Raw genomic sequence first — 62123 nt, 5'->3', positions numbered from 1 at the left:
CTTATTCTCCCATAGAAGGGAGGAAGCGATCTTTTACGTGCTGACCCATGATCTGCTGATCCCGAGGTATTGATCCTTGGACAGTGCGGAGGGGTACCATTTCTTTTCTCTGTCCTTTCATACTCGGTAACATAGTTTGTGGTAGGAAAAACCACATCTTTAACGGATGAGTGGTAGGAAAAACCACATCTTTAACGGATGAGCACGGGCATATACACTTTCCCGAAGCGGTAATGAAGCCTTTGTATCTCAGGGGGGGTTGAAGATAGAAAAGGTGGAACAGTGCATACGGAGACTAACCGGGTTGGGAAAGAAAAGCAGAAAGAGATGATTTCCCTAAGCTTGTCCAGACTTTTTTCTAATGAAGAGGAAGAGGGTGCAAGTAGACATGATCATCGGGCGGGCCAGACCGGGTTCGGGCCGGGCTATAATAGTCTAGCCCGTTATCGCCCGTCAACCCGTGAGAGATCGGGCTAGCTGGTCGGGCCGGGCTGGCCCGACCCACCAATCACTCAACCCAACCCATATTTTAGCTATTTTTTGAATTTGTTTACTATTAGCTTATTTATATTCCTCCATTTAAAAAATAATTAAAATAAATTAAAATTTTTTAATGGTGTGCTTAAAATAATGTAAAACGGTACAATACCAAAATATTTTTTACTATAGCAATGGTAAATTACTGTAGTAGAATGGGCAAATTACTGTAGCAGACGGGCAGGCTACTGTAACAGAACGGGCGGACCTAGTTGCGGGCCTAGTTGTGGGCAAAGGGCATGCCCATGCCGCCCATGAGTAGTTTGGGCTCGGGTCGGGCCGGGCCTAAACCGGATCCGGGCCGGGCTTAGCCCGGTCGAAACAGGCACCGGCGGGCTGGGCCGTTTGATGAAGTCTAGGTGCAAGAGAGGCCGCAACTGCAGAGGCTGCCGTTCCCCTTTTTCGATTGGAATCCAATAAATTAGTTTGCTCTCTTTACCAATTATTTCTCTCGGGATACACCAACTTAATAGTCTCATCTTGCTTGGTATTTCGCTTCTATGGCAGGTATATATATATATGTATACCATTTTATTAGGAAGATATGATAAGGACTTTTTTTTTAAAACCGAAGTACCTATTCCCGTCCTAAATATTTTAAAAATGCTACATTTTGTAAGTTATATCAAAATACTACACTTTTACAAAATCATTTCATTTTTTTTTTAGATATATATAAAATGCTTTCTTGGAAAGCATCTTGTATACTTATCTTTTATAAATATTTGTTAAGGAAAGCATTTAACGAATTGCTTGTCCTTTCATTTTGTTCCATTAATCAAGGTTTGAAAAATCAAGATTTGGCCTTTCAAAATAATGATGCATATTGGCCAGATCAGTCATATCGGTTGCCTGGATCGGGTCAGACTTTTTTACTACGTAAAATTCTAAATATTATTTAAAAGTGTAGGAAAACTTCTAAAAATTTAGAAATTTTTTTACCAAAAATAAGAAAATAAAGAAAGAAAAACTATGGTGTAATAAATATTAAAAAGAAGAAGATATTAGAAAGAGAGTGAGCGGAAGAAAATCAAACAAAAGAAAGAAAAATCATAGTGTAGTGAAGAAGAAGAAGAAGAAGAAGAAGAAGAAAAGAGAAAAAAAGGGAGAGTGGAAGAAATAAAAAAATGAGAGAAAAATAAAAAAATAAATTAAAAAATTATATACCGAAGTTCATTGGAGTTTGTCGGAGCTAAATCTCTCCATGAGAGAAACAATAGTTATACGGTAAAGAGAGAAAATAAAAGTGAAAGAAAGAAGGAGAGTATGAGAGAGAGAGAGAGAGTTCGGATTGGGGCCTAGGGATTGGCTAATTCAGCAAACCATGCCATCAATTATAGGCGACAATTTAAATCACTATGTCCAACCATGACTTTTTGTTTTGCTTTTTACATTTTTTTAGTATGATAACTGATAATAATATATATGGATAATCTAAAGGGCTGTGACCCTTTACATTATTTATTTCTACACTACGCATAAATCTACCATCTATGGGTTATCAGATGGTATAAGTTATTTAAGTTATATATAGGTTTTGGGTCATAAACGAGTTTTTTTTAATTATAAATAGGGTTTTTGATGTTTTAAATAGGGGTGTCAAAATAAACGAGAGGCTTGGACTCGGGCTTAACTTGGCTCAACTTAAGTATGTTACAGATCATATTTGGATCGATCCGAACGTAAGAAAATTATGAACATTTAAATGGTAGTAGATTCACGAGATAAGATTCTAATGGCTCTAATTTCATATTAATTAGATATTTGGATAAAAATATATAATTAAAATAGTAGAGCAAGATCAGAACGGGACAAAATAGTAAATATTCGATATTGCAGCGGTCGTCAGAGGGCGGCAGACGGCCAAGGGCGGTGGTAGACATCCGTATAGTAGAGTGACTGCTAGAGGTGATGGTGGCTATGGGTTGGAGGTAGAATTTGAGTTTCTAACTTAAATCTACTCCTAGGAAAATAAAAACAATATAACGGCTATGATAAAAATGATAAATGCAAGAAAAAAAAAAACTAAACTCAATTAATTCTCAATGCTTTGGATGCCTGGATGAATAAAACTCAGCCCCTCTATATATAGAGGTCGGGTATAATAAGTCTTACTCGTACTTAGTCCTAAAGGTTTATATAAATCGAATTAAGACCTATCTTAGAGGTTTATATGACTTAATTAAACTTATCTTAGATGTTTATATGACTTAATTAAACTTACCTTTGTGGCTAACATGACTTAACTAGGCTTGCTTTAAGGATTTATATTAAAGATAAACATGACTTAGCTAAATCAGCATTTCTATCCTTCTCGGAATGTTTCTTCACTATTCCATAGATGGAGTCCTAATATGGAGAAACCTTAAATATGAAAGTTGTAGATCAAGATGTCATCAATCTTCTCTAAATGGTCTCATAATATTCGATTAACTAATGAATATCTGCAAAATATTTTCCTAAAACTACGTAGACATTAATGAACTTAGCTAATTAAATAAACTCTAACTTACTTAAATTCTAATTAAACTATATAAACAGGATAAATAAGATAACTAGACCTTAATCTATTGAATTTAATGTCCTCATAATGTGATTTGATCTGACCTAAATCGCATCAAAATAAACTAAACTTGAGCTTATTTATAAAACTCAATTTGAATTTTGAGCCGAGCCATCACCCTTGTTAAATATTAGTAGCCAGCAATGTGGTTTAATTAGGGATGAGTTGAGAGAGAGAGAGAGTTAGAGCCGGGAGAGATTTGTGGGGCCTTTCATCCAGCCTTAAATTTGTCAAATTTATATCACATCAATCCTCTCAATCTCAAATCTAAGTCTCTCCCCGCTCTTTCTCTCTCTCTCATATCACGACAAATCTTTTTAAGTTTTTAACGAGTTTTGGGAGAGAGAGCTAAGAGGAGCTTTCAACCTCTTTCTCCCTCCCAGCGTTCAGCCTACTATTGCATCGAACTCCTCCTCTGCTAAATTTGGAGCCCGGTGGAGCTCGAACCATGTTCTAAATGAGGCTCCAATAAATAGTGGGGCTCCAAATTTGGAGCCCCACCATGAAAATGGAGCCGGGCTCTATTTGTCATATCAACTTTTTGAAAATGTCAAAATTGTCCGATAAGTGTTATATTCAATAATTTTAATTTTATTTGTATCCTTTGTTAAATAATTTAGTTAGTTAAACTGAGTATATAATTAGTTTTACTAATCATTTTTTAACAAAAATAATACCATTAGAAAGGTCTCATTGAGACCTTTAAAATGAGTCTAATATTAAATTATTTTTGAGTTAATTTTAATTTTAATTTTTTTATTATTTATAAAAATGAGTCTAATATTAAATTAATTTTGAGTTAATTTAAATTAAATTTTTTTATTATTTATAAAAATGAATCTAATAAATTATGTATCCTAAAATATAATTACTTAAAATTATCCCCAATGTAAATATTAAAAATTAAAATACATTAGATATGAAATACATCAAACATGAAATACATTAAAAATGAAATACATCAAATAAAAATTACATTAAAATTTATATTCCTTCATTCCCGTGCCTCTTCCATAAGCAATATTCATTTTTATTTTCAAGTCGGAGGTTCATCGCAAGAAGGTGAACACAGTCAAGAAAGAGAAGGTGGCTACGGAACCAAAACCGGTGGCTACGGAACCGGAACCGGTGGCTACGGAGATGACTTACCAGAATATTAAACATCTATTGCTTTTATTATGTTTGGTTAATTTCTGTTTATTTTAGGCAATGTAATTTTGATATTTTTAGTTAATGACATGTAATGCTTATTTCGATGCGTTTAATTAAAAAATTAGTAATTTAAAATTACTTCTAAAACTATTGAATATTAATATTATTTTAAAGATCTCGATGAGAGTTTTCTAACCATATATTTTTTAATAAAAAATAATAACGCTAAGATAATCTATTAAGCAATTTAAAATAGCTAATATAATAATATATATTATATTATTATTATAATATATATGGAGCTCTTGCTCCATTTTTGGCTCCATATTTGGAGATGCTCTTAACGAGTTGTGGGAGAGAGAGCTAAGAGAGAGCTTTCAACCTCTTTCTCCGTCCCCGCATTCAGCCTACTATTGCATCGACCTCCTCCTCCTTCGGCAGCTGTTGGTGTGTCCTCCTCCATCCTACTCCTCCATTGATTGCCTCGTCCTCTTCCTTTAACAAGTCGCCGTTGTCGCCTCCTCTATCGGGCTCGAAATTGGGTTCGGGCTGCTGTGGCTCGAGCTCGGCTCGATTTGAAGTGAGCTGAGCCTAAATATTAAATTAGGTTCAAAATTAATTTTGAACCAAGCTCGAGCTAGAGTTAGCTCGCTCAGGGCTCATTTACACTCCTAATTATAAACAAGTTAATCGAGTCATAAACATGTTAGTCAGATTATAAACAAATTATCGTATCATAAACCAGTTTCAACAGGGTAATAAATATGATTCGTTTAATAATTAGATTAGATGAGTTAACTCATTTACGATCCGACTAAATTATACCCTTTTAAAAATTGAGTTACTGTGTCAGATTAGATGATCGGATCAATTTTAGCGGCCCTTAAAAGAGAGGGTGTCTCATCATTAGTAGATAAGAAAATAGGTATCTTATCACTAGTGAAAAGAAAAGACTTATGAGAGATATGAGAGTAGTTGAGAGAGCGATTGGAGAGATTATTTTAAATTTTTATACACTATATTAGTATATATTATAATATTATAATTAGTAATTTTATATACTATATTCGTGTGGTGTACAATTAAATTTTTTTTTATATATACTATATTAGTATATATGATACATTATATAAAATACTATTTAATATACTATGTTAGTGTACTATACTATTAAAAAATTTATATATATACATATAATTATTTTCAAATTTTATCTATTAAAAATATTAGACTACTTTGGCACCTGCCTTTCACCTAGGCAATACCACTCCAACTTGCGATCGTCTTTTAAAACATTGGCTCGTAGCATTATATTGTTAGTTTAGTATAATGGTAGGAATGGAGGGAAAGAAAAGCTATCCCTCTTCCTTCATCTTCCATCATTTTCTATCTCTCCCTCCTCTAGAGCTACTCATTATCTCTTCTTCTCCTTCATCTTCCTTTGCCTTCTTTTCTTTATAGTTTTAAGAATGTAATAACTAACTGACCGTAAAAGTAATTTTCTATTGACCTAATAAACTAAAGACAATACTCTTTTGGAGAGCAATTTATTTTGATGATAAGTTGATTTCCTCATAGTCTACTCAGAGAGGTAAATCGGTTTTCGAGGGAGCAATTTTTTTTCTAGAGTAATCACACTAAGAATGGCAGCCCTAAACAATAATCCTCTGTAGGTTGCCGAGCTGACAACGGGATTAATAGTTTTGGAATAACTTTCAAAATTATAGTAATTTTGAAAATAGAAATGAATCGGGCTAAGCCCGCCCGAACCCAAGTTGAGCCTAGACTAGTCCAAAATTAATTTAGTAACGGACAGTATGAGCTAAATCTTTATTGGTCTGGTCCGACTTGAAAGTCCGATCAAACTTTACCCGACTCACAACCTACCTAATCGTAGCCCATCAATTTCCTTCTTTCAATTACGCTCCTTTAATTCCCTCCTAATTTTCACGTTGACTAGCTTTTGTTAAAATTTTTTTTCATATCTTCAATTTCACTGCTTCACTTTACTTTGTTTTTTTTTTGTTGGAAATGCTCCACTATTCCGAGTCTTGTTACATTTCTTTCTAATTTTTTAGGACTTTTTATAAATCACTAATTATATTTTACCTATTTTATGATTCACACTTCGTTTTTGAGAATTTTATAATCCGACCTTTTTTTTCTATAATTTTTATTTAATACTCTTAGTTAATTTAGACGATACCAAAAAATAAATATTTTATTATAATATATAAAATAATTTATAAATACCTAAATTACCATATCTTTTTTATCTTTTTTTTTTTCTTCCCAAAAGAGAAGAAGAAAAAAAAAAAGAAAAGAAGGAGGGAGAGGGGGAAGACGAGGAAAGGTGGCGGCAACAGCGATGACGGCGACGGTAACGGTGGAGGAGATAGATGGGGAAGATGGTGGAGGGATATAAAAAAACTAAAAGGGAATGGTGGAGATATTTTAGTAGTTTGATCGACATTAATTAGTCAAAATAATATGAGAGTGTTAAACGAAAATTATAATGGAAAAAAATATGCCGGATTACAAAATCTTCAAAGACAGAATATGAATCATTAAAATAGATAAAAGGTAGAATATGATTTGTAAAAATCTATATTTTTTAGTTTCATGACAATATTAAAAAAAAACATAATATTAAAATAAAAAGGTACATGATGTCTTGCAAGTACATGACTATTATCAATAAAAGTAATGTACATGACATTGACAAATTAACTTAAGAGCGTATATTGTGATTCATGATGTGTTCAAAGGCTTTCCTTAAAAAACAAAACAATATGAACTCTTTATCTACTTACTCTCTCTTCCCTCTTTGTCAATATAACTATATATATATATATATATATATATAACGTCTCCTTTTGTTGTCAAACGTTTATTTATATCTACACCACTAGGAGGATGTCAATTACGAGCTACATCTAATCACAATTTGACAGGCTAGCCAAGCAGCATCGGGACAAATCCAACACTGGAGGCTATTAAATTCCCTGCTTCACATAACAGTTGGCATTCAAACTAAACCAACCCTACTTGCAAAGTCACCAACCAAGTTGTGCTAAAAAAATTAGGACTTTGCTTTTAAAGTAAAGCACTTCAAGAACATTGTCTCAAGCTCAAACGCATTTGCAACCTAACTAGTTCATAATTGTGATGGATGACATGAAACTCAATTAATCTCCGGTTGTAAATCATGTAACAAAATCCGTAAGCAATGAGAAACTCAGATTGAGATGCGAAATCTTTAGCTTAAATGAGGCACTGATGTTGGAGAGAAGAATTACATGCAAAATGTGAAAGAACAGTATCATGAAACAGTCACAGAGGATGAGCAGAATTACTTCTGGAACAAGCCACAAGTGAACACAACCAAGAGACACTACAGTTCGCAGGAAGATGCCACTACATGAGTTACCAATAGTCTTATAACTTATTTCTGAGTTGAATTGCGTCGAGGTATATTACTCTGCTTTGGTGTAGATTCTAACAGCAACCGCCAATCCCAAGATCGCCAATGGAACCAAAAACTGGAGAAGCTTGATAATGAAGTCTGGGGTCTTGTCCTGGTTATAGTAAGGCTGCTTGGGAGGAACATACTTGACTTTGGTGGGTATAGTTGATGTATCGATCTCGCCAACACAGTATTCATCCATCATTGCTCGAGCAGTGTTGCTATGACCAACATCCTCGAAATCATCTGTTGCATCCTTCCCTGCAAGATGATCATTTAATGGATGAGAATTTGATGCTAGATTTAATGTTTTTAGATTTTGCGCGATGGCAAGACAGATATACCAGTTGAGGACAACAGGACATCGTCTCCCCCAGGGTGGTCTTCCAAGAATTTGGTCACATCAAAGACCTGTCCAAAAAGAAAATAGAAAATATCAAGATGGAGCATTCTTCAGACACAATTAAAAATTAGATGAAGATGAAATGCACTCATCCATATGATATTCAAAACACTGAACTGGTTCATCAGCTACTGTATCAGCAATTAGTTTACAAACTTAATCCATTTTAATTAGCAGCAAAACCTGATAAATTATGTGCTTTTGCGTAATATCTTTTTGTGAGGACTAGAAAGACGCAGGTAAAATATCCTCTGCACCTAAGAGATAATCATACAGTAGACAATTGGAAGAAGACATTATTGTTGACCACTGGAGCTTAGGTAAAACAGACAGGGATACTAGTATATGCAATACAATGCACTAAGGTTTCTAATGTGGGACATAAAAGGGGTCAAAGCATGGATACCATAACACTGATAGGATGCTCCTTAAAAGATCAAATATCAGGACGAGAAGAAAGAAGATCTGCGTAATAGATGCGCAAAAAGCAAAGAGTAACAAAGAATTCTCTATAATTGTGGTAAGGATCTGAGAGGCCTTCAATGAGGTTGGTAAATTTGTAGTGGTCCTCAGATAAAGTACATGTGTGTAGTAATAAGAAAGCATAAACAATATATATGCTTAATAAATTACACCAGATACTCCATATTAAATGATTTCTTCGTCACCTTTTAGGTTCTTCCACATCAACAAGAAAAATAAGAGAATAAGTTTCAGTTTCCAAATCCAGCTGTTGGTTAGATTACATGAGAAACTCACCAGTTTATAAAAACTTGGTGGAATTTATGTGCCAGCAGATGACGATTGCATATGTGCATTAGGCTATTCTACTGCCCAACATACTGACTTGGAGCATTCCATACTAATTAGGTCCAGAAGGCATGCAATTAATTGATTCTACTATCACAAGCATATTAAAATTTAAAAGTATATGTAGGTGAACAATCCACATGAAAATTGCTGCTCTAGCCTAGCTCTATGCTGGACAAGTAGCACTGGTTGGATCACCTACTGATCTGGGTTGCCACCTATTATTGCAATCAAGTCACTGTAAAGTCAAATTCTCAAATAGGTGATCAAGATGCAGTGGAGAATGTTGGAGAGGGCGGTGAGGAACATCTTCTTCTTCTTATTGCATATCAGAGCAGTAGGCAACTGACCCTCCAGATCAATAAGCGGGCCAAACAGTTACCAGAGAAACTAATGATTACTACAAGGCCATGTTCAAGATGCAGGCAGGTTCAAATATCAACCATGATGGATCTCTCAACATCAGTTGGGAAATCCTAGCGATCTATCGGTTTATTGTTGGGCACCTTTTGTTCATGTGAAAAATGCAGTGATCAAGGATCTTTTCATTCTCAATAACCCAGTGATCAAGGATCTTTTTCATTCTCAATAACCGTGTGTCTAATCACTTTGTTTTTATTTGAGGCAGATATGCATATCCTAAGACAAGATTTCCTCCCTTCTATCTCCCTGTTCTTTCCTCGCAGCTGTGCTCATGAGGTGTACAATATCAATACCACTCTCTCCTCCTTTTCTATCCAGAGATGTCCCTTCCTCTCTCCCTATCATCCTAGACCATTTCCAATCATACTAACAAGTGATACTTCGTACACAAGAAAATAGAAATACTGGGGAGATAAGCATTTGAGAATTATCAGCGTGTAAAATCCGTTCCTATCTTATTGGATCAAACGATCCTCAGATTGAGCCACTGGAGAATAAAGATTAACATCATAAAATCATTGGAATTCCCATCACTCTCAAAGTTAAGCAGTTTCTTTGAGATCATCTGAAACATAAATTCTGTAACCAAAAGTAATAAATTGGGCACCTTTCAGAAACCAAAAATCTTCCATCCTTTCATCAACTTTATACCAGAATCTGAAGTAAAACAAAAACAATTCCTACCATCTAGGTAATAAGAATCCACCAAATCGATTTGGCTACAAGACCCAATAACGATTGAATCACATGCAAGCTAATCAACAGATCTACAACTTAACCAATATGCATACAAAGAGATCCACAAAAAGGTTACAGATCCGGTGGATGATACCTTGCCGTTTATGATGAGCCAACAGTCCTTGGGAGTGTTGTGTTTTGAAACCTCTCCTAGAGTGTAAACCTTTCCAACCATCTCTCTCTCTCTCTCTCTCTCTCTCTCTCTCTCTCTCTTTCTCTCTCTCTCTCTCTCCCCTTCTTAAGATCCCAACCAAAGCCAAGAATTGTACAAAAGATGCGTTAGGTGGGGGTAAACCCACCTCTATATAACTCACAATTTTTTAGCCAAAAAATAAAAAGGATTACTAAAAAAGACGGTTCTTTTCCTCGATGTTTTACTGATTCATGTTGAGTAGTAGGTGAGCAGCAAATTTATTAACAACTTCAATTTAGATCCCTGAATACCACGTAGAATAATACGGGCAAAGCTGTGAGCAATTTTGACTACTTATATCTTTGTCGGTCTGTTTTTAACCCAAGTGGAAAACTTATTTTAAAATTATCATCTATCTTCTATTCTTCTTTTGTATAATATGCTGTAACTATTATTTAAAGCTATTTATGAACTTTACATAATTCTCATCGAGTTAGTAATTTCTATCTTTAAAAATAATTTATCCATGGAGATTAAAAGTCACCTACTCCACTGGCTTGTCAAACATTAAACATTTCCCACCAATAACAACTGGGCCCAAGATTCCTTTCTCATACTTGATACTCGAGTGGGTTTTTTCTTCACTGCTTTAAATTTTGGTATTTATTTTAGAATCCAAAGGGATGTAAATTAAAATGGATGGTGGGTAGTTGGCTGACTTCTTGTTGGTCTGCTGCTTCTTTCAATCCAACCTCCCAAGGGTGGGGGGTTGGTGGCCGATCTTTATTGCTTTGTCTTACTAGTTGCAACTTCTATACTTAGATTTTATTTTTAATTGTTTATTTTAGTTTAGGTCTCTGGTGGGCTGCAAAACGGTGTTCTATTTCAACGGACGCCCATGGAATTGTTAGCTTTTTTTTATTTTTTTTATTTCTCATATTTTTGAAGGAAAATTTTCATATAAGACTCGGTCTTCTAAGAAAATTATAGTATATATTTTATATTTTTATAAATCGAGTCCTATAATTTAGCAAATACGTGCTATGAATACATTATTGTTAGATCTATTAAGTTAACCTCAATCAAATATCTAAATTAAGTTAATTATACTAAAAAAATTATGAAATTATCCTCAATTAAGTCATACTAAGGATATTTTAGTTATTATAGAAATAAAAGTATTTTAGTAATTTTATAAATAAAATATCTTTACTTAACGAAATATTTTTATAGTGTTAGTTTAAATCTAATTTGAACTGTTTTATATATGTATTCACTAAATTATAAGACTCGATTTATAAATAGTAAATGACGTAAAAATTATTTTAATCTCCTTATAACTTAGGAGAAAGAAGAAATATATGATTCTGATTCAACTGGGATCGCAGACTGATTGTGTTCCTGCTGCTCTCATTATTCTAGGCCTAAAATTGAACGTTTAATTGGATTTAGTTGGTTTTGATATTTGATTGTAGACTATCAATACTAGTATCATCATTCATATTCATTGAAGTGTTCACAAAAATATAATAAAGTAGCATCAAATTATGGTTTTATTATGAGTCTTTTTACATGAATTAATGCATACTCTTTCAAAAATTTCTTATTTTCATGTATACCTTTCCGAGTTTCATATTTATACATATACCATTCAAAATCAGTAGTTTTTAAATGAATACCTTTTTAAGTTACATTTTGACATCTATAAGATAACATCTTAATACTTTTAAGAGGCAAAAATAATACAAGAAACTTATTCGAATTAAATATCATAAAATTAAAGATAAAAATAATTTCTTTTATGGCTAAGATACAAGATTTAACGAGCTTAGCTCAAATTAAGCTCGGCGCATCTAAGGCTTGAAAATAGTCTTATTTATAACTCAAACTTAGCTCAAATTGAGCCGAGCTAAACCTTTAGAGAAATTTCAGCTTGACATTAATTTCTAAGTGTTACACCCCTAACTACTACTAGGATGTTGATTTGATTTAAAGTTTAACAACAAAGTGTGAGGGAAGAATTAAAAAAGATCATTAGACAAAATTCCATAGTAGTCAAATGACTATGCTGGCCATGATCTTTGATTAAATTTTTATTTCTCTTTTATTTTTAGTTTGGTGTACTTGAGACGCAACATCAACAACATTAGTCATAATTTAAGATTCATTCTTTTGTTTGTGGATCTCGTACTGTACTTTCTAGATGCCAAGAAAAAACTAAAGATTCACACATCTTTTTGAATGGTTCTAAATGTGTTTCAAGTGTGGTTTAGATTCTATGTATGACTTTCCAACTGTTTGGATGTGTATACTCCTTTCAATATTTGAACTCCTTTGACTTTGAGAAGTCTAATTTTTCTAGCAACTCGTCTCTTAACCTAGCCAGTCTAGTTATTTGAGATTGTATAATTATGCGATGAATTAATCCACCAATGGATTCAAATTGTAAGAACCTACTTAAATGAATTGTCCATATTTTTATCAAAAAAAGAGGAAAATTGTCAAAACTTATCCTATGTTTTGTTTTTAATATCGTAAATGATATTTATCATTTTAACTTCTGCATTTTATTATTTTTTTAGTTTTTCTAATGGATAATTACCATATAGATGAGTAAATTAATCATAAATACATTTGAATAAGTTTTGTAATATTAAAGTAAATATATTAGAGGAAGTCAAATAAGGAGTATTTTAGGTGTTTTATTTTAAAGAGTAATGTAATATTTTTCTATCCCCTTAGTTGTTGTTAATTAAGATGTTTTGAGATATTAAAAATAAATGTAAAAGTCCAATGATAAATCCATATGGCAGAATATGAACAATAATAAAATAAAAAAGGAGGATCTTTTTAATAAATTTTTTTAAAATCCTTTTCAAATTTATCTTTTGACATTGTATTAGAGTTTTTTGATAAGAAATTTTATTTTAAGATTAATTTTACTTAATCATATAGAACTATCACTATTTTTCACAGACATTCTCTAGATTATTTTATGTCCCACATATCCTATCCGAACTAAGAAAAATATTCACGACTACCCTTTAGATCAAGAAAAAAGTAACTATATGGACTCCTCAAACAAAATAAAAATGATTTAGGAGGATATATGTGATGAAAAATAAAGTTTAGAAAATATACTTGAAAAACAATAATAATTTAGAGAGTTTAAGTAAAATCATCTCTGATAGCTACTGCCAAATTAGTTTTTTCGGTAGCTAATACATTTACCATTCTTACCAACTCAAGTAGTAGTCAAAAGGGCTTATCATGTTATATTCTAGAGTTTGAATCACAACAATATCAGTTTAACTGGGACACCATTAAATTCTCACTTCTTTTAACAACAACAAATCACCAATCTTGCAAGTACTCATTTTTTTTGTGTCAAACTTGATGATTTCAAATATCTTAATTGGCATAGTTGAGGCTTAGAAGCTTGTCCATTGCATCTAGTTGTTAATAAAAATGAAGGAAAACCAACCACTATTATTATAAACTAATATGTCGTTCGACCAAATAAAAACCAATAAATGGTGGCATGGTTGAAAGCTACCTTGGTGGATGTTGTTTTATTTATCGTCTATACTCTATAGACTAAATACATGGCAATGCATATATTATTATATGATTTGTATTTTCATTTTATAATGACAGAATTGAAGTAACAACTAATTGTCATTTTTAGGCCAATCTTTAGATCCTGCAATGAAGTAGATGTTTTTATTAAAAGCCTTACGTTTAGATGTATACTTTACTAAAATTAAAAACATAAATTATTAGATATAGGGGTGTAAATGAGCCGAGTTTAAGCGAGTTGGACTAAGCTCATTGCTCGGCTCAAGAGATGGAAAAACTCAACTAGGCTCGAGCTTAAGCTCAATTCGAGCTAAAAAAATTTAGCTTGGCTCGGCTCATCTCTAACTCGATGAGGCTCGAGCTTGGCTCAACGGTTTGTGGTATTGCAAAAAAAGGAAATGGCAAAGGACATGATAAAACTCACTTGTCTTAAGAAGTTATCTAGGTAATTAAGAAACTATACAAATATTTGCTAATATGTTCAAAAGATGCTATATTATAGTTTTATGGACAAAATGACAGCACATCGAAATATTTCAGGCTTGAAAATTCACATCAAAGTGCTAGATCAATAGGAAGAATCAACTTAACACTTGCTATAAATTCAAATCCGAACTTTTCTCCTTACTCTAAAGTCTAAACTAATACAAGAAATCTTTATAGATACCTGGATGTGCCTAGGTGAACAGAAATCTATGAGCAAAAATTAGAATAAATAGTAGAGCTTGGAGCTTGGAGATGAAGATGGGTTTCGGTGGAGATGAACTCCATAGTGAAGGTGGAGATGGGTTTTGGTAGTGAAGAAGATGAGTTTCAGCTGAGAGAGTTTGGGGAGGAATATTAGTGAGGTTTATAGTCTTTAGTTATATACATTTCATACAATCCGTTGGATTTAAGATTCAATAGTTCTAAACCTATTATATATCTATATATAATATAATATAATAAATATATGAGCCTAATCGAGCCGAACACGAGCGAGCCAATGTTGGCTCGGCTCGGCTTGGTTCGATAATATATTTGAGCTCAAAATATTAGCTCGGCTCGCCTAACGATCCCATGGGCTTTCTTGACAGCCCTGATTAGATAGGTCATACATGCCATTTTTTTACTAGATTTTAAAATGTACATTGGTTTAATTGAAAGCGCATAGTCTTCACGTATAGTTTTAGGACACTATTTAATCTTTTTTTAACATTGTTGGGGCTAAATGAGTAAAAGAGGTCGAAAGTGTAATTTAAAATTTGAGTAAAAAACTGTTAATGTCTTGCCCAAAACATTGATCCAATAAAAACTCTGATTTGATGTATGATTAATTGAGATAAGGCCACTTGGCATTTGCTCCTATTTAAAAAAAAGAAGAAGAAGCAGCCTTAGCAATTGATGCACCTTAATTAGAGTGTAAATGAGCTGAGTTTGAGCGAGTTAGAGTTTCACTTGACTCGGCTCGAAATGAAAAATATTTTAGCTAAAGCTTAGTTCGAACTCGAGACAATCTGACTAATGGAGGCTCGAGCCTCGATTCACCCAAGTGTCCAACTTGCTCAGCTCGGTCCGAGTATGGCTCACTTCTAACTAGTTGATTTCGAGTAGCTTGCAAGCCATCAAGCTTTTTCACACCCTTGCACCTTATTAGTAGGTATTATTCTTTGTTCCATTATTCTTGTCTCACACTTAAGCATCAAATATAGTGATAATCATCTCCTAGATGATGATTTGGCCTCATTTATCATTTTGGACTTCACCACATTTACCTCCAATAATTTTGCTACAAAAAACTCCTCTTTTAAGCTTTTTAGAGTAATTAAAATATTTACATGGCATTAGAATAAGAGGCTTTGTGTTCGAGTTCCATGAGATCTACCTTATCAATTAAATAGGAAAACTTTCACCTATTTAAGTCATGCCCACATTTTTAGGCTTACATTTTTTAAATATTAGAGATACGAAATAATTGTTCACTAATGGCTTACATTTTTAGAGTAATCGGTGAATTAACATTAATAGTCATACTAATATTATGTTTATTTTAGTATAAAAGATTTATGTGACCTCAAAGATGGTGCAAAAATATCTTAATTGTCTAAGAGGGTCATCATCAATTTTGATGAACCGTAGTTTTCCATCTTGAAAAACTCTACTATAAAGTAATTATATACTCCAATACTCTCTACTAATTTTTAATAGCTTTTAATATTTTTTCAACTAATCCATCATAAGAAGAATTTCTATCAATTTTAATAAATTAAACATCTGAGCTTATTCTCAAAAAAAAAAAAAATTGCCTTCAAATAATATTCATAGCTATTAGAGCAATCAAAATAGTTTACTAATATTTTTAGATTATTTTTCCAAGATGGCTATGATACGGCACGAGACATAATACAAGCACAGTAAATTGAGATTTTAAATTGACCAACTAATGCACAGCGTAATTGGCCTCCATAAAGTAGTAGGATATATAGTGAACAAAGAACAAATAAAACAAATGCAAAATATTAGAAAATGTATGTCTAGACTGCGGATCATGAGGTGGTTTTTATATGCTGCAACAAACTGTTTAAACACCGGCTAAAAGTTTTAGCAGCGTATATGCAAATGTTATGAACCAGTTTGATTCGATTCGTAGTGGTTGAAGTGTCACAATAAATATGTTAGTCAGCATAAATAGTCACTGGCACATATATTTTAGCTAACAATTATTAACGCCGGTTAATATTTTTACTGTTAATTAATTAAATCGCCAAGCAAAATAGATGTACCAACTTTATGAAACGTTGGAAATATAATTTTACGCGACAGATTTATATGTTGCAAAATATTTATATTTTGACATTTAGATATGCCGACAAATATTGTCGTCGAACGTTTAGTAAATGCTGATAAAAGTTCTTTTCAGAAGGTTTATATATCAACATATATAAATGCTGGCATATGTTGCTTGGCTAGCATATAAACACACGAATAGAAAACTATTTTTTAGATTAACAAAATATTCAAAAGAATGACAAAATGACTTGTTATCTCTTCATTATAATTTCAATAATTTAATAAAGCATAACAAAGTTCGTCTTCGAACGAAGACATATATATGTTCAATATATAGATAAAAATGTATCATCTTAAACGGTCAATATTTCATAATTATAATTTTTACTGTAAATAAAAATATAACAAAACTGTCTTCCCAAATAAAATATATGTATCCAATTATAATAGAAATCTAGAAGTTTGAGATCCACGGTATTATTCTACTTCATTTACCCGTTTGTTTGAGCTAACTCACGTTCAAGAAAATGAACTCTTTCTCGTAGTAGTGCATGATTTTTCTCTATAACTTTTTTTGCAATATATGAAGATAAAGGTATATCTCGTGTTACATCCTTATAGTTGGGCCCAAAACCTAGTCCACGAGCACCATCGCCTCTTTTTGCATCAAATATTTGAGAATAGATGTCATTATGATCTTTCTCTTTTTCCACACCTTTTGGTTGGCTAATAGTTATTTTTTCATTTAGTACTTGCTGTTAAAATAAAGAAATAAAGAAAATTAATAGCATATAAAAAAGGTTAATATTAATATCTAAGTAGGAAATAAAATTATTAACTCACAATTTTTTCAGCATGTATATCTTCTGTACTCAAAGGTTACTCAAAGGTTCTAATTTTATGAACATGGGTAATCATAGCTCTCATTATATCTTCACTCTCTTTCTTTCATTGTTTTTAACATTAGCAATATAATTTATAAGAGAAATGCTTAAGTAATATATTAAATCTAAATGATTAAAATAACAATTCACCTTATCACAAACATAACCAAAGCTTTTTGAGTTAGCAATGTGTGTAATAGTTTGTTTTGCACGAATCATCTTGTTCTTCTCACAACATAAAATATAAATTTAATACAACATTTAAAACTAGCTAAATAAGATTGCAAATAAATTAAAAGAGTATTACCTTTTCTTCTTCACTATTCCAATAATTGACTAGGCTTACCCATTGTTGTGGTAGAACTCTAGGATCACGATCAGCAAGTCGGTCTTCATTATTGTCATGAAAATTAAAGTGACGTCCTTTTAGTTCACCTTTTAAATCCTTCCACCTATTTCCAAGAGCTTTCATAACCTATATTTTTTTTGTTTCATCAATATCATACTTTGACTATAAGAAATCATTAATCATGTATAAGTATACGAAAATAGATAACTTGAAAGTTAATAAAATATATTGTATATAACTGTTACATTAATTATGTCCCACATTCTCTCTTTTTATCCAATGACATTAACATTCATTTTTTAAATGTTAATAGAGCATCATAACTATTTCTTACAATTGTACTAAGAAAGCGAGTAAACTTAGAACCAATTATTTTAACTAGTTGATTATATTCATTAAATTGCACTTTTATCAACTAATCTTGCCCTTCTCTCAAAGACTAAATTTTCTAAAAATGAATGAATAACTTAATTCTTATGAAAATTAAATTATTTATTCAAAGATAATATTTCGATCCACCGGTGATTGATTTCTTGGTGAATTATAGAAAAGAAGAGATTTAGGTTAGCCAAATAGAATGTGTTGTCTACAAAGTGAATTTCAAGACCTTTGTTTATCTCATGCTTGTGTTACGAACCAGATCTGAAATAATTCGTTGCTCGGATGATTATGAAAATTTCTGACATTCGGGTTGGACCTCTGCCACATCTGATACTCTTCATTCTCTAGAAAGTAATAAATATATTAAATCAATGAACTATTTTTTGTGGTTGCTAGTCATTTGAATTATTTGGTGCATAGCTTTCTACATTAATAAGATCATTCAGAGGTATATTGCTGCTTCCGCTTGCCATAACATGCAACCTAATACTTTTTATCATTTTACTTCTAGTTGGCCTATTTTGACTACCACATAGCTGAGACTGAGATGTTTGTAATATAGGGTGAACTCATAAAGAAAGTTAAAACTTAATTAAGATTGGCTAGATGTCTTACATATTAGATATATTATAACAGGTGCAGAGCATGCGGTTTGCAGAATTCTACGAAGAGTATATAAAAAATATTGTTGCATTTCTTCTACAACTAAAATCCTTGCATTTTAATCTCATTTGCCTTATGAAATTACCTACGAGCATGATCAACATCTAACTAAGCCATTGAGGAGGGAGCTTTTCCCACTCCGCTTTTGAAGCTTTTGGGAGTGAAGTTACAGTCCGAATAATCTATGATATCCTAGGAATTATTGTTAAAAAACTCAGACAGATTGGAATCATTGATTTTGGCACCAACATTATAAACCAAAATGAAGCATTTAAGGGCATCTGCCCTTGTTGGATATGGCCTAGGGATAGAAGAAATGTGTTCTGATGGAGCCAGAATGCTTAATCTGGATGGAGAGCATGAGTACAAATCTTAATAGCAATCAGGTTGATGCTAGACATTGTTAAAATGTGCAGAGCTTATTGAAAGAGAAACAAAGAGGAAGAAAGGGAGAATGGTACGGGAGAATCCAGTTGGAAGAGGTTTCACCGGTGGCTGACTGTTAGAATATTAAGCTAGCCCATTTGACTAGTCAATTAGATTAATTGGCTAGTATAGAATTCAAGAAAAATGCTTTGGTTTTGAGGTGACTCTTAGTGCTTGTATACCTTTAAATGATAGTAATCTTTGGATTCTCTAGATGATGGAAATCAAAGAGTTATATATGATTACTAAGAGTCATATAGTATATCTAAGAGTCATGTAAACCACTATATATATGTGGTCTTATCTTGTGCAAGGATATGAAAAAAGTTTTTTATCTACTTCATCTTGTGTTAAGAGAACAATCTTCTTCTCTTAAGTTTACCATCACCTTCTCCTAACACTGACGAGTATTGCAACCAGTGAGGGCTTGAATCGCGATGGCTGCAACTAGCGAGGGCTGCGATATACTAAGAAGGCTGCAATTGGCGAGGGGTGTGACCGGCGAGGGGTGCGATTGGCGAGGGATGAGGCCGGCTAAGACTGCCCCTGGTGGCTAGATTGAAGAATTGTTGAAGAGGAAGACGTTTAGTAATTGGGAATTGAAGATATATCGCATGATTTGGGATATACGGGTTGCCTTTTCTACGTGCGATCTGTGATTGACTGTCAGAGGCACTCGAGACAACTAGGTAGTCCTTGGTAATGAAGCCGAACCCTATCGGATTAGATGAGTCCTAGAAGGTTCCATTAGAATTTAGTTTGAATTGCCCAATTGTAGGCTTCATTCAAGAAGATCAAGCTCGAGTATCTTTAGGCAGGCTCATTAAGGCCTATGTAGAGTCAGTCTCATAGGATTCGAGCTTAAGGGCAAGAGAATGATGAACCTTATATTATACCTGACGGACAACATACCTTATATGATGTATATATACATCTTTTAGTGAGAAATAATACAGATCATTATTCCTAACATCGCCCTTGTTGCCCATTGGCGTAGAGCGACAATGTTGTGCTTGATACTCTTCATCTCCTTGAGGGATTTGATGATGATGGCATCTGCAAAGGGAATGACTTAGCTTTCACTTCCTTGCTCTTTTCAGCCTTGAGTGTTTCATCATTCTTTTGCTTATTGTCAGCAGCGTCGGCGTCTACCTTGCCCTTGGCAGCATAAAATAGAGAAGTTGGACCTGTTCGTCTTTCTTCTACTTTCCCTCTGAACGAGATCGATCACTATCTCGAGATGTTATGCTTGTAACTATGATTGATTGGTCATATTAATCCGCCACTATGGAAAGTGTTCTTGATGATCATGATCTTTCCAATCTTCGTAATAAATCTAATCTTGTGTCCATTGATGTCTCTAAAGAATAAGCTACTTTGGAAGCTCGTGATCGTCGAGTTCAAGCATACTTACTTGCCTCCATTGATAAGGCTCTTCGTCTGGATCTCATTTATTTTACCATTGCAGCTTATCTTTGGTGCTACCTTCATTTCTTATTTTATCGAGTCTAGTGATGCTCGGGAGTATCACATTATATGTAGTGCTCAAATTTAACAGTAAAATGAATTATCCATCCATTAGTTCTATAATCTCATGCATGATAAATCTAAAATTTCTCAAATTTATTAGATTTTTACTTTTATAATTTACACTCAATATCAAAAATGTATTAAAATTTTTAGGTCTGATTATGCTCGAGAGTACACCTCTCTACTATGCGTTCTATTTTTCATTCTCATGGCACTCTCTTTTAGTAGTCATGTCCATGTACTCATGAGCAAAATGATGAAGTAGAACGAAAGCATCGACATGTATTATAGACTACTCGTTCTCTTTTTCTCAGTTCTTATGTTCAATATTCTTTTTAATCAGAGGCTATTTTGACTTTAGCTAATCTTATCAACCTCATGCATTCTCCTCTTTTACGTGACCATTCTCCACATGATGTTCTTTTTCTGTTAAGCCAAATTATAGTCATCTTCGTATTTTTAGATGTACCTACTTTGTCCTTCTTCCTGCCAATGAATATAACAAGTTATCTGCCAAGTCTATACGATGTATTCTTCTTGAATATAGTCTCGACGGATCCATATTGTTTGTCATGTTATTATTTATAGAAAATACTACTTATTATTCTCATGAGCCTCAAGATCTTTCCTTTCTTGAACCGACATCTTCTCCTTAAATTCCTCTTGAACCCTTGCCTACTCCCAAGGAGTCTAGTGGTCATGATGCCCCTTCTTCACATCTTCCTCATATTACTCAAGTGTACTTTTGACAAGTCAGTCCCATCTCTTCTACATCGAGATCTCCAATTGTTACTCCTGCTCCACCTCTACCTACGTCTTCTCCCATTGTTTGTACTATAGGTCTTCATTGTTCATAGCGTGAGCATCGCTCTCCTTAGAGATATGGTTAAGTAGATGTTGCGTGCTCTTCTATAGAGTTTCATGTTTTTTTAATAGATCTTCGTGCAGAACATGAGCCTAGTTCTTATCAGCAAGCTAATGTTCATCTGTTTAGCAGCGTGTTATGGTTAAGGAGTTCCAAGCCTTTGAGCATACTTAGACATGGGATATCATTCCATTGTCGAGTGGAGTTAAACCCTGTTAGGTTTTTAATTGTTGGCAATTGTGTACAAAATATTATAAGTGTATTTTTACATGTATATGGGCTTTATACAAGTCTAGAATATCTCTAGTTTGAAGAATTGCAAGATTATTGGAGAAAAGCTGTTGAGTTCACACCGCGTTCACAAACGTGTTCGAACGCGGGTACTTGCGTTCACACAGACCGAGAGCTGCGTTCACAAATGCGTTCAAATACGGGTATTGCGTTCACATAGACCGAGAGCTGCGTTCACAAATGCGTTCGAACGTGGGTACTGTATTCACATAGACCGAGAGCTGCGTTCACAAACGCGTTCGAACGCAACCTGAAGAATTCAAGCTGTCACATTCGAATGCACTTGGGCCCATTCGAACGCACCTGAGATCAAGTCAGGTCGTTCGAACGCACCCGGGCCGCATTTGAACGCACCAATGAAGTTTGAAAATCTTGGACTTTCGTGAGTACGGATAAGATTTGGATTTGGCTCTATCTTAGAGATGATATATAAGGATTGTGATGCCCTAACTCTAATGTGGTTGAAGAAGCATTATTGAAAGGAACTTCTTGAGGCTATATAGGTTCTTCAACTAACAAGGTTCTACTCATCTACAAAACTTAATCTTTTGTCTTAAGGGCTATCTAGACGAAAGATCAATCTCGAGGGCTACTGAGGTTGGACTTCAATCACGAGAAACAGTGAATCGTGGGTTCTAGCGAGCAAGACCGAGAGGAACAAAGTCGTTTGGATCGACGGATTGTTTTGTGAGTCAGTCTTGTAACTGCAACTATCATAGTGATTGGTTTTGATCCGAGTTTGGATCCGTGATTTTTTTCCCGTTTGAGTTTTTCCATGTTAAAATCTTGGCGTTCATCTCTGCTTTTGTTCTTAATATTTCTTTGAACTTTTACTTAAGCGAACGAGTGATATCATTGCCTAGTATTTAGATACATATGTCTAAGGGTTTTTCAATTGGTATCAGAGCGGGTTCTCTCATCCGTAGAGAGAGATCAAATAGGCATGGATTTTCATAGAAATGGACCATCGTCTATTAGACCTCCTATTCTAGATGAATCAAATTATAGATATTGGAAAGCTAGAATGAGAGCTTACTTGAAGTCTATAGACGAGCGAGTATGGTTTGCCATTGTGAACGGTTAGAGTCCACCAATGTACATGGTAAATGAAAAACTTATTAAGAAACTGATTGAGTCATGGGATAGGACAGACTATAAAAAAGTCAGATAGAATAGCAAAGCAATTAATGCAATTTTTAATTATATTTTCTCGAAAGAATTTAGAAGAATTTCTACTTGTGAGATAGCAAAATAAGCCTGGACGATCTTAGAAACTACTCACGAAGGAACTATGGCTGTAAAACTTTCGAAACTTCAGAGGTTGACTGCTAGTTTTGAAACTCTACGTATGGAGGAGAATGAGAAATTTGATGACATGATGTGACATGATGTGTATGGCAGGGTATGATTCATTTATAGAGATACTCTTAGCGTATGATAATGTATGCTCTGAGCTTGTGACATGATGTGTATCGAGTTTAGAGCCGGGTACCATAGTCTAGTATGGTGGATGATATTCAAAGTTGAGACGAATGATTGTGATAGTGAAAGATATGTTGATTATATCTGGCTCTGACATATACGATTATTTAGTGGTTAGCATGCATCATGCATCATTATTGATGTGACTAGTATTATTTGATCATAATTGTTATAAATGATATGGTGTTATATTCGGTGATGTTATATGGTAATTTTATCATGTTATATATTTTCGGTTGGGGATATAATATTGTCATTCATGAGAATTGATTTCATTCATATATAAGTCGTTGATGATACATATATACATGCTCATACATGGCATCATGCTACTTTCGATTCATATTATTCCAGTACATGATTTACTCTCTGTTTGGCATCACTAATTCGGGGTAAAGTCTATTTACTGAGCCTTTTGCTCATAACTCTCTTTTTATTTCTTTTCTAATCCCCTAGATATTATGATATGTGATAGCAACTTGAGATATCTTGATGAGATATTTTAAAGCAAGGATGAGGTGAGCTATAGACATGAAGCAGTATAGAAGATAGTTTAACCAGACATTAAGTTGTATCATTGTTTGTTATATTTGTACCTTATTATATCAGATGATGATTTGTATAGTATATGTCAGATTATAGAGCACTCGTGTATCAGTTGTTTAGTTGTATATTGATGGTTTATTGTGGCCTGTGTGGGCCCTGCTAGATTATGTAGTAGTCTAGTGTATATTATTATAGACTTAGATATTTATATGTTAACAAGTTTACTTGGTTGATAGTATGATATATTTGGTGATGAATTATGTGATTATGGATATGTTAGCAGGTTTTATTTGATGATGTCATGATTATATGTGCACAGGAGAGTATCTGTGCGTGACGGGCCCTGCCTGATCGGTCGCATGCGCCGCGCGTGCCGTGTGGGCGCGTGGGCATGCACGTGCCCGTGCCGGGCGGGGGCGTTACAGTTCAGGTTGGTATCAGAGCTTAGGTTTAAGGATGATCTGGCAAACCATCAAGTATAGTAGTCGTCGACTTGGTTTAGGGTTACGTTAGTAGTCGATCTCGATGAGTTTGATATTAATTGGTTGTGATAGAAATCTAGGTTGTGATGTTGAGATTATTAAGTTTTGATACTTTGACGATATTGATAGAAATAATTTGTGATGTTAGTATATTAAGAGTTTATTTGAGCGACTAATGAATAAGAAGAGATATTACTAAATCATGCATTGATGTTATTGATATTGAGGTGTTATAGTCTATGGAGCATAATATTGGATATATAGACTTATTCATATGTTGTGATAAAGTGTAGAAATTTGTAAATATGTGGAGATATGTATTTTGTATAGAAGGATTATTATTGGTATCATTTACTTGTTATACATCTTCTTTTGAACCTAAAAATGTGAAGGAAGCATTGTTAGACAATTCTTGGGTTAATGCTATGCATGAGGAATTAGAGCAATTTTCTAGGAATGATGTTTGGTATTTAGTTCATAGACCTAAGAATGTGAACATCATTGAAACAAAATAGATTTACAAAAATAAAAGTGATGAACATGTCAATATAGTTCGAAATAAAGCTAGACTAGTAGCACAGGGATATACTCAGGTTGAGGGTATAGATTTTGATGAGACATGTACTCCTGTTGCTAGATTAGAGTCTATCCGTATACTGCTTGCTATTGCTTATCATTTAAAATTTAAATTGTTTCAAATGGATGTTTATGTGGAACAACCGAGAGGGTTCGAAGATCAAAAATTTCCTTCTCATGTGTTTAAATTGAAAAAGGCCCTCTACGGGCTAAAACAAGCTCCAGGAGCTTGGTATGAGAAGTTGACTACTTTTTTAGTGGATGCGAGGTTCACTCGAGGGGGAGTGGACAAGACATTGTTCATTAGACGAATGAACAATAGTTTAGTTGTGGCACAAATATATGTGGATGACATTGTCTTCGAGGCAATGAGTCAATCTTTAGCTAAGGAGTTTGCAGATCTCATGCATAGTCATTTTGAGATGAGCATGATGGATGAGTTGAAGTTCTTTTTGGGACTTCAAATTATTCAATTGGAAAGAGGGATATTTATCGCTCAAACCAAGTATGTTAAGGATCTTGTGACGAAATTCGGTTTAGAAAATGCAAAACATGCTAGAACTCCTATGAGTACAACTACCAAACTATGTAAGGATATTTCAGGAAAAAATGTTGATCAAACGCTATATAGGAGCATGATTGGTAGTCTTTTGTACTTAACTGCTAGTAGACCTGACATTGCATTTAGCATCGGTGTGTGTGCTAGGTTTCAGTCTGAACCTAAGGAGACACATTTGTTTGCTGTGAAATGTATCATAAAATATGTCGGTGGCACAGTTGATTTAGGTATCTGGTTTACTTATGACTCAGGAGCTTCTGTACTTATGTATTACTAGACCAGATATCTCTCAAACCGTCAGCATAGTTAGTCAGTTCACAGCATCTCCTCAAAATATTCATTATGTGGCATTTCTTTGTATTCTCAAATATGTGGGAGACTATTACTCGCTATCTTTTGATGTCTGCAAATTCATCGCTTGTGCTTCGAGCCTACTCTGATGTTGATTGGGATCAAGATCCTACCACTAGTCGCTCTACCACTGGATTGTATTGATTTTTCATAGATTATCTAATGCGTAGTAAAAAGCAGAATATTATCTCACTCTCTAATACTAAAGAAGAATACAGGGCAATATCCACCACTAGTAAGGATATCATTTATCTTAGGCATCTATTGGGTGACATGGGTGTGTTGACTCCTATGCCTATCACTCTTTATTGTGATAATAAGAGTGCTATATAGATTGCAACTAATCCTATATTCATGAATGAACTAAGCATGTCGAGCTGGATGGTCATTTTATTCGAGACCAGTTTCTTGTTGGCACTATCAGTTTTCCTCATATATCTTCTTTTGAGCAGATTGCTAATCTCTTCACTAAGTCTCATCCATCTCCTCAGCTTAAATATCTTATTCACAAACTCTCTATGTTTAATCCACCTTGAGGGTTGAGTCTCCTATGACGACCCTAGCTTTGCTAGGCTTTGGCGCAAGTCTTCCCTCCCTCTAGAAGGGATTTCTCCCTCGCCATCGTCACCGGCGAGGTTTATACTCTCCCCTCCCCTAGCTGACCCTCCTTTACCCCTTCTCTTCTTCCTCTCCCTTTCCCCCTTTTCCCCCCCTCTTTTCATCTTCTTTCTTAGCTCGCCGCTGCTACTCCCCTCGCCCCCCACTGCTGCTCCTCGCATCGTCCACCGCCGAGCCCACCGCTGCTCCTCACCGCGCCCACCGCCGCTCCTCACCGTGCCCCCATCTTCTTCTCTAGATTCACCCCCCTTATTTCCAACTCTGTTGGATCCTCACTCTGCCCCTCCTCAATTGGTCTCCGCTAGAACCGCTCCGCTCTTCGTTGCCTCCTCCTCCGCTGGAACCTATCTCACTCTTTTTCAATAGTGCAGCCTCCATCTCAGCTGGCTCCTCTTTGATCACCATTTTTTGGCAACAACCTGGCCCTCGTTCCACCTCTCCAGCCGTAGCCCTCCTCGGCCTCACTCTCCATTATGCCTCCGACCTCCCGAGCCTCGTCGACTACCGACCCTTCCGGTGAGCCAAAAATCCTTGCAGTAACCCATTTTTGCCTCCCTCTGTTGCTGTTGTCCCCCCTGTCGTCCTACACTCATGTTAGATCTCCAGTGTGTGGCGGCCTGGCGATGGATTTGTCATTGTTTAGTAGGTGTTTGATACGATCTCCCCTTTACTAAGGTTTGATCTCTCATGATTTTCAAATCTGGACTAAATCTGACATGAAAGATTCTTCGGATTGATGTGAAATTTTGATATGTTGTAGCTCTATAAAATAGATTTCCAAAAAATCTAGTTTCAGGCGAATCGGACAGGGGATCTCGAGATATCGTCCAATCAGTAGACAAATGTCAGGGAGTCCATCTTTGGGTCTATGGATGGAGGCACGAGATCCTTGATGATGGTGGAGGATGGTGGACCGACGATAATGGGGCGGCATCGGTGAGTAAATGGAGGTGGAAGGGTTATAGATGATGAAAGGGGTTAGGATAAGGTGATAGATAGATTAGAAGAAAGGGGAGTGGGCCGCCCCTAAGGGACTAGGGTGATTAGCCGGTCGAGGGAGGCTAGAAGCGGCGATGCCGGGGAACGAGAGAATGAGAGAGAAGAAGATGAAGGAGGCAAGGGCAAAACTCAATTCATTCAATAATGATTCTATGGTTGCCATCCACACCTTTAGAGGCTAACTAAATAATTCAAAAATGACAATTATTTTTTCTAAAATAGTAGATTTTCGTCGATCGCGTTCGAACGCACATTTTGTGTTCTCTGTATTTGCGAACCTGATGTAGACGTTCACAAGATCATTCGAACGCACTCCATCCGTATTCGAACGCGACATACAGAAAACTTATTTTTCTATGAATTAAACACCAAAACAAGAATAAAAGACACCCCTAAAATATATCCATGCTCGAGACGATATCGGTGAAGTCTGAATCGTATCAATCCACCACTCTTCCGCAACCTTGTCCTCAAGGTTTGAAATTAGGGAAGCAATCCATGATATCTGACTCTAACTCCCAAGTAGACTCGTCAATGGGTTTGCCTAGCCACTCGATCAGCACTTCTGTCTCCAATATGGATCCATGGCGTCTTCTCCTATGACCTAAGTCTCAGACCGGTTCAGCTGGGCCATCTTCTTCCATTGGTTCGGGCAAGGCCGAACCCACTACATTGTTAGGCCCGATCTGGGCCTTCAATGCCGATACATAGAAAACTGGATGGATCCGAGTTCCCTCGGGTAGGTCCAATTGGTAAGCCACTGGATTGATTCATTGTAGCACTCGGTACGGACCATAGTACTTGTGACCCAACTTCTGGTTCAAAATTGGCCTCAATGTGGATTGCCGGTACGGTTGAGCTTGAACAAACACAAATTGATCCACCTCAAACTCTCACTCACGCCGGCCTTTGTCATGAGTCGACTTCATGCGATTTTGGGTTGTTGCTATGTGAATTTTGAGCCGTCTCAAGGTTTCATCTCTATCAGCAAGTTTCAAGTCGAGCTCGGTCCTATCCGTTGCCGCGAGTCTATCATAGGCACGCAAGACAGGAGGAGTGCGCCCACAAACCGCCTCAAAGGGGGTCATGCCAATGCTTGAGTGATGAGCTATATTGTATGACCACTCGGCCCATGGAAAGAATTTGACCAATCCTTTGATCGATCCGCCACAAAGCATCGCAAGTATTGCTCTAGGCCGCGATTCACCACCTCAGTTTGGCCATCCGTCTCGGGGTGATAAGCTGAACTGAGGTTGACTTGAGTCCCTTGCAATCTGAAGAACTCAAACCAAAACTCGCTAATGAAGATGCGATCCTGGTCTGACACGATCATCCTAGGCATCCTATGCAAGCGCGCCACTTCCCAAACAAAAATTTCAGTAAACTTTTTTGCTAAAAATGGGTGCATCAATGCTATGAAATGAGCATATTTGCTCAGCCTATCCACCACAATGAACACCACCGATTATCCTCGAACCTCCGGCATACCTTCGATGAAGTCCATGGAGATGTCCTCCCAACTATACTCCGGTATAGGCAATGGTTGCAACAGCCCGCTAGGCTTGAGTGTCTTCGATTTGACTCGTTGGCAAATTTGGCATTCATGCACTTACTTCTTTACGTCCGACTTCATCGCTGTCCATGTACAATTTTGGGTTAGCCGCTTGCAGGTATGTAAGATCCCTTTATAGCCTGCTATCCGCCCGCGCTCGAGTACCAACCCGTCGCGCTCCTCGTGCTCGAGGTGGCTTGATGGGTTCTCTCTCAGCTCCTCCATGAGTTGGACCAGATCACTATCCTCTGTGCTGGCTCTCGATAGATTTGAGAAGAAAGGAATGGTGGGTGCCGAGAAAGAAGCGAGCTCCCTTGCGTCCCCTACGCTTAGAAGTTCAAACAGCGGTTGACTTCCATCCAGTAGTACTCTCCAGTCATTTCTCCAAAATGTCAATGTGAGGTTTGTAAAGTCAAATATCACGAGCCCTAAGCTTCGAAGCCATTGAGTCCCCAAAATAATGTCGGCACCTCGCAAAGCCAATGGATAAAGATCTAATGTGAAAAGATAGCCTTGCACCTTCAACTCCACACCTCCACAAATAAAATATGCCCGCAATGTGGTGCCATCTCCAATCGTCACATCGAACCCTTCTATGGGGTTCGTCTCAAGCCCAACTTCCTAAGAAGCCACTTGTCAATGAAGTTATGGGTGGACCCGATGTCGATCAAGATTCTCACTATGGTTGTCTTGATTACACCGTTCACCTGCAAAGTCTTTGGTGCGACTGTCCCGGAATAGGCGTGGAGGGAGATCTCGGCCATCATGTCCTCCATAGGTCGCTCCTCAGCTACTCCTCTTTGTTGTCCAGCCACACCCTCATCTGCATCTACAATCTCATCCCCAATCTCCTCCAATCCGTCGATTAGCTTCACCGATCCCATCAGTTTAGCGCAGCGATGCCCGGGTACAAACTTCTCATCACAACGAAAGCATAAGCCTTTGGCTCTTCATTTCTCCACTTGAGTAGGGGTGCGTACTTCACATCTTGGGAGGGCTTCATGGGTGCTCGAGGAGGCACCATTGCAGCAGCGGCTCTTGGTATACTGATAACATTTTCTGCCGTTACGGTTGGTTGAGCTGGATTGCGGCTTCCTTGGCTCGTCCAGTTTTATTTGAGGTACAACTTTATGGCTCGATATTTGTCTTTCATGAGTACTACATCTTTGAAGGCCTCGTTTAAGTTTCTAGGCCTTAAAGCCCTTATGTCGGCTTGTATGTCTCCCCGTAGCCCGGAGATGAAGGTGCTGCGAAGTTATTGATCCGTCCATGGGAGTTAGCATCGGCTACTTATCCTCTCAAATTCTTCTTGGTATGCCCCAACCGTAGTCCTTTGCACCGTCTTTGAGAGGAGAGCATCGAAGTCTTCATACCCCGACGCTCCAAATTGCCATGTGATATCGACGCAAAAGTCGGCCTAAGTTTCAATCGTCTCATGGGCGTTGGCTGCTTGAAACCAATGACGCATCTTCAAGGTGGAAGCTCGCAAGTATCACTTTATTTTCTTCCACTGTATCCTAGTACGCGAAGAATTATTCTTCCCTATACAACCAATCGATCGGATCACCACCTTTTAATTTGGGAAATTCAAGATGCACGATTTGCCCACGGATACTGTTATCTCGATTTGAATCATATCCCAATCCTTGCCTAACCGAAGGAGGATGCACCATGTATGGTTGATGATCTCTCCTTCGATTTTGATGACGCGGTTCCGATTCGTATTGCCCCGCCCAAGGATCCAGATCTCCAAGACGATCTCCATAGTGGTTTGCTCGTTGGATGGGCTCACTTGCAACTAGGCTTGGTGGAACCATCCTTGCTTGTCTCTGCCCATAGGGTGGTGGTAGCAGAGGCTCTTATGGTTGCGAATTTTGAACTAGTGGTGGTAGGTTCATGGGGGTGGTCTCGCGTCGTGGGGTCGATGGTGCATTTCTGTTCACCATGGCTTCCCTTGTCGCCCATATTTCCCGCATCATCTCCATCATCATTTGGTTTTTGATGGCCATTTGTTCGGAAAGAGACCCAAACATGGCTTGAACACTAGGCTCTTCCGTATTTAGATTTGGTCGAGCGGTTCCGCGGGTGAAAGTTCCCGCAGCCGTTTCCCCCTCCTCTATTGGGGAAATCTCGTCTTCCTCATCTCACCGTGCAGCTATGGCTCTAGTTGTCGTCATAGGAAGTGCGCGTTTGAGGAACGGTGGCTATGATACCAGCTTGATACGATCCCCCCTTTAGGCTAAGGTTCGATCTCTCCCGATTTTTAGATCTGGACTGGATCTGACATGGAACTTTGGAAATAGATCCCAAAATATTCAGCCATCAGATCAACGTGAAATTTTGATATTCGTAGCCCTTAAAAAGAACTTTCTAACAAATCTAGTTTCAGGCGAATTAGACAGTGGGATCTCGAGATATCGTCCAATCAATAGATGAACATCAGGGAGTCCGTTTTTGGATTCGTGGATGGAGACACGAGATCCTTGATGATGGTGGAGGATGATGGACCGGCGATAATGGGGTGGCACTGGTGAGTAAATGGAGGTGAAAGGGTTATGAATGATGGAAGGGGTTAGGGTAAGGTGATAGATAGAAGGGAGAGGAGTGGGCCGCCCCTAAGGGACTAGGGTGATTGGCCGGTCGAGGGAGGCTAGAAGCGGCAACGCCGGGGAACGAGAGAACGAGAGAGAAGAAGATGGAGGCAAGGGCAAAACTCAATTCATTCAATAATGATTCTATGATTGCTATCCACACCTTTATAGGCTAATCAAACAATTCAAAAATGATAATTATTTTTCCTAAAATAGTAGATTTTCGTCGATCACGTTCGAACACACATTTTGCGTTCTCTGTATTTGCGAACTTGATGTAGGCGTTCACAAGCATGTTCGAATGCACTCCATCCGCGTTCGAACGCGCTTGATCGCGTTCAAACGCACATTTCGTGTTCTCTGTTTTTGTGAATCTGATGCAGGTGTTCACAAGTGCGTTCGAACGCACTCCATCCGCGTTCGAATGCGATATACAGAAAACTTATTTTTCCATGAATTAAACATCAAAATAAGAATAAAAAACACCCCTAAAATGTATCCATGCTTGAGATGACATCGGTGAAGTCTGAATCGTATCAGTGTTCCTTAGGGTTCTCTTATGGCTTGGTCTTATTTGGTGATTTTATTTGGCTCTTTATCGAGAAGCGCCCTGGGTCCAAGTCCCTTGCAACTGTCCTTGCTTGTTGGGTTGCCTCCTATGGCAAAGAGGGAGGCTTGTTCTAGGGCTGATGCCATATCCTCTCCATTACTCTTTTTGCATGAGTACTTGTTTACTTATATGTTGATACCTTGGGTGATTTTGTTAGTCAGTCAGTCTTTAGCCAAGAGTGGGGCTTGTTTCAGAATTTTATCATATCTGTATTGTTCATTTGCGTATCACATTGTAACCATGATTTAATGCTTAATGAAATATCGATTGGTCTACGGACTTTCTTTCAAAAAAAAAAAAAAATACACCTTGAGTTTGAAAATTGGTGTTAATGTACATGTATCCTTATACTATATATACATCTTTTAGTGAGAGATAATACGGATCATTATTCCTAACACCTTCATTATGCTTGGTCCATAATTGCCACTTGTCGTGGCCTATGATAAAGAGAGAAGAGTTGCATCTTTTGCTCAAGTGGACTCCTTCCCTAATCTAATCTCTCTGCATCCAGAAGCGCAAACTAGTAAAAGAAAATCCAAGATGTTGTTCCATGACAACCAATTAAGAGGTGATCCAAAGATTCCTCCTCGGCACTATGAGCAAGCCGCATTAGGGACCAAGGAGATATATAGAATCTAGCACTAGTTGTTAACCTTCCTCATAGCATCTTCCAAATGAATATTTTAATTTTCGGAGTAATCCACAATCCCCAGAGATAATGCTAACTATCGTAGCCAGACCTAACAACAACCGCAGTAGTTTGATATGGGAGCTAATTATCATTTGATAGCTGAATTTTGCAATCTCATTCTGTCACAACCATGCTAGGGAAATGAAAGTGTTTTAAGGACTTTCAACTTCAACATATATTCTAAATTAGATGAAGAAGTTACTTGAATATCTCTTTCCCCATATACATGAAACATAAGCACAAAAATACGAGGATCAATATCACACTTAATTGGAGGCTTGAATTATTTGAACAATAGTGTAATCCATAGATAAACTTATACTGAAAATTATGAGCATAACAGTTTCCCGTGGTTCAAATAGCATTTGGTAATATCACCAAAGCATTGTTCATATACTTCTACAAGGTCTCATTAAAATGTTATGAAACATAAAAAATTCCAAACCCTTTCTTGGTTTAACATTTCAACCCTTCTACTGGTTTCCGGACACTTCATTATTTGTCAGAAAAATACAGAAAAACAGTAGAAATTAGGTCGATAATGTCGATGCAGCGGAAGTAGGATCTTTGATTCAGACAGAGGAATGCTTGATCACGAGATAATTATCAAGTAGATGTGTAAATAATTTACTTTGAGTCAATGTCATACCATGCTACATCAGACAAGAATGACACACTAATTCACTCTTTAGACTCTAAATCTAAAAGTGGCCTAGTAGACGTGGCTTTGAGGGGAGAGAAATATCTGTAGATATAATGTATCTCTACTAGATCCCCTCTCCTGAACTAATAAGAATTAAACCTATTCTAATCTACATAGATACCAATCCTGTGACATCACATAACCTCGTTAGAACTTGAAGAGGAGCTACACAACCCTTTATTTCCCTGTTAGAACTTGAAGAGGATTGAGATTCCATGCTTGCGGATCCGGATTGCACACATTCGATATCGTCAATTATGCCCTGCTTGCTTAATCTTATGGCTTCTTATATTAGTTTTTATGCATGATTATAGCTATTGGATGCGCATACCTAATGCACTGGTACAGAAAAGAAGGCATGCACCGATTTGACTCGAACGATTCGGCCCACACTGAATCCCCGCCAACTCTCTCATGAACAATCCCATTCCAATATCCTTTCGGCCCTTTTAGAGGCCCATTCTGGAAATCCATGATTCTCCATCAGATTCTTCTTATATTTGGGCCTGATTGAGCCTACTAAAGACTAGCCATATATAGATGAAGTCTTGTACTTCCCTCAACACCTACAAGAAATAGAACGGGTGAGCTCTCTGCTAATTGGAAATGGTTGGTTTGGCCCCCCCTTGTAAGGCTACTACTACTACTACTACTACTATTAGTGTTCTCCTCCTTGTATACTATGCGTGGCCTTCCATGGGGGTGCTCCTCTCTACCCTATCCAAAACTCTCATCGTCACTGCATCTCCCAAACCTGGCCAAGGTGAGGTATATTTACTTCTCAGTAAGTATATGTATCTTCTTATATTTGTTGGGTTTATTAATTTGCTATGTTCCTATGCCTAAGCCCTGATTTGTTTCTTTCATTTAGGGAAAGGAGGAAAACTTCTCTTTGATATTTCTGACACTTTGCATGTTGGTGTATTGATGCCTAAATCTAGTAGCTATGTAACCAACATCCTTGAAATCTAGAAATTGAGGCATATAAGTGTATGGTAGAAGTGCTCTAGGGTGGAACCGTCAACAGTAGGAATTTCTTGTTTGTATGTTAATTTTGGCATGATTATTAGATAATCGGTGGTATTTATATTTCATGACTTGACTTTGGAAGGAAACGATTTTTATAATTTAAATAGCAGATAGGACGATTTAAACTTGAAACTTTCTGGTCTGATATTATATTAATTTACCAACTAATCTAAGAGCTTAAGCTTTAGAGAAAAGTTGGTTTTTATCCTTTATATTTTGCCAACTTATATTATTAGTATTGAAATTAAAAGGTTCTCGATGATATAGGCAAAATCTCACCAAATTATCGGAATTTGCATTGGTTGTCAAAAGATCAGTAGTATACTTTCTAATGCTTAAAGCTATAAATATATCAATCTCTTTCTGGTTCTTTTTTGGATCCCTTGAAGCTCAAATTGCAGTCTTTGTGAAAAGAGAAGTTGTAGTTGCATTTTGAAAGCATAAAGCATCCTGATAGAAAGTTAAAAGAACGAACGACATTAGGCATCCATCTTTTCAGATCGACAACAAAATCTGTAGAGAATAAGTGCCGGTATATCTTTTCTATAGTCAAACTTTCAATTAGTTCCAAGTTACACGTACACCAACTTTTTCATTCCGATTGTAACTTGTAATATTGGTCTCCTTATGCAATGTAAAACTCAAGTGTTATATGCTGGAGAGGACAATATCAGTGTGACATGGGCTCTGAACCAGACCCTACTGGCCGGCACCGGCTCCAGTAACAAGGAGGTGAAGGTCAGCCTATGCTATGCTCCGGTGAGCCAGATAGACCGCGGTTGGCGGAAGAGTGACGATGACCTTAACAAGGACAAGACGTGCCAATTCAAGATAGTGCAACAGCCAAACACCGACACAACAAATACTGCGACCGTTGAGTACATGATCGATCGCATTGTGCCCACCGCCACCTACTTCGTTAGGGCATACATGCTCGACAACTCCGGTGTGCAAATGGCCTACGGGCAGACCACGGATGCCATGAAGACTAGTAACCTATTTGATATCGTCGGGATCACTGGACGACACACGGCATTTGACATTGCTGCTGGCTGCTTCTCTGCAATCTCTTTAATGGCCTGGGTCTTTTTCATTCTGAAAGAGAAGAGGAAGGCCAAGAAATAGATTGTGGCTAGTTACAGCTCTTTGATGTTACAACTGGAAGAGTTTGCATGTCTGTCACGATGAATTCTTTTTATGCCTTTACGTGATTGAGGGTGTTGCAAAAGATATTTAGCCATAGTTCACTTGTGGAATAAGAATAAGGTTATTCTAGAATAAGCTTCATTATTCTAGTGCAATAACTAAATAAAATCTTACATTATTTTAGTATCATAATTCATTATTCTTTCTCATCTTATTCCATACAAATTTTAAAAAATAATTTAATAATAACCTATAATTACTATTTTGCCCTTAGCTTAAACAATATTTAATTACAGATCACCTCAACTATAGTTGAGATTATCTCTCTCCCCACTATCACTTCTATTATATAGGCCATCTTTGCTACTATTTAGGTTTTCTTTCTTACCTATCTCTTCTCTTAAATATTAGTCATCTTACATATGGTTGGTATTTTATTTGTTTTCGAACTAGTAAATTCTGCAAAAATAAAAATAAAAAATATTAAGCTCAGACACTTTTCCTGCAATGCGGGCTTATAACTCTGCATTACACTACAATGCGAGTTTATTACCCTATATTAACCCGTAGTGCCTATTTATTTTTCTAGTATATGGTTACATAAAGTGCAGGCTTATAACCTCGCATTACATCATAATGCGAACTTATAACCTCACATTACACCACAGTATGAGTTTATAACACTATCTTAATCCGTAATGCATATTTATTTCTTCTAGTACATTGTTATTTTATATAGAATGCAGGCATATAACCCTACATTACCTTATAATATCTATTTATTTTCTCTAGTGCATAGTTATTTTATATAGAATGTGGGGTTATAATTTTATTTTAGTGCGGACTTATAACCCGTATTACTCTGCATTACCTCTTTATCTAGTGCATGATTATTTTATATAAAGAGCGATGTTATTTTTTTGCTGTGCAGACCTATAACCCTGCATTACCTTGCAATGCATAATTATTTTTTCATAGGGTGGGTATGTATAGGGGTGTAAACGAGCCGAGCCTGAGCGAATCGGCTCTGGCTCAGGCTTCGCTCAAAATTAATTTTGAGCCTCATAATTTTGCTCAGGCTCGGCTCAGCTCAACTTGAGCCAAGCTCGAGCTGAGCCTAACCGAGCCCGAGTGGCTTGCCGATGGAGGCCGACGGAGAGGGAGGAGGTAGCGGCGCATGAGATGAGGTTATGAGTGGTGATCGGGTGGATGAGGGTGAGGGTGAGGGTGAGAGTGAGGGTGAAGGTGAGGGTGGCGTAGGTGAGGGTGATGAATATTGAATGGGTTAGGGGTGGAGGATGGGTTAGTGAGGGACACGTGAAAATATTTCTTTATACCACATGTCCTTAGTTATAACTAGTCAGGCTATCGAGCCTATCAAGTTGAGCTTGAGCGAGCTGGCTCCAGCTCAGGCTCGGCTCGATATTAATTTCGAGCCTGTTACAATGGCTCGGGCTCAACTCAGCTCTGACCAAGCCAAGCCTGACTCAAGCTTCACCCGAGCCACTCGTCAAGCCTGACAGCCCTAAATATGTAAAATATTTAAAGTATGCAGTTTTAATAAAAAATAATATTATTTCAAAAATAAATATTTACTACTACTACTTTAACATATACTCAAAGATATTTTCATCATTTGATTTAAAATATTACCAATTCCCAATACAATTTTATTATTTTTCAATACTTTAATATTAACTTTATGTCATATCAAATATAAATACTCATTATACTAATATTGAACTAAATATTAGAATAACTTATATTAGTATTAACTCTCTTCTTCTAGTATTAAAAATTAGAATAGTCATACTTATTCCACCTTTATTCTACAAGAGAACACAACATAATAGAATATAGCAAAATAAAGATCCCCTTATTCGACATACTAGTGATAGACTTTATACATAAATCATATATAACAATGCACTTGGAATTCCATATTCCATTAAGCTTATATCAAGTATGACATGAAACTAATCTGTGAAGTACAAAAAATAAACAAATCTTTTCCAAAGATTTGTTTCCACGTTTATTCCAATATAATTACAATCACTATTGTGGTACCCAGAACTATAATAAGTTCCAGCGAAAGTATTAGCTGCCATCTCTTATGTGGACAAAAAATGCATGAGTCTGACATACTTTAAGGCAATGGTAGTAAAAGAATGTGAACGAATGGATCTTTACAGCTAGCAAGTAGAACACACAGATAATAGTTGCAGTAGCAAAAATAAGAACAAGTAGAAACGCTCAGAGGTTTGATCAGGAGTCACAAATGCTTCCGCTTGCCTTGATGCGGAAAAAGAAGTTCAAATACACCACATCAAGGTAGCAATAAATTAGGTGACAGAGTATTCTTCATTAGCCAGTTTCTCCCACCACTCATGAGGAGCAAACAGAAAGAAGACTAGAAGCAAAAAAAAATAAAGAAAAATAGCTTAATTTGTCTTTGATTGCAAAGTTGGGGATACGAAGAGCAAAAAGGTTTGCAAGTTCAGATCAGCTTTCACCATCTCTCCCTTGACCTTGACCTGAAAATCAAATGGAAAAGAATTCAACAGTTGCACGTAAGGCAAAAGAAATTAGATGAAGATGTAAAATATTAGTGAGAGCTTTTCACCAATAAAAATATCACATATTTATGAGAAAAAAGAATCTGAAGTAAAAGGATGAACTATTCCATCAAATCAACAGAAATTAAGGGCACAAATAATAATCTAGCCACCTCCCAAGAGCAAATAAAATTAAGTTACATCACCAACCGCAAATGCTAGTATTTCTAAAGCAGATTGTGTTATTGTAGCTGACCAAATGAAGAGGTGATTCGAGATCAAATAATTCATTCTAGCATAAGAGCCAAGTACACTTTCAGATGAATGTTCTTTTCACTATGCTTCAATAGTCCATATAAAGTACTCCTTATAAATAGACAGGTTCTACTGCATTTTTCAGATTAAACTCACCAATATGACCTTAAGACCAAATAGCCAATACTGTGAACTATTTTAGCAGTTGGAGACAGAATATCTGATCAAAAAGATGCTTTCCAAGAGAAGTTTCCAATAAAATTTATAGTAAATTAGAAAATGATGGAATGCAAGTACCTGTCTGGGTTTCTGCCGCCAGAGGGAGTCCTATCCCCCACAAATCCCCATTTCAGTTCTGTGGGTTTTGCTCTCGTTTCTCCCATGCTACCATGGGAACCTGGCCTTTCCATTGTCTCAGCATTCTGCAACTCTTCTGAACCAGCTTGTGAAAACATAGAAGCCCTCCCTGCTCCAGAGCCAGGCCTGGCGTCTGTGCTTTCTCTCTGACCAAACCGAACCTTGTCATCAAACTCAAGTATCAAGAGGTCCAGGTCCTTCTCCTTAAGTATTATCTTCTCACGTAGAGTGGTTATTTCTTCTGCAGTATCATCATTCAAGAGCCCCTCAGTTTCTTTTAGTGCCTCCTTCAGATGACTTATCTCTTCTTTGAGCATCTTCTCTTCAGTTGTCTCAGGTCTGGAACCCAAACCCACGGTGAAACACCCAAATTTAGATAAGAGGGATAAAGTACTAGGTATTTAATTAAGGAGAAAATTAAGCATAAAACAAATTTGTTTCTCATGATATCAAGCAGTGGATGTGAAGTCCTCTTATGCCAATAAAGCTGTCCTATGTAACATTCTAGCAGTTGAACTACAAGTTAATTGTGAGGTACATCTTTATCTTCAGATCTTGCTGCTACAGTCAGACATTGAAAACCTTTTCTTTTAGAGCAGTGTTTTTAAAATAAAAAATATATATTCAAAGCACATGTAAAAAAACTAAAATCTGAGAAACAAGAAAAGTATACAACTAAAACACTGATAGTTCTCAACATGGTACAAAATTTGGATCTAGACATTTTTCAAATCCATATCAAACTTCTAGGCAAATATCTGCACCAACAAATCTTTCTCACAGCCAAATGTGAAATGAAAGTCTTTCTCCAATTGGACCTATCTTCACAAGGCTCATCATCAATAGTGACGATCATAAGTAACCAAGAAGTATCCTAACTATATTTTAAAGTTTAATACTTCAAATAAGTAGCAGCCAGATCCACAAAGTATGGCTGAGCATCTTTTCCAAAACATATTCAACAAGGACATGGCTATGACAATAACCTTCCTTCAAATATCAACATTAGTAATAAGAAGCTAATTAACTTTAGTTATTTGTTTTTTAAAGTTCAACATATATAAATAACTCCAGTATAATTTCTTAAACATTCTTCCCTAAAATGAAAACCCTAAGTAGGTCTGATCTACATAGTAATTGTTGGCCAAGCTGGAATAGATCTGAATGTAGGAAGCCCCTCCAATCCCAGCCATGCCCAACATTATCAAGTATTTTGAGTCGAAGATAAACCCCACGGAATGTGACATACAATACAAGAGAGGAGAGGAGAGAGGTGACAGAGTAAGGGCTGCAAAGTGCTGAAACGTCAAATCCCTAGCTAATCAAGACCTTGCACTTGTTCACAACAATTCATCAAAAGGTGTTCAACTATCAAAAGGAGAGAGAGGACCAAGGCCTCCAAATTAAAATGCTAGAGAGTGACAGATAGGTAGGTAGGTCTGCTCTTTAAGCAAATTGGTAAGTAATACGGCTGCAGTGTGTTTCAGGTCCTTAATTTTATTAGGCAGCATTAGGTTGCAAGAAGTGGACTTCAAGGTATAATTGATTTTACTTATAAATAGATGAATGTGTAGAAAATTGAGAGTGGAAAGAAAGTGAGACTTGGATGGAAATGAGAAAGAGAAAATGGAGGGAAGACAAACTCTCCATTGGTTAGAAGGAAAGTAGATTTACAAGAGTAAAGGTATTTTAAAAGAATAAGAAAACAAACCTTGATTTGCTTGCCATCTTTTTTTTCAATAATAAAAAAACAGTCACCAGAATAAATAACTTCAGTATATATACAGGTAATGCACATAACAAGGTAAGAACTGAAGTGATTTCAGGTTGAAGAAATATAGCAACAAAACAATTAGATTGAGACAGTTAAGAAAGGAAGCGAAAGTTGATGCTGGATCAATCCATGGAAACCTGAAGATGAATCTAGGACAGAAAAATATGGAAAAACAGAGAGAAAGCAGGCCTAACAAATTTTCAGTCCAATCAGCTCTCCTTTACATAGACGAGAAAAACCTTCATTTAAAATTAACATCCTAGAAACAGCCTTTTTAAAGATGGCCATGCTACAAGAGCAAAGCACAAAAAATGCTGCATCAGTACCATGCTAGAAGTGTGATACAAATTGCTACTGAACATACTGACCATGTATGGAACATAATAAAATAGCTATAGAGCTGAATAAATCCTGTAGGGTGTGTACACAACTTTAGTCTCAAAATTATCTGAATACAAGTCAAAAACTAAAATTAATTAAAAAAGTCAAGAAGAAGATGAAGTAGGTGCAGCTGAGACAGTATTCAGAACCAGCCATTGAATTGAATGAGTTAGAAAGAACAAAGAAGTGAGGAAATGAGTACAGTTTCTTGAACTATATCATAAGCAGATCTGCCCTTCCACAAAGAGAATTTTTTTTAATCATATCGTATATCATCATCACGCACTTAGTGATAGGTTTAGGAAAAGACTTGTCATGTCATTTACATTTAAGTCCAATTCGGATCTCTCCATTATTTCCCTTTCTTCCTGAACCTTTTCCTCAAAATGACAAAGAATCTTCTACAGAAGCAGGGAAATTAAATTTCATATCACACACTCTCCATACCTTTGGCCATTAGATCACTTTAAAATCTTGTATGCACTTGGTTTGTTTCTACTGCAGCAAGCTGACCTTTAGACGATGTATGTCTTTAGCTATCGATTTGTTTCTACAAGGGCTTTCATCACAGTAAGAAAAGAAAGAAAGCTTACACATGTTCAAGGAGATGGAACAAGGTGGAGAAGAAGATGCTCCACCATTTCTCAAATCAACCTAGATAGAGGACATGGAGATTTCGAGTCATCAAAGGGCAGAGGATGTATTTGAAGAGGGACAGGGTTTCCCAATAATAACTACTTACATTATCATTATCATCTATTATCTATTTTCTGAAATACTAAACCTTAACTAGTTCCTTTGCAAACTTTAATTCACTAATTGCAAACCGAAATATTAGCTGTGTAAACACTAAAACTCATCCATAAGGCCTTCCATAGCAATTTTTCTGTCATGAATTTCTTGATGCAAATTAGGCCATAAGTGCATCCTCTATTTCCATAAATATATGGATTAATATAGAAGATACTATTAAACAGAAAAACTTATTAATATGAGCAACTCCTTATATGTTCAAGCATAATCTTGTTGGTCTATGTCCTGAATTAACACAAGAGATTGAATCAAGAAAATCTCCACTGCCTAGCCTTCAAAGGTTAATTAGAAATCTCCTTGTATATATTTATGGTGAAATGCAAGAAACCTGCAAAAATCTATGAGAATCTTTAGCAGAAAATGAATTATAATGACTAATTTGGTCAAAAGATCTTATCTCTTCTTTGAATGAGGCTTGAAAAGAAACCAACCAAAGATCCAAAAAGAAGATCATGAAATTGTTGAAATCTATGGGCGATGATATCGCTACAGAAGATCCACTCAGAAGGAAACAAACATCCCAGTCATCACCAGTAAGAGATTGAATCTTAATATTGACAAAAAAACAATAAATCTTACTGTTAATAAAGAGACAACAGCTGATGGTTCTCAAGCCATAAATCCATCAAAAGTCAATTATTTGGCAAACATATCACCTGATAATTATTAGATTTAGAAATACTCAACCTGATAATGGAGATCAGGCATTAGAAACTGAAAAAAAATTAGGTAGTAATGATACAAGTTCAAATTACCAATCTGTGCAATATTGGTAGACAAAAAAATTTAAGCGGAAATATTTTGCTCTAGCTAATCTCACAAAAAAAAAGAAGCTTCTTATGAAATAACCCCTCTTTTGTTTATCCCACCAATCATAAGAAATGGCCTCCTTTTCTGAAATAAGAATACCTGTCATTCATCCCTTTCCTACCTTATATAGTTGTATCTCTCATTGAAAAAAATGGATGTCTTAAACCACTCTCTTTGCTAGAAAAATCCTAAATTCACCAGAATGTTCAACAAATGAAGGACTAAACAGAAGAATACAAGATAAAGAAGATCAAAAGTTCCTTTCTATCATAGGATTACAACTGCTGAAATACAAAGAAAACGAAAGTTTTGCCAATTAATATTGCAATTAAAAAAGCATGTTATCTTTAATAAATACCAAAAAAAGCTACTAAATTACAAGTTCTCAGGTTGTTGATCTTATTAGCAGCAAAGGAGCTAAATTAAAAACAAGATGAAGCCCTCATCAAAAAAACACATTTATAAAGAGAACCAACTTGATGTCCATGTTAGTTCAAAACATATTCCTGACAACTACTTCCAGTTGAAGAAAACAATTATGAGTATCAAATTTTCGAATAAAAAGTTGCAGAATGAATCATAGATAAGCAGAAAAAGATATCACATATACCTGTTGACCCCACGGTGTCCCAGATCAAGGTCTATCTTCCTCCAATCCTTCCCTTTCTCCTCCAACACAACCTCCCTAGGCTTAGCATCCCCAAAAGGATTCACCTTTGGCCGTGTCCTCGTTGCTCCTTCAGTTGCTGCTGCTGCGACCTGCGACCCAGGGCTCCCGGGCCTACTGGACTGTGCGCTAGAAGGCCTGCTCGAATGAGAACTAGTTGGCCTGCTCGTCTTCTTGAGGTCAATATCAGTGTCCATCTTCTTCCAATCCAATCCTTTGTCTGCCAAAACCTCCTCCCTTGGCCTCGCAGCACCAAACGGGCTAGGCCGACTCTTAGCCGGCTCAGCAGGCACCCCTCCAACCTCCCCCTTGGGTGGATCCAAAACAAGCCTCTGCCTTTCACGATCCCCATTACGCAGGGGTGCTCTTTCAACTCCTCCCCTCCCCCAACGGTCAGAATCTGAAGGACCACCAGAATCCCCAAACCCTGACCCGAAGCTAGGGTACCTAGATGGAACCGACTTCTTCCCACGAGACCAATCGTCGGCCTCATCAGCCTTTGACACGCCGCCGCTTCCTAGCGAGCTATATCTCTCATGCCTGCCAGAGTCCATCGGCGACGGAGCGAAAGACCTCTTGTTCGCCCCCCAGTTATCAACCTCATCCGCTCTTGACGGCTGATCGAGATCCGAAACCCTAGACGGTGGCCCACGCCGCTCATCGTCATCAAACCCGCCGCGCCTCCTGCCGCCGAAACTATCACCTTCATCGGACCTCCGTCCGGATCCGTACCCGTAGGATCGGAATCCGCCGCCGAGGCGGGACTGATCGAGCTCCTCGGCAGAGCGCTCTCGCGGACCGGTGGGGAGGCGGAGCATCTCATCGGGGGTGAGCCCGACGGCGGTGGACGAGGACGGATGGCGTCGACCGCCGGGCCCCTCATAGGTGCCGCTAGCGAACTTGGAAAGGGAGATCGGAGTGGCCTTCTTCTTCTTGGGCTTTCCTGCGGCAGCTGCCTCCGTGAGGCTCGGGAAGTTCTCCGGCGGCTCACCTGCCGCGAGGACGGGGTCCGCCGCCGCGCGCTCGCGCTCCTCCGCCTCGGCCTGCTCCGCCTCGAGGGCCCAGGCGCCGATCCCGCCCCAGGGTTTTGACATCGCCTACTCTAAAGGTTGGGATCTGGGGAATTAGGGCTCGGGTTAGGGTTAGGGTTTCGACGGAGGCGTGTGGTGAGAGATGAATCGAGAGCGGAAATTTTTAATTCTTTTTTTTTCTTTCTATTATTTCTTCTTTCTTCGGTCCCAACGGCAGCCGGGAATATATATGGGAATATTTGGTATATTGAGTTCAGAGTAATGTAAGTATTATACTGTATATATATATATATATATATATATATGTATGTATGTATAAGATCTAGTATCCAATTCTTAAATCAAGAAGGATTAAGAAGAGTTTATCGGAAGAAAACAAAAATGAGTGGATTCTATGGAGAGTAAATTAGAGAAAAGTTTTCTCGATGTGGTAAGTAAGGGATGGAGGCTGAAATTTCTCCACTTGGGCTCCCCCGCAACCCTTCCCACTCTCAAACCACTTGACCTTCTTGATCCACCACCCTGGACTCCGCTCATGCAAGCGGTTGTCCATGAAGTTATTGCTCCGTCTAAAGGAAAAAAGATCTCCTCCCTTTTCCTAGGCCTAAGCACCGACCCCGCCCTAGGGTTTTTTGACATTGTCTTCTCTAAAGGTTGGGATCTAAGAAATTAGGGCTCGGGTTAAGGTTTCGGTTTCAACAAAGGCATGTGGAGAGAGATGAATTGAAAGCGAAAAATTTTAATTAATTAATTTATTTATTTTTCTTTTTAGATTTTTTTTCTTTTTGTGGTCCCAAAGGCAGCCACAGCCACATATGAGAGTAAAGTGGAAATATTTAATATTTTGAATTCAGAGTAATGTGAGTATATATATATATATATATGGTATTTATAAATTATACTCTACATTTTACCTATTTTATGATTCACATTTGTCTTTGATGATTTTATAACCTGACCCCTTACTTTTCTCTATAATTCTCGTTTAACACCCTAACGATATTTTGACTAACTGATATCGACTAAAATACCATCACCACTCTTTTTCCTCCTCTTTGCCCCCCCTTTGAAGAAAACATGAGTAATTTATGTATTTATAAATTATTTCATATATTATAATAGAATATTCTTTTGCTGGTACCGTTTAAATTAACGGAGAGTGTTAAATGAGAATCATAAGGAAAAAGTAGGGGTCGGGTTATAAAAATCTCAAAAATAGGGTGTGAATTATAAAATAAATAAAATGTAAGGTGTGATTTGTAAAATTCCCATATATATATATATGATTTAATAGAGGCACAGTCTCCTCCCCCCTCTCTCGCACCTAAGTAAGGAGGCGGCTAGGAGGTGGAAGCTGGTGAGCACCTTTAGGTAATTGATATGGCATCTAACTTTTTTTATGTTTAAATTCTCTTTTTGAATGGGATATGATCACTATGCTCAGTGGCAGCCATGGTCTTTTTGTGGCTTGGTTTTCAATTTAATCCCCTTGTGTCCTAAATTTCAGCCTTTGCTAGAAGAAATTATTTCTGCCTTGGTTTCATTTCAACTTATTAGACTACTTAGTGAATATTGGAGATAAGACCTCCTTAATAACATTACTTCGGATCTTGGTAGGCCTATCAGAATTGATGGTTACACTTTAGGTAGAATAAGGGGAGGTTTGCTAGGGTGTGCATCAAGATTGATTTGACAAAATCATTGAAACAGTCTACCCTAATTGGGCTCCCCGAGGAGCAAGTTCCTCAGGCTATGGCATGTGAGAATCTACTTACTATGTGTTTCAAACACAACGGCATTGGCCATTGTATCTTGATTTGGTCATTGACCCTTGCCTCTCGGAATAATGTTTCAGTGCCAAATAATGGTCACACAGATGCTCCTAGTCCTAGTAAAAGGGATGTTGTGTCATCATCTCCAACGATGACCCCGAACTCGCCATCGGGGTCGAAGATGGAGCTATAGCTGTTTGGCCCTTGGATTTGCATCTAGAGGAAAAGGCACTAGGGAAGCAATAGGTGTAACGCCCCCGTCTGGCACGGGCATGTGCACTCCCACACGACATACGCGACAGGCGGGGTGCATCACTCATAGATACTCCTATGCTCACATAATTCATCATAAAATAAATCATGACATCATCAAAATAAACTTGTTAACATATCTATATATAAATCCACAATAACCATACTAGATAGCTACATAATCTCGTAGGGCTCACATAGGCCACGATAAACTATCAAGATACATCTGAAACAACTAATACATGAGTACACTATAATCTGACATGTATTATATAAATTATTTGATACAATAAAGTACAAATATAACAAACAACGATATAACTCAATTTCTATACAAATTATCATCTATACCACAGCTCACCTCATTATTCTAAAAAATTGTTTTAGGATATCTCAAGTCACTATCACGTACTACATATATGAGAGGGTTAGAAAAGAAATAAAGAGTTATAAGCAAAAGGCTGAGTGAATAAACCTTACCCTGAATCAGTGATGTCAAACAAAAAGTAAATCATTTACTAAATAATATAAATCACATAGGAGCATTATGTCATGAATAAGTATATAAATGTATCATCAATAATATATAAATGAAATATAGATATCATGTCATAATTGATCAAAATATATAATTCTCGATAATGTATAAATAATTTCCATGTCATACCATCATCATAGCTCACCTCATCATATCTCAACTCCCTATTATGTACTACATATCTGAGAAGGTTAGAAAAATAAAGAGAGTCATGAGCAAAAGGCTCAGTGAACAGACTTTACCTTGAATTAGTGATATTAAATAAAGAGTAAATCATGTATTAGATAATATGAATCACATAGGAGCATTATGTCATGAATGAGTATATGAATGTATCATCAATAATATATAAATCAAATATAGATATCATGTCATAACTAATCAAAATATATAATTCTCGATAATGTATAAACAATTTTTATGTCATACTATCATCATAACTCTCTCTCAAATTTGACACAAATGATGCATGCCGATCATGACCATGCTATGATATCAAATGCAACCACATATGATGCATATTGACTACTTGATAATCAGGTATATCAAATGATAATGAAATCACATACATTTCTCAACAAGTCATCAAGTTATCTCTGAATATCATCATCATAGTAGACCACTATACACAGAAAACACTTGGAACCTGGTATATCAACATGTCCGAAGGCTCAAAGCATACCCTGTCATTCGTAAAAGACATCTCAATCATAATCATACCCTATCATTAGCTAAGGATATCAATATCCATCCAAACCGGGCATCCTTCTAGCTGATAGAAATATGTGAGTATAACTCGCCACATATGTCATAGCGAATGGTATGTGTCCAAATGTTTGCTATACACACAGACTAACGACCTCGGACATAAAGTCATAGGATCGCAATTGCGTCGAGCGATCAATCATCTACCAAGCGCATCCTAACCCTCGCGCCACTCAAGCATCCTCACACTTTCTATCAACTATCCTATCAATCAGATTTCATGCTTTCCTTCTAAATGACAGATTATATACATTTTATCCGGTACTATAACAAGTCATGCATATTAGAAATTTAGGTGGAAAAAGAGTAAAAAGAAATATATAATGTAATGAAACCTCTAATGGTACACGTATCATATACATACTCATGCTAGTCTATTACATGCATACTTAAGCTAGAGAGTATCTCGACATAAAGTCATAACAGTATAGCCATCCCTAATCATCTCTATATATCATCAACATACTCATATCCATGATTAGTCTACTCACATGAATGATAAAATATGCTCGACTGAAATTATCTCTAGATAAAATTATATAATTATGCTGGAGGCCAAAACAAGTATATACATAATAATATAGTATATCCTAACTTGAGAAATGCGTTTAGGGGATAAGACTACTCACCTTAGATTAGAAGACCCAACACACGTGTAACAACCTATCCTTAAATAATAATAATAATAATAATAATAATAATATTTGCATGGGCATGGCCGGCCTCATGCCCATGCAATGGGGCACAGCGTGGGGGGGTGCCACGCACACCCTTGCGTCGCAGCAGCCACCACCTCTTTTTCTCCCTCTATACCTCTCTCTCTCTCTCTCTCTCTCTCTCTCTCTCTCTCTCTCTCGCTCTCTCTCTCTCTCTCTTGCCGAGGCCGGCCTATCACCGCCGCCGTCGTCCTTGGGAACCACCGTTGCCACCTCCGCGAGCGCTGGTGAGCTCTTTCTCATTCTCTCTTCTTCTCTCTTCTTTTCTCCCTCTCTTTCTTTAATATTCTCTCTTTTCCCTCATGCCGCCGCCGGCCTACCACCATCGGGGTAAGCATCTCTATTTCCCACTCTCTCTCTCCATCTCTCTCTCTTCCTCTCTCTCTCTCTCTAGTTCCCTTTCTCTTGCCCTTGGGCTCGGACTCGCCGGAGCCGAGCCGCCGGCGAGAGGCCAGCCGCTAGATGGCCACCAGCGGCCGGTGCCCTCCCTGCCACCCGGGTTCGCACTTCCCTCCCTCCTCTTCCTTCTCTTCTTCTCTTCTCCTCTTCTCTTCCCTTCTCTTCTCTTCTTCTTCTTTCTTCTTTCTTCTTCCTTTCTTCTTCTTCTTCCTCAGCTGCTTCTTTTCTTATTTTTCCTACAATAGTACTAGGCTCAACCCAGCACTGTAGCAGGCTAGTGCTGGACCAAGCCCATCATCCTTATTTTTATTTATTTATTTAAGTATTTTTTTTAATTAATGCAAATAGATTATTTAGACATTAATTATTTTAATGATAATATATATTCTTCAATAAGATTAGTAATAATTATATTTTGTATAATCAATAATTAATTAGGTATAAATATAGGTATTAACTCATATTTATTTATTTATATCTCTATTAGATTAATATATATATTTGTAAATTATAATTATCAAATTTATATACTAATATTCTTATGAGATACATTTTAAATAATTCTAATAATTTATTATACATTATTATTTTGTAACAAATAAAATAATAGGCTTAAGTATTTATTTATTATTTTATAAAGTAATGACTACATAGTCCCTAATTAATCAATATATAATTTAATTATAATTAGGTTCTTATCTATACTTATATTTTTATTTATAATTAAAAATCTAGCTAGTTATAAAGATAAGTAGAAATTCTAAAATCTAATAAATCATCATATTTTACATAAATGAATTTTAATTAGATGAATGACTAACTTCTTGCTACTTAAATATTTTCAGATCCCGAACCCCTTTATTTGAGACCCTATGGACCTTGCTAGCTCTGAATGTCACTCGGTTGATTGGGGAATGTAAGGGTGGTTTGCGTCTTTTGATCAGGGTGAGTAGTCTTATCTCCTAAATTCCTTTCTCAAATTAAGTTATATTATATATTATGTACATAAATGTTTTGGCCACCAACATGATTATATGACTTTATCTAAAGATGATTACAATCGATCATATTTTTATCATGCATAGAATTAGGTTGATCTTGGATATGAGTATGATGATGATAAATAGAGATGATTAGAGATGATTAAACTGTTATGACTTTGTGTCGGAGTGATTTCTAGTATGAGTATGCATGTGATAGGCTAGCAGAAGTATGTATGTGTTAGATACATGGTTGGAGTCTACATTGCATCATTTTTCTCTTGATTCCTATTCCACCTAAATTCTTGTTATGCATTGACTCGTTATCGTACTGGATATATACATGTGATCTGGCATTTAGAAGGAAATCATGAAATGTGATTGATAGGATAGTTGATAAAAAGCGTGAGGATACCCGAGTAGGCGCCAGGGTTATAGGTGCTTGGAGTGATGATTATGGTCGCTGATATGCGATATCTCGTGGCCATATCCGAGGTCAGTTGAGTCTGTGCGCACAGACAATCGAACACATGCCGTTCGCTAGGGCATATGTGGCGAGTTATCCTCATGAGGTTTCTATCAACTATGTGGGTGCCCGGTCTGGATGGATATTGATACCCTAGTGGGTGGCGGGGTATGATTATATTTGAGATACTCTTGTGGGTCGCGGAGTATGCTCGAGCATTTCAGACATAATGTTGAGACCGGGTACCGAGTGTTGAATGTGCATAGTAGTCTAGTATGATGATATTATACCGAGATGTCGATGATGATCATGATGTTGAGAAATGCAAATAATTTCATTATCATCTATTATACCTGATTATCAAATGGTCAATATGCATCATAGGTGATTGCATTTGATATCATAGCATGATCATGATCGACATGCATCATATGTGTTATATTTGAGAGAGTTATGATGACAGTATGACATGGAGATTTATTTATACATTGTCGAGGATTATATATTTTATCGGTTATGACGTGATATGTTATCTATTTTTTATTTATGTATTATTAAGGAACATTCATATACTTATTCATGACATGATGCTCTTTCTGATTCATATTATCCAATACATGATTTACTCTCTGTTTGGCATCACTGATTCGGGGTAAGGTCTATTCACTAAGCCTTTTGCTCATGACTCTCTTTATTTCTTCTCTAACGCCCTCAGATATGTGATACGTGATAGCGACTTGAGATATCTTGAGAAGATATTAGAGCGATGATGAGGTGAGCTACAAATGCGAGACGGTATAGATGATAGTTTATATAGAAATTAAGTTGTACCAGTATTTGATATTTGTATTATTTTATATTAGATGATGAATTGTATAATATAAGTCGAATCATAGTGTACTCTTGTATTAGTCATTTTAGTTGTATCTTGATGGTTTGTTGTGGCTTGTGTGGGTCCTATCAGATTATATAGTAGTCTAGTGTATATTATTATAGCTTTGATACTCATATGTTAACAGATTTATTTGGTTAATAGTATGATTTATTTGGTGATGGATTATGTGATCATGGATAGGTTAGTAGGTAATTTTTGATGCTGTCATGATTATATATGCACAAGAGAGCATCTATGTGTGACGGGCCCCGCCCGTCCTGTTGTTGGCGCCGCGCGTGCCGTGTGGGTGCGTGGGCGTGCACGTACTCGTGTCGGGCGAGGCATTACAACACGTGTCCCTGATGTCTATGAATCAACTGTCACTCATCGCTAATAAAGTCTACGGGGTCTCACATAACGGGTTCAAGATCTGAAAATATTTAGGTAATGTAAAATTAGTAATTTATCTAATTAAAATCCGTTCATGTAAAATATGATAATTTATTAGGTTTTAGAATTTCTACTTATCTTTATAACTAGTTAGATTTATAATTATAAATAAAAGTATAAATATAGATACAAATCTAATTATGATCAAGTTGTGGTTCTCACTTTATCTTAATTAATTAGAGACTTTGTAGTCTTTACTTTATGAAATAATAAATAAATAAATAAATAAGCCTAGTATTTCATTTGTTACAAAATAATAATATATAATAAATTAATAGAATTCCTTAAAATATATATCATAAGAATATTAGTATATAAATCTAATAATTATGATTTATAAATCTATCTATTAATCTAATAGAAATATAAATAAGTAAATATAAGTATTACCTATATTTATGTGTAATAGTTATAATAGTATAATCATTAATTATACTAATTATAATTAATAAGAATTATACTAAAGAATTTATATTAATATTACAATAATTAATATCTAATAATCTATTTGCATTAATTAAGAAAGAAATACATAAATAATAAATAAACAAAAATAAAATAATTAAAAAGAGCATTGCCAGTAGTGATGGGCTCTATAGTGCTGGGCCGAGCCCAGCACCATTGCAGAAAGAGGAGGAGAAACCTGAGGAAGAAGAAGAAAAAAGGAAGATGAAAAAAGAAGGAAGAAGAAAGGAAGAAAGGAAGAAGAAAAGAAGAGAGAGAGAGAGAGAGAGAGAGAGGAAGAAGGGAGAGAGAAAGATAGGAGGAGGAGGAGGCTCATTGGCGTCGATGGCAGTGGTAGCGGCGACAGCTACAAACCTGCGCTGGGCGGGAGGAGGAAATAAGAGAGTTTGAGAGAGAAGAAAAGGAGAGATCGAGAGAGGAGAGAGAGAAGAGAGAGATTTAAAGAGGGGAGAGAGAGGGAGTGAGGGGGTGTTGGCAGTGGCTGCGACGGCGGCGGGGCTCGCCGTGCCAGCTAGCCGGGCCTATGGCTAGGGCGCGTGGTGCCCTTAGGGCACACCAACGCCAAAATATTTCTTAGCCACGAGGCCGACCACATCGTGCCATGAATTTTAATTTTAAATTTTTTAATTTTTTTTTGCAATTAGTTGTTACAATAGGGGAGGAGCCAATTCTAAAATTCTCGGTGGTAGAGCTCTGTCGGCTATTCCTAACCGTACACCGTCGGAGGAAGGTAAACCACCTTCCTTTCCGCTAATATTGCTGCAGCTGTTCCTAATGTTTCTATTGCAGATAAGCTTACCGGGAGCAGTAATAATAGCTAGCTTCACATCCGTGGGCATGTGTCACAACCATGTGATCTCTTGCCGTGTGGCGGGAAGCGAGCCCAATAGGCTCCATCTCAAGCCTCTTAATTAGCCTTAGGGATAGAAAGTGCCCATCGCCTCAAGCTCAATTATCTTTGCTAGCTCTTTGCACAGCTCTTCGTTTGACTCGCCTCATGCTATCCACAATGACCCCTCACGTCCTTATCAGGAAACACCGTTTTGAAGACATTAACTCCCAAGATAATGTCGTTCTAAATCTAAATCGCCCTCTCGAATCCATAGCCACCTATCTAGTCAGTGGTGCCATTTTGACATGCTACTTGGCAGTGATTTGATGGCAATCCCTGTGCTGCCTGCCCCAATGCCTTGTAGTAATCTCTTGTCCTCTGACCCCTAGGCTAGCAACCCACATGATCTCTCTCACGCACCCTCTCCCACTCACCCTTCTAACTCTCCCTCTTCCTTTCCTACCTCAAATCCTTTGACCTCTCCCATTCCTTCAACCCTCATCTCCACTTCTTCTTCCACAGTAAATCCTAATCTTGAATCCCCTCAAGATGGACTAACTATGGGTTTTCATTTTCCTCCATGTTTCTCGGTCTTGCCTTCACATCCACTTGATGGGAGCCCTCAACATGAAAATATGGTGGCCTTAGCCACTTGACCCTTAAGCTTGCAAAAGAGCAGGCCCTTGATGACGTGATCAATACTCCTAAAGAACCTAATGATTCAGACCTGAAGGCTTTTGCGATGCCATCCTTCCGTCAAAGAAAGATGCAAAATCCTTCATCTCTAGTGCAAACAGCTTCTCTGGCTAAAGTCTCGAGCAACAATAAAAAGAAGACGAGCAGAGATCAGTTCGCTACTATGAACCAATTTACTGAAGAAGTATCATCTGCTTTAGTGGTCCAAGATGAGTTATCTTTAATGGTTACTTAATATGGATCCTATCATGGAATAGCATAGGCCTTTCTAAAAGGGAATATCAAGTTCACCTACTTAAAATATTTAGCTCTTATTCTCTTGATTTGTTTACTCTCCTAGAAACTCATACTGATTCGGCTAACACTATGAATTTTATTCACAGAGTTAATCCTAACCAAGAGAGAGCCTTTGTGCTTGCGATGGGTGTCACGGGAGGGATCCTCCTCTGTTGATATCCAACCATCCTGAAGGTCTCTACCATTGATTCATCGGTTGAGGTCATGCATGGTGTCACCTTGGACCAAAGTATTGCTTCCTGTCTACTCTATGTGGTTTATGCTAGCACTAATAGCTAGGTTTGAAACTGGCCTCGGCATGCATTAGGTTATCTTTCCTTAACATGTCTCGTATTCTGATTGGCGACTTTAATTGTACTCTAAACCCTAAGGATAAACTCGGGAGTTGTCCATTCTCTCTTTCATTCTTGATTTCGGCTTTTAGGAAAATGATTTGTCAATCTAGTTTTCTGGATGTGGGTTTCACTGGCTCACCTTATACCTAGTGCAATAATAGACATGGGGCTAGTCAAATTCTGATGAGGCTGGATAGAGTTTTTGTGAATCCTTTAGTGCTTAACAATTATTCTCAAATCTCTATAGAAAACTTGTTATGTTTGGCTTTCAATCATTCTCCGATTTTGTGCACTTTGGGTCAATTTAGCAAAAAATTTTGACTCCCTTTTCATTTTGAATAGTTTTGGTTTGAATACCATGAAGTTTATGATCTGATTGCGAACTTATGGACTAAGAGTAGTAACTGTGCCCCTTCCCCACTTCTTCACCTGATCTATAAGCGTAACTCAGTTAGATCCTCAGTCTCTAGGTGGAATAAAACCCCCTTAGGATGGCTGGAGTCTAATTTAGAAAATATTAAGAATGAGATTAAGTCTTAGAAGAAAGAAAAAATATTGGTTTACTTTCTCAATTTGATACCTCTAACTTAGGTATTTAAATTGTAAATGTACTGCTATTTTGAGACAAATTAACCTTAAGTGGCACAGTAAATCTCATACTAAATGGGTCACTCATGAGGATGGCAATATAAAATTCTTTTACTTGTTCGCTAAAATTATACATAATCATAATTTTATTGATAAAATATGTATGGATAATTATTCGATAATTTTGCCGTGCTTTGATATTTGTGATGCTTTTGTTGGCTTCTACAAGGAGCTTTGGCTTAAGGATGTCGATATCACTCAGACATCGGATCACTGGCCTTCTCTCCCGGTCTTACGCCTCACCTACAGTGATGACTACTCAGATAGTTTACCATTGAGGAGGTTAGAAATGTCTTGTAGTCCATGCCGGCCGGTAAAGCCCCTACCCTGCCCTAATGATTTTTAAGTTGAGTTTTACAAGCATTATTAATATATTATATTAAATAATTTGGTAGCATCTTTTATTGATTTTCAAAACTCTTCCTCCTTACCTACTCAATGGTGGCCAAACCTACCTTTCCTTTATCTCTAAAAAAGAGAGCTCGACCAGGGGGGTGGACTTTAGACTATCTCCCGCTATAATATAAACTATAGAATCCTAGCCAAACTGTTGGCTAACCGGCTGAAGTCTCTTCTGTCTGAGTTGATTATTCTAAGCAAGCAAATATATTCATGATAATATTGCTATTGCCCATGAGATGGCTAATAATATCAATTCTGCTAAATGTAGTGTTTATTTTATAATGACTAAAATAGATTTAGTAAGAACCTGTGACCGTCTTAACTAAGAGGTTATTTCTAAGGCTATGTGTTTTTTGTATTTCTCGGATCAATGCTTGTGTGATTGTGTGATTTCTTCTAGCCTTGCTACTCTTATTAATAGTACGCCATCAAATTGGTTTAAAGGTGAGAGGGGTATCCGACAAGTAGACCCCTATCCCCTCACTTATTCATTCTAGTTACTAAGCTTTTTACTCAGTTAATGAATCATGCCACTAATAGTGATAATCTTATCCCATTGCATTTTGATGATAATATTCATGTTAGCCATCTAATGTATGCTGATGATCTTTTAGTAGTGGTTAATGCCAGTCAGGCCTCCTTTTCTATTCTTCTCTCTATATTTATGTTACGAACCGGTCTGATCCGATCAACAATGGTTCTGGACTCGATGAAGCCTGTAACTTCAGAAGGGATTTGTGAAAAATCTAACTGACGGATCCTCATAAATTTTGGATATGTTGTTTATCTTAGAGAGAACTTTCCAATGAATTTAAGATTATAGGATTTAGACGATTAGATCTCAAGGTATTGACCAAATAGTTACCAAAGGTCAATTAGATCCTAGCTTGATAGCTCTCCAATGGCTAGATAGATGCTAGGTTTACTCCTTGGTGAGGAGGAGAAGTTGATGTAGAAGATGGTGATTAAAAGCTGGAAGAGGCTGACCAAAAATTTGGGCGATGGACGAAGGGAGGTGGGAAAGGGCGCTAATAGCTAGAGACAAGTTGAGAGAGAGATAAAGGCCAAAGCCAATTCAATTATCCAAGATAAATCCAAATTAGGATTTTTTTTCACATATTTATAGAGGCTCACCCTAAAAACTCATCAACTGAGTTAAACAACTCTAACAAACCCTAACAAAATCCATACTTTCGCCGTGGTGCATTCAAACGTGCTCGATCACGTTTGCAGAATTTTCGTTCTCTATCGATGTGAACGTATGCAGCCATTCGAACGACTGCGTTCGAACGGCCCGATTCCGTTTGAACGCACAATTCGCGTTCTCTATTTTTGCAAATGTGTGTAGGCGTTCGTATCCCCGTTCGAACGCAATCCCTACATTCGAACACGCCCCGACAAATATACATTTATTGCTTCTAACAAACTTAACTAGATAAATAGGCTCATCCCAATGAACCCAATGCCGCGAGTGGAGCCAATATGTATCGAATCGTATCAATTTAATAGGTATAAGCATATCACGAACATGAAAATCAACCAAAGTCTAAAATTTCCTTTCCTAATAAGACTTCCTCTACTTTGCATACTACCATTACCCATGCTTTGTGGATAATGGAATGCAATTCCTTTTAAGTATCTAGGGTCCAAAATCACCTCTAAGAAGTAACTTATTTTGGATCATGATGATGTGTTTTCTAAGATTAACATTAAATTGGTGGGTTAGAAGAAGTCTTGTTTGACATAAACCGACCGAATTATCTTAATTAGTTTGTTCTTAATTTTATGCTCGTACGTTTGATGTCCTCCATGTGGAGTCTTGTTGCTATTGTGACCATATATCAAAGTTGGCCCATAAATTTTTCTAAGACAAATAATTCGATATCTGGCCTCCACTTGGTGGGTTGAGAATATGTCACTAAACCTAAATATGGCGGTGGCCTAGCTATTAGAGATATGCATATTGTTCATGTTTCCTCAATGGCTAGGAACATCCAAAGGGTTCTCAATGGAGGGCTTAATCTCTAAACTAAGATCCTGATTGCCCGCTATGATACTCCACACCCTTAGTTTCCTAGAAAACCAAAGCATTGTTCCTCTGACTCGCATCTTATTCTTTCTATATTAAAATATTCGAGAGGTGGCTTTATTATGCTTATTAGAAATGGCTGGTATACTAATGTGTGGAAGGATCCTTGGTTGGGTCCTATCCCCCTTGACCATTAACCGACTTATTTCAATATGCACTCTAGACACTCGGTTACTTTTGTTTCCCAGCTCATCGTCAATATTCAATAGGATTATTACACTATTATGAATATGTTTACTCGAAGCACATTGACTCCATCCTTAGCCCCACTCGAAATCTCGATGATGTGGATTTGGAAGATCCATCCTACCAAGTGCATTTCCTTTAAGTCGACTTATTGATTTCTTAAGCTAAATAGTGAGATCTCTCACCACTATGATGATTGGAGGCATATTTGGTCTCTTTGGGTCCCTCCTAAGATCAAACGTCTTTTTGTGAAAAATGGCTTGGCATTGTCTGCCTACTAAAGCCTACTTATCCTCCATAAGGCTAGCCTCGGATACTAGTTGCTCGGTGTGCTCTCTTGCAATAAAACATCGACCAATTTTTTTACTGTCTAGTGGCCTTAAGTCTCTAGGATTTCTTGAAAGCTCATCTGGCAGTCAAGTCAATTCACAGAAGCGATGGTCTAATGATATTTGGATGCATTTGGATAACAGGTTACTTAATCCTGACAAAGCCTGGATTCAGGGCTGCTATGCAATTCTTTTGTGGTAGATTTAGAAGTTACGAAACAAATTCATAGAAGTTACGAAACAAATTCACTTTCTCAAATAGAAGGGAAGAGCTCCGCAAGGTTTGAATTAGAACTTTAAGGATAAATGAATATCATACTCAGCTTATATTGTTAAAATGAAACTTAGCCCTCAATCTCGTAGGTGGATCAAAGTAAACTCTAATGGTTCTTTTGTTAATAGATCAGTGGCTGGTGGGGTTGATTTCATAATTTGACAGACTAATGGTCAGCCTCTAATTACAGGTTGCAGAAGTGGATGCTATAAATCGGCCCTCATCACCAAAGCAATGGCTTTAAAGGAAGCTTTGATATGTTCGGTCTAAAAAAGTTATCAAAATGTTTGGCTCGAGTTTGACTCAACTATCTCAATCAGGATTTTGAAGGAAGGTTAACAACCTCCATCGTCTATTGCCTCTATCACAAATAATATTAAAAATCTAGCTAGCAATTTTAACAATTATAAAGCTACTCATACATCTCATCAAGCTAATCTTGAAGTTGATTGGCTTGCAAAATACAAATAAAGCCTTGCCTTCATATGTACTTGGGATAGGGATTTCATTATGAATTTGTTTAATTTTGGTCTTCGACTAGTGGAGAATTTTGTACCCAATTAACCATTTAATATAATCTCCTTTGTCTTAAAAAAAAATAAAGAATAAGAAGTTTATTATATGCCCTTAGTCACATTATTTCTTACTTTACACCAACAATACAAAATTAGGTAATATTTAGCTAACATACAAATTTGAGTTTATTCTTTTGTATCTTTAGATACTAAAATAAGTTAAGAGAGAAATTTTTAGGGAAATGTATCAAAGACACTATTTAATCATTCGACCCATAAATTTTAATATTTTAAAAATATTTATGTGTAATATTTTTATTATATTTCATAAACATCCTGAGTTAATATTTTAATATTTTTAAAAGTAAAAAATTAAAATATCTATATACCTCTAATTTGATCTTAAACTATGATTCTCTTTTACTTTTACTTAAATCTTACGTCTATAATTAATTTAACTCAACTATATGGTAATCGTCCATTAAAAGATCTAACAGTATGATATATATATATATATATATATATATATATATATATATATATATATATATATATATATTAAAGGAGATAAACTTATTATAGATGACTAGCTTCCATGGTTACAAAATACCGATTGAGATCTGAGATACAAAAGTGTAAAAGCTTGAGTGGAAAAGCTCAAACCTAGGTTACAACCAAAGCCTTGAACTCAGCCAAGGTTTGCGAGCCAATATGATGCCCTGTTGGCCTCGCGAAACACATGTGATATTTTGTAATCTTGGCCTTTTTTCAGCAAGTGAAAGATGTCCTTTATAGACCAGGACGGTTTTGTAATCCCAGGTAGCATATTGACAAGTAACAATAAGTCCATTTCAATCCAAACACACACACTCCACTGAGATTGAAATAATAGCTCGTAGAGCATCAAGCATAGCTTTAGCCATAAGAGTTGACCCATACCTTCCATGCAGTTACATGCAATCAAGGGACCCCATTAGGCTGTCGAACAACAAGGCCTATCCTTCCTTGTTCTAAGTGAACGAGCCATCGGTATTAACCTCTATCCAGCTCGGAGGCAGCGGGCTCCTACCTTATTGAAGGATCAATTGAACAGGGCTTTGCTAGCCTCACAACTTTCTGATCATGATATTCGCTAGATAAACGAAAAGTGTGAGCTCAAACCTTATATGTCGGCTCTATGATATTGTTAAAGTATATCTCATTTCGACGCTTCCAAATATGCCAGTGAGCAACAAACAACGGTGATAAGGATCAAGTCTTGACAAAGCCCAGTGTGGTTATCAAAGGATATGGACCCATTGACCATGATCCCAGGGAGTCAAGTTAGCATCCACGTGACATGTACGTCACACATGCTCACGCAACACATGAGGTGCACGTGACAATTGGCTAGAACGTTAAATTCAATCGTATACTTAAAATCTCCCTCCACTCGAAAGATAAGCAAAACTCCAATATTTGAAAAAGAATATTCAAAAGACATATATCCCTATGTAATATTTACATTAGAACAATTTCATACAACTACAAAATTGGCCAAAAGGATAATAATAATAATAATAATTTCCCAAAATAATAATAATCACACTAAGTTTGAGTAGTGTCTCCTCTTGTTCATAATCCATTCTTTCCTTGTCATTCAACAAAAGACCTTTACTCCTTAGTCTAGCCACAGTATCATGGTCTTGCCAACTCAAAATCCAGCAGATCATAATAGAGTTGCATTAATTATATGTACAACCTTTTTCATCAAGCAAAACAGCCTATTATTTTTCAGAGATAGCTTACATACAAAATATCCAACATAATGATCCTGCAACATCTTAACTTCTATGTCAGAACTGAAGTGATGAATCAGAAATCCTGAACTAACACTGGCTGACACAGCTTTTAATTTGTTGAAGCAACCACCCAGATAAAAGTGCTGGAATGACACCATTGATAGAAGCAAAACCACTGAAGAATCAGGCAGCAAGCAGACAGTAGATCTATGGTTGATAACAAAGTAAACTTGAGGCATTGCAGAATTAGATAATGAACCAATACATTGCTAAGCGAAAAAGATCTGAATTCAAGTGAGATCTACTTTATCATTACAATGAATAATCAGAGGTGATTTTGAGTGCATGAGCGGAGTTCGTAAGGATGAAATCTCATATGGATATCATCAATCATACAGAAGAATTGGATTAAGGATACAATGTAAATAAGACAACCAACAGATTCTCCAAATCTGATTGTCGGGTATAGTGTTATGGATCACCTCATAAGCTAATATAAGATGACAGAAAATAATTGTATAAGACATTCATACAGGTAAATGTTTGGAATGCACCATTCCTAACAAAAGAAAAAGAATAGCTGTTCTTCAGAAATACTTGAACTACAAGTCAAGTTGATTGAGAATATATAATTCTTTTTAGGGGGTCATTATCCACATTAGTTTATTACATAAGTAAAACATTTAGTGGGACAGGCATTTTCCCAATAAGATAGATATTCCCCTAATAGTTGAAGGCCGAATTCCAGCATAACATCCTAATAGTAGACATTCTTGAATGTAGACAAAATAGAGAATCATCATAATGACTTCTAAAATTTGATCATGTATGCATAGAAAAAAATTTCAGAATGTGCGATATCATGCATATACTTACCAAAAGGAAAACAACAAAAGAGGCTAACGTCCACAGGAGTTACTCTGAAGTCTGAACCAATGCTTATAATATAACTCCAACATATGCATTAAGCAAAATATTTAGGCAAATTGCAAAGCTACTATTGAATAAACTGTTAGATAATTTTGTGACCACTTCTGGCCCTCGCAGAAAATCATGATATAAACAGACTACATGAGACTTGACAAACTAGACAATGATATATAATTGTCATTTAACTGACTGAAGGTATGTTCTCCCTAGCAAATGAGTCTTGTGGGAACAACCCGGATTCAGAATTTCCAGAAGAAACTCTTATGCAGATTTGACCTATAAGAAATCTAGGTAGAGATAGAGATGACAATGTTGAAACAAATTATATTATTTTCACTGGTATCCCCACAGTGAAGACAAATGATTTTCAGTTAATTTTCAAGCTATTCAGAGATAAAACATAAGGTCTAGCATTGTCTATGCTTCAGCTCAAGATAATGAATTGATTATTGTTCTTGATAACTATTGCTCATGTATAACCATAAAATGAGGAACTGCTATTTTTTGCAGTAGATGTTTCCATTATTGTTGTACAGATTTTTCAGTCTAAGTACTAAACCTTTTAAGGCAATCTCTGTTTGTAAAAGAA

At 36.7% G+C, this 62123-nt stretch overlaps 3 protein-coding genes across 3 annotated transcripts; 1 reads left to right on the top strand and 2 right to left on the bottom strand.

Annotated features, from left to right (window-relative positions):
- Window positions 1-7495: 7495 nt before the first annotated feature.
- LOC140802099 (cytochrome b5-like) lies at window positions 7496-10476 on the bottom strand. Its single transcript, XM_073157530.1, has 3 exons — window positions 10187-10476; window positions 8063-8129; window positions 7496-7979 (listed from the first exon to the last, which is right to left on the bottom strand). The coding sequence occupies exons 1-3, from the start codon at window positions 10265-10267 to the stop codon at window positions 7729-7731; spliced, it is 399 nt and encodes a 132-aa protein (XP_073013631.1). The 5' UTR covers window positions 10268-10476; the 3' UTR covers window positions 7496-7728.
- A 23802-nt stretch (window positions 10477-34278) lies between these two features.
- LOC140802016 (high-affinity nitrate transporter-activating protein 2.1-like) lies at window positions 34279-36092 on the top strand. The gene is made up of 2 exons (XM_073157423.1): window positions 34279-34488; window positions 35401-36092. Exons 1-2 carry the CDS (start codon window positions 34332-34334, stop codon window positions 35877-35879), a joined length of 636 nt encoding a protein of 211 aa, XP_073013524.1. The 5' UTR covers window positions 34279-34331; the 3' UTR covers window positions 35880-36092.
- A 2068-nt stretch (window positions 36093-38160) lies between these two features.
- On the bottom strand, window positions 38161-44755 carry LOC140801700 (eukaryotic translation initiation factor 4B1-like). Its single transcript, XM_073156937.1, has 3 exons — window positions 43456-44755; window positions 39008-39406; window positions 38161-38434 (listed from the first exon to the last, which is right to left on the bottom strand). Exons 1-3 carry the CDS (start codon window positions 44604-44606, stop codon window positions 38410-38412), a joined length of 1575 nt encoding a protein of 524 aa, XP_073013038.1. The 5' UTR covers window positions 44607-44755; the 3' UTR covers window positions 38161-38409.
- Between the last annotated feature and the right edge of the window lie 17368 nt (window positions 44756-62123).

Source organism: Typha latifolia, chromosome 15 (assembly GCF_019914945.1).
Source record: "Typha latifolia isolate L0001 chromosome 15, TyphaL0001v2, whole genome shotgun sequence".
Lineage (NCBI taxonomy): Eukaryota > Viridiplantae > Streptophyta > Magnoliopsida > Poales > Typhaceae > Typha > Typha latifolia.
Note: the sequence above shows the minus strand (reverse complement) of the source record. Positions and strands in the feature narration are given on the sequence as shown.

Excerpts from the sequence above, each read along its gene's own strand:
- LOC140802016 (XM_073157423.1), top strand. The coding sequence starts at position 34,332 with ATGGTTGGTTTGGCCCCCCCTTGTAAGGCTACTACTACTACTACTACT. Across the intron at positions 34,489-35,400 it reads ATCTCCCAAACCTGGCCAAG|TGTTATATGCTGGAGAGGAC; the intron begins GTGAGGTATATT and ends GTAAAACTCAAG.
- LOC140801700 (XM_073156937.1), bottom strand. The coding sequence starts at position 44,606 with ATGTCAAAACCCTGGGGCGGGATCGGCGCCTGGGCCCTCGAGGCGGAG. Across the intron at positions 39,407-43,455 it reads GGACACCGTGGGGTCAACAG|ACCTGAGACAACTGAAGAGA; the intron begins GTATATGTGATA and ends TTTGGGTTCCAG. Across the intron at positions 38,435-39,007 it reads GGCGGCAGAAACCCAGACAG|GTCAAGGTCAAGGGAGAGAT; the intron begins GTACTTGCATTC and ends TTTGATTTTCAG.
- LOC140802099 (XM_073157530.1), bottom strand. The coding sequence starts at position 10,267 with ATGGTTGGAAAGGTTTACACTCTAGGAGAGGTTTCAAAACACAACACT. Across the intron at positions 8,130-10,186 it reads GGCTCATCATAAACGGCAAG|GTCTTTGATGTGACCAAATT; the intron begins GTATCATCCACC and ends CTTTTTGGACAG. Across the intron at positions 7,980-8,062 it reads TGTCCTGTTGTCCTCAACTG|GGAAGGATGCAACAGATGAT; the intron begins GTATATCTGTCT and ends ATCATCTTGCAG.